A 60616-nucleotide genomic window follows, 5' to 3' on the forward strand; every position below is an offset into this window, starting at 1 on the left:
CTTTTTTCCAATCAAAGGCTACTGGTATTTGTGGGTTGATCATGTAAACCTGGCCTTTCCTTGTATGCAGCATGAGGCCCTTGGCCCCCAGTATGAAGAGTTCCAATCCATTGAGTCAGACTCTGGAGGCTGCACTGGCATGCAGAGACTGGGAGCTAAGCTGGGGTGAGTTTCACAGACAAACATGTATAATAGAAACTCACATAATGTGTAGCTAATCACTGTGAGAGTCAGCTTGAGTAAGTGGTGAGTCCTGAGTGGTAAAGTCTTCCTCTTGGCTGTAGGTTTGTGTCAGGCCTAATCCACCGGGTGAAGGTGGAGGCCTTTGAGCGCATGTTGTGGAGGGTGTGTAAGGGCTACACTATCCTCAGCTATGCAGAGCTGGGCGAGAGCCTTGCTGACCTGGACACTGTGAGTAGAAATAGAAAGAAATACGGATTTCAGAAATCTATGCTTACCGTTATGTCATTTTTGGGGGGAATAAGACACATATAATATGTATTGTGTGTGTGTACCTTACAGGGTGAGATCAGCAAAAATGTCGTGTTCCTTATCTCATTCTGGGGAGACCAGATTGGACAGAAGGTCCAAAAGATCTGCGATTGGTATCTATGCTTTTGCCAGCACAAAACACAAAACCATCCATTGCATGCACACTTCTTCATCTCTTAACCTGTTGAGGACAGATGTTCCGCTAGCCAACAGCCAATGGCATCGCACGGCGTGAAATACAAAACCAACTAAAATACCACAATTCAATTTTCTCAAACAATCAACTATTTTACACCATTTTAAAGATAAGACTCTCGTTAATCTAACCACATTGTCCGATTTCAAAAAGGCTTTACAGCGAAAGCAGAACATTAGATTATGTCAGGAGAGTACCCTGCCAAAAATAATCACACAGCCATTTTCAAACCAAGCATATATGTCACAAAAACCCAAACACACAGCTAAATGCAGCACTAACCTTTGATGATCTTCATCAGATGACACTCCTAGGACATTATGTTATACAATACATGCATGTTTGCTGTTCTTCGTCAGAATGCACTCCCATGACTTCTACTTCAACAACAAATGTTGTTTTGTTTCCAAATAATCCATAGTTATATCCAAATACCTCCGTTTTGTTCGAAGGGTAACGCGCGAGCGCATTTCGTGACAAAAAAATTCGAAATATTCCATTACCGTACTTAGAAGCATGTCAAACGCTGTTTAAAATACATTTTTATGCAATTTTTCTCGTAAAATAGCGATAATATTCCAACCGGGCAACGTTGTATTCATTCAAAGAGAGAAAGAAAAAAATGGCGAGTTCTCGTGACCACGCATCTCCAGTCTCACTGTCCCCAGGCTGACCACTTACAAACTCTGCTCCTATACTTTGCCCAGAGACAGCAGACACCCCATTCCACTTTCTGGCGGCTTTAGAGAGCCAATGGAAGCCTTAGAAGGTGTCACGTAACAGCTCAGATGCTGTAATTTCAATAGAGATGCAACAGAAGGACAACAAATTGTCAGACAGGGCACTTCCTGCATGGAATCTTCTCAGGTTTTTGCCTGCCATATGAGTTCTGTTACACTCACAGACACCATTCAAACAGTTTTAGAAACGTTAGAGTGTTTTCTATCCACATATACTTATAATATGCATATTCTAGTTTCTGGGCAGGAGTAGTAACCAGATTAAATCGAGTACGTTTTTTATCCGGCCGTGAAAATACTGCCCCCTATCCCAAAGAAGTTTTAAGGCCTGTGTCTCTCATTGATCTGTATCAGTGATATTTTTGTATCCTTTTCTTCCAGTTACCACTGTCACCTTTACCCCCACCCTGAGAATGACGAGGAGAGGGCAGATGTAATGGACAGCCTAAGGACACGCATGCTGGACTTGAACAATGTACGGGCAATTGCCAGGGCATTACCCATATGTCTGTCTGTCTGTCTGTCTGTCTGTCTGTCTGTCTGTCTCTGTCTGTCTGTCTGTCTGTCTGTCTGTCTGTCTGTCTGTCTGTCTGTCTGTCTGTCTGTCTGTCTGTCTGTCTGTCTGTCTGTCTGTCTGTCTGCATAGACACTAGTTATAAGACCTTATGCAAATACTTGAACATATCAAATCTTGTAACTGTCCCCTGGCACCACCAGGTGCTCCACCGCACTGAGGAGTACCTGAGGCAGGGGCTGCAGAAGGCCTCAGAGTCGGCCTTCACCTGGGTAGTGCAAGTGAAGAAGATGAAGGCCATCTACCACATCCTCAACCTGAGTAGCTTTGACGTCACCAACAAGTGTCTCATTGCTGAGGTGTGGTGCCCTGTCAATGACCTGACCAACCTGCGGGGGGCGTTGGAGGAAGGCTCGGTGAGTGAGGCTGTTGAGGATACCATAGTCCTACAGATACAGTAGTTTGTTTTGTCAAATCTGGCAGTAGTGTGTATAAATGTAATACATGCTATTTTCCCTTTTCAGAGAAAAGGTGATGCCACTGTACCATCCTTTGTAAACCGAATCCCAAGCAACGACACACCACCTACGCTCTTGAGAACAAACAAGTTCACCTCCGGCTTTCAGAGTATTGTGGAGGCTTACGGGGTTGGAGACTACAGGGAGGCTAGTCCAGGTGAGTACAGATTCAATAGACCAGTGGAGGCTGCTGAGGGAAGGATGGCTCATAGTAATGGCTGGAACGGAATCAATGGAATAGCATCAACCACATGGAGGACCATGTGTTTGATATATTTGATACCATTCCACTAATTCCGCTCCACCCATTACCACGAGCCCGCCACCAACCTCCTGTGCAGTCGACAGACAAACCTACAGGTAGGCTAGTTTGGAACACTTTAGACACAACATTTAGGCAAGCTCAGGTGAGCACTATTAGAGTGATTCCTCATGAAACCCAGACAAAAAAATACTGTACCATGATTATGGGGATATTCACGAAATGTGATCCATAGAATAGTCCTTTGGAGGAAGCACTGTTGAAATATATTTGATATTTTTATCTATCTTATTTAATAAAGTTGGCATATTTATTCAATTTTGGCCTTACCCAGGCCTCCTTTAAGACTCCATAGTGTTTCGTCTGTAGGTGCTGCAAAGCAAACATTGGTGTCATATGAAGCTTTACTGCTTGCTCTGTAATATGAGTAGTATTTTTATTTCATAAACCTTTTTTTTTTTACATTAATTAATGTTGAGAAATATAAACATGAATATTGAAAATGTACCAATTTTGATTTGGAAAAGTACTCAATATATTGTTGAACATAATATACTCTACTGGCATATCAAAGTTCCAGAGTGGGATCATCATTCCTGCTTTTAGAATTATGATCCAATTTGTAAGCATTACCAACAGAGTGAATGTGAAAATAGTTTCAAAATGGCCACCCTCAGCTGGTGATTTGCAGAGTGTGCAATGATAAAGGTAAAAGGAGGGCTATGATTGGTTACATTGTCGTCTATGCCAATTTCTCTATATAAAATGGGCCATAATTTCAAAACTAGCAGAGATCCCACTCTTGAACTTTGATATCCCAGTACAGTATATTATGATCAACAATATATACAAAAATTTGCCAAGTTAAAAATGTCATATTTTCAATGACACCAATTTTTGTTATGTAGCATCTACAGATAAAACATTATGGTGTCTTAAAGGAGGCATGGGTAAAGCCAAAATGTCATAAATATGCCAACCTTGAGTAATTATTTCTCAATTAGGCTTTTAAATACAAATGTAAAATATATGTCAACAATCCTTTCTCCAAAGGACTATTGTATGGATAAAATTTCATGAAAATCCCCCAAATCGTTTTTGTCTGGGTTTCATGAGGACTCATTATAGGATTACAATTACGACTAACCAATACATGTAATGCAGACTAGTCAGGTTGAGCACAGTTATGGGAATAAATGAAAGCTAGTTGTCCATGCTGATCATTTTTAGCATTGGGCCAGTAACTGAAAGGTTACAGGTTCGAATCCCCAATCCGACTAGGTGAAAAATCTGTCGATGTGGCCCTTAAACCTAATTGCTCCTGTAAGTCGCTCTGGATAAGAGTGCCTGCTTAATGACTAAAATGTTAAATGTATCTCTGCTTGGCAGTTCCCTACACCATCATTACGTTCCCCTTCCTGTTTGCGGTCATGTTTGGGGACCTTGGTCATGGTGTGGTCATGGCATGCTTTGCCCTGTGGATGGTGTTGAAAGAGAAGAGCCACAAGCACAAGCGCTCTGATAATGAGGTGAGAGCGTTTTGAGTGCAATTTCTATCAAATTCAACTGTGTTTTTGTGGTTGTCTTGATTTTGATGTACTGCCATGAATGTTGGTCTTGGTTTCTGTGTTGTCCTCAGATCTGGACAGTGTTCTTTGAGGGACGTTATATCATACTAATGATGGGCCTTTTCTCTGTGTACACGGGGCTGATCTACAATGACTGCTTCTCCAAGTCACTCAACATATTTGGCTCAGGCTGGAGTGTTAGGGCTATGTTCACAGATCAGCAGTGGACGTGAGTGATCAAACCGAACACACAAAAACATGCGCATTAGTACATTCCCAAGCACAGTATGCACAGAATAGATGGTCAGTGTGCCTGTCGATGTGAACATATCGTTTTAATTTAGCTGTAACTGACTGAGGTTATTGTACTCATATTCACCTCTTATTCCAGAAATGAAACTCTCCAAACGAATGCTTTGCTCACCCTTGATCCCAATGTCACTGGTGTCTTTAGTGGACCATACCCCTTTGGCATCGATCCTGTGAGTATACATACACACGACACACAGACATATAGCGATGCTCTCAGATGTTAAACACACAAACCCACAATCACGCACTCTCGCATGTCCCTTCTCATGCCTTTCACTGCTCCCAAATCCCAGAGATTGACATTGTCTGATATTATGTTCATGTTATGCTTTGTGTCACACCCACAGATATGGAACATGGCAGTGAATCGTCTGTCCTTCCTGAACTCCTACAAGATGAAGATGTCCGTCATCATAGGGGTCGTGCACATGAGCTTTGGGGTGGTGCTCAGTGTCTTCAACCATCTGTGAGTGAGCAGTTGGTGGTTCCTAACAGTAGTCACAAAAGCTGAAAAATTCAGAAAGGGTTTCTCTAAATGTAAATCCGTCCTTTCCTCCCCTTCCCTATTCTCTTCCATTTATCGAGGCACTTCAAACATCATTTCAACGTCTACCTGCTGTTCCTCCCTGAGTTGCTGTTCCTGCTCTGTCTGTTTGGCTACCTGGTTTTCATGATCCTCTACAAGTGGCTGGCGTTCGGTGCACGTGACTCCCGCCTGGCCCCCAGCATCCTCATCCACTTCATCAACATGTTCCTAATGCAGGGAGGGGACAACACCCCTCTCTACCCTGGACAGGTGGGTGTTGGGGATGGGGTGATGATTCTGAGGGTTTCTCTGTATCTGAATCTCTGAATGTCTCTTTTGACCATCTATCCATGTGGCTCTGTGTTTGACTGTGTGTATTTTGATCCACAGACTGGGCTGCAGGTCTTCCTGGTGGTAGTGGCTCTGCTGTCTGTGCCTGTGCTACTGTTAGGAAAACCAGTCTACCTCTACTGGCTGCACCGTGGAGGGAAGGGCCTGCGATTGCGCAGGGTGAGTATGGTGGAAAGAGTCATGTATGAGCTTGTTACCCATACGTTTTCAGTAAATAATGTATGTGCACATTTTAATGTCTGTTGTCTGTATTTTAGGGATATGAGAGAGTTCGGCGTGTGAGTGAGGATGATATGTCCCAAGCACCAGCATATGATGATGATGAGGAAGAGGGATTGGATGACCTCATGACCAGCAGAGAGACCCAGCCTAAGGAGGTCAGAACCACAACTGTACATCTGATATACACATTTGAGTACATCACTGTTGTGTTTCTGTCTAATCAATGTATTGTTCATCTTTCAGTTTGACTTTGGGGACGTGTTCCTGCACCAAGCCATCCACACCATAGAGTATTGCCTGGGCTGCATCTCCAACACGGCCTCTTACCTACGTCTCTGGGCCCTCAGTTTGGCCCACGCTCGTAAGTATCGGACTCACTACACCTTTAAAAGGCCACAAGGGGGCAATTACTATCAATTACTGTCTCTATGTTCAGATATTGATCCATACATCTTCCTCTTACTGTGTGTCCATCTATATGTTTGTCAGAGCTTTCCGAGGTGCTGTGGACCATGGTGATGCGTCTGGGCCTCAGGATGACCTCCAGACTGGGGGTGCTGTTTCTGGTACCAGTGTTCAGCCTGTTCGCTGTGCTCACTGTGTCCATCCTGCTGGTCATGGAAGGGCTCTCAGCCTTCCTCCATGCCCTCCGGCTGCACTGGTGAGTCGGTCTTTATACTAAACTACGTGATGCCTTACTGACTGACTCATTCAGTCAGTCAATCAATTACTCTCTGTTAGTCACTCATCTACTCTCACATACTCTCTCATTTCCCAGCGGTCACCTACTCAGTATAATTCAGTATCTTTTAATCATTCGCTTAGTAATTTGTTCTCACATGCATTCATACTGGTTGTTTACATACAGTATGTGAATGCTCTCCTTTCCTAGGGTGGAGTTCCAGAATAAGTTCTATCATGGGACAGGTATCAAGTTTGCCCCCTTCAAGTTCTCCACCTTGCCCTCAGTTTTTGAGCAGGACGGCTTACTGTGACCAGCGACAACCAGATTCACTGGATTTAAACAGGAAAAGATGTACCAGGAAGGATGCTATGAGTTAGAGCAAGATGGCACACTGATGAAGAGGAGAAACTGCAGAGCAGTGCTGGGATGACTTGTAGCAAAGTTTTTCAGCATACGGCTTTTGACACTATTGGCTGCGTTGACTGCCTTACATCATAAATATGTCCATATCAGCTAACCTCAATTCCTGAATTCAGTGGGATTCAAAACTGTTCATCTAGGTCTGTTGATATGTACTTTGTACTGTTCTGGAGTAAGTGATGCTTCTCATGTAATGGCCACATTAAGCCAATTTTGTGGATCCAAGCATTTTATTAGCTTTTTGTAGGAAAGTATTTTTTATTGTTAATTTATTACTTAAGACTCATATTTATCCCTTAAAGTACAGAAAAAATGTTATAGAAGCAACACATAAAGGACAGGAGGTCATATCAAATATCCTGATTTCTAGTGCCATAACAATTTCTTACTGATAATGACAAATGTGAATACCACGGCTGCTAATTGTGCAGCTTTTCACAGTGCTTATCCATGTGAAGACAGCTTTGGACATATAGTACTGTATAATGAATTGTATACTTGTAGATCATGATGTTTCTCCTGTTATTATACACCATGTGGCATTCCTGGGAAGATAAAAGATGACAGCTCAATTATGTATTTTTGCAAACTACATTGCCACAGAGCACTTTTCAAATAACAATGCAGAAATGATTGTACAATAAAAGTCAGCATTTTCACTGATGACTAGTCTTACTGTTGTAATGCGAAATGTTAGGTGCTACTGCTGACAAGACAAATTTCACAGGATTGAAATATTTACAGTTGAAGTCAGAAGTTTACATACACTTAGGTTGGAGTAATTTAAACTCGTTTTTCAACCACTCCACAAATTTCTTGTTAACAAACTATAGTTTTGGCAGGCAAGTCAGTTAGTACATCTACTTTGTGCATGACACAAGTCATTTTTTCAACAATTGTTTACAGACAGATTATTTCACTTATAATTCACTGTATCACAATTCCAGTGGGTCAGAAGTTTACATACACTAAGTTGACTGTGCCTTTAAACAGCTTGGAAAGTTCCAGATAATGATGTCATGGCTTTAAAAGCTTCTGATAGGCTAATTGACATAATTTGAGTCAATTGGAGGTGTAGCTGTGGATGTATTTCAAGGCCTCCCTTCAAATTCAGTACCTCTTTGCTGACATCATAGGAAAATCAAAAGAAATCAGCTGACCTCAGAAAAAAGATTGTAGACCTCCACAAGTCTGGTTCATCCTTGGGAGCATTTTCCAAACACCTGAAGGTACCACGTTCATGCCTGGTTCCTCTCTAGGTTTCTTCCTAGGTTCCGGCCTTTCTAGGGAGTTTTTCCTAGCCATCGTGCTTCTACACCTGCATTGTTTGCTGTTTGGGGTTATAGGCTGGGTTTCTGTACAGCACTTTGTAACATTAGCTGATGTAAGAAGTGCTTTATAAATACATTTTGATTGATTGACTGTATGGCTAAAGGTAAGAATGTACCCACAAGCTAAAGACCATTGGCAAACATTTCTACTTTGGCCCCCAAGACACACCCAACTGAACTTTGTCAGTGAAAAACCAGTCTGGCTACACAGAGATGTAGAAAGATTATTTTATTTTTTTGCCTGTAGAAGTTTGTTTTAGAAAGGAGCCAAAGTCAGTTGGGATAATAAGCAGTGAGGTCATGGAACCAGAGATGTTGTTTATTTTGGGAGGTTCAGGTAGTCTTTGGGGTCCCTGGTTTATTTTTTTAATTCTGGAAATAATTGCTATAGGGTTCCTGCATAAACCCTGGCTACATTTTAGTTTGTGTATTTAGTTTGTGTTCCAACTTTGGCACTACCCCTTTAGGTAGGCGATACAATGCTAAGTGTGATTTATTTATTTTTTTAAATGTTTTAAAAAAAAATTATTAGGATCCCCATTTAGCTAACGCTGTAACACTAGCTGATCTTCCTGGGGTCCAACACCAATTAACAAGACATTTCAAACAACCACAATCAAGACTTCACAAACATTCAACAGGAAGACAATATAGCTAAATACAGTGTGTGATCCGTACATCCACTTCAGCAACGTATAGCTCCAAACCTACATGCATACAGTAACAATTATTTAGCCATGTTAGGTCTTAATATTAGTCGATGGGTATATCAATAAAACATTTATAGAGTGAAGTGGTCTAAAGCCATGAAGCTTTGTGAAGAGCTTTTCAGATTTGGGAGGTTCTTTTTAACATTTGTTTAAAAAAAAAAAAAGGTGAATGCATTGCTTTGTCACTTCAAGGCCATGTATAAAATTATGCATTCTACCAGTGTGGTTATTGTACTGGTAAATGCAGAGGCACATTTTCTTAGTTGTAACTTTTAACATAATTTGTTTATTTACCACAGTATCCACAAGTGCATTGCATTCTCTTTTACTACTCACAGGTAAGAAACAAATAAGTGTGAAAATGGTAACTTAATGTATTGCTTAAGTGCACTTTTAACATGCTTTGTCGCATTTATATGCTACAGGTAACAAAGTGAGAGCCATGTAAACACACCAATACTTTTACAGTACCACTTCTCAGTTCTGAGTCTGGGCCGGCAGCCTTTTGAAAAGGGGACATAATCGGTGGTGTCAAATGTCATCGAGAGGAAAAAACCCTTTTTGAACAAAAGTAATTTGATAAATTATTGGTAGTTAAAAAAAAAAAACTTTAATCAAATAATCTCCTTGTGTAAAACAATGTGTTAATTGGCTACATTTTTACATGAAATGGCTGCATGTATCATACAAGTTATTTGTAACAACTGTCTCAGGTACAGCTCTGAATAGTAAAGGCTTCAGCAGAACACTGTCATACATGTTATGGCATTTTGCGGGGAAAGGCGGGCATGAATTTTACTTTGTATATTGACCTCGTCCTCTAAGCCTGAGAAGTTTGGTATTTAACTTGAGCTGCATCTGAAACAATTCAAATATTTCTTGTTCTGTAAAAGTCAGGGGTTTTCTACTCCAGAGGTAATAGAGGTAATGAAGATTGATTGGTTTAGGTCTTATCTGTCAGAAAGATATCAGCTTGTCTCTGTGAATGGTTTGTCTTCTGACAAATCAACTGTAAATTTCGGTGTTCCTCAAGTTTCCATTTTAGGACCACTATTGTTTTCACTATATATTTTACCTCTTGGTGATGTCATTCGGAAACATAATGTTAAATTTCACTGCTATGCGGATGACACACAGCTGTACATTTCAATGAAACATGGTGAAGCCCCAAAATTGCCCTCACTAGAAGCCTGTGTCTCAGACATAAGGAAGTGGATGGCTGCAAACTTTCTACTCTTAAACTCAGACAAAACAGAGATGCTTGTTCTAGGTCCCAAGAAACAAAGAGATCTTCTGTTGAATCTGACAATTAATCTGGATGGTTGTACAGTCGTCTCAAATAAAACTGAAGGACCTCGGCGTTACTCTGGACCCTGATCTCTCTTTTGAAGAACATATCAAGACTGTTTCAAGGACAGCTTTTTTCCATCTACGTAACATTGCAAAAATCAAACTTTCTGTCCAAAATTGACGCAGAAAAATGTATCCATGCCGTTGTTACTTCTAGGTTGGACTACAGCAATGCTCTACTTTCCGGCTACCCGGATAAAGCACTAAATAAACTTAAGTTAGTGCTATATACGGCTGCTAGAACCAAAAAATTTGATCATATTACTCCAGTGCTAGCCTCCCTACACTGGCTTCCTGTTAAGGCAAGGGCTGATTTCAAGGTTTTACTGCTAACCTACAAAGCATTACATGGGCTTGCTCCTACCTATCTTTCCGATTTGGTCCTGCCGTACATACCTACACGTACGCTACGGTCACAAGACGCGGGCCTCCTAATTGTTCCTAGAATTTCTAAGCAAACAGCTGGAGGCAGGGCTTTCTCCTATAGAGCTCCATTTTTATTGAATAGTCTGCCTACCCATGTGAGAGACGCAGACTCAGTCTCAACCTTTAAGTCTTTACTGAAGACATATCTCTTCAGTAGGTCCTATGATTAAGTGTAGTCTGGCCCAGGGGTGTGAAGGTGAACGGAAAGGCTGGAGCAACGAACCGCCCTTGCTGTCTCTGCCTGGCCGGTTTCCCCTCTTTCCACTGGGATTCTCTGCCTCTACCCCTATTACGGGGGCTGAGTCACTGGCTTACCTGGTGTTCTTCCATGCCGTCCCTGGGAGGGGAGCGTCACTTGAGTGGGTTGAGTCACTGACGTGGTCTTCCTGTCTGGGTTGGCGCCCCCCCCTTGGGCTGTGCCGTGGCGGAGATCTTTGTGGGCTATACTCGGCCTTGTCCCGGGATGGTATGTTGGTGGTTGGAGATATCCCTCCAGTGGTGTGGGGGCTGTGCTTTGGCAAAGTGGGTGGGGTTATATCCTACCTGTTTGGCCCTGTCCGGGGGTTTCATTGGATGGGGCCACAGTGTCTCCTGACCCCTCCTGTCTCAGCCTCCAGTATTTATGCTGCAGTAGTTTGTGTCGGGGGGCTAAGGTCAGTCTGTCACAGCTGGAGTATTTCTCTTCTCTTTTCCGGTGTCCTGTGTGAATTTAAATATGCTCTCTCTAATTCTCTCTTTCTCTCTTTCTTTCTTTCTCTCTCTCGGAGGACCTGAGCCCTAGCACCATGCCTCAGGACTACCTGGCTTGATGACTCCTTGCTGTCCCCAGTTCACCTGGCCGTGCTGCTGCTCCAGTTCCAACTGTTCTGCCCGCAGCTATGGAACCCTGACCTGTTCACCGGACGTGCTACCTGTCCCAGACCTGCTGTCCCAGACCTGCTGGAACCCTGACCTATTCATCGGACGTGCTACCTGTCCCAGACCTGCTGTTTTCAACTCTCTAGAGACAGCAGGAGTGGTAGAGATACTCTCAAAGATCGGCTATGAAAAAGCCAACTGACACTTACTCTTGTGTTACTGACTTGTTGCACCCTCGACAACTACTATGATTATTATTATTTGACCATGCTGGTCATTTATGAACATTTGAACATCTAGGCCATGTGCTGTTATAATCTCCACCCGGCACAGCCAGAAGAGGACTGGCCACCCCTCATAGCCTGGTTCCTCTCTAGGTTTCTTCCTAGGTTTTGGCCTTTCTAGGGAGTTTTTCCTAGCCACCGTGCTTCTACACCTGCATTGCTTGCTGTTTGGGGTTTTAGGCTGGGTTTCTGTACAGCACTTTGAGATATCAGCTGATGTAAGAAGGGCTATATAAATACATTTGATTTGATGCCACCCCGTTATACGAAGCATTTATACTCCTATAAAGTTAAGCTACTTTTGCATTTAGAAATAATATTGTATTCAGCAAGGGAACCCATAGACCACAAGCATTGTACCCATTTTTAAAGGTTCTTTAGTTCCGTTTTAAGATTCAAAGTGTCTTTTGGTGGCTTTAGAGCGAAGTTGGTCTATTTTGGGAGTTTTAAATGAGAGCTACTCAGAACTGTGCCCAGTGTCCCCCTATGTGGTACAAAGTGTCTGTTAAAGGGAAATCGTCTCCATATCTCTGCTTATTCCCCCAGCATTGCTGGAGACAGAGGTGGCTTCAGTAAGCCTGGTTGTAAGTTTAATGAGAATTACAAGACCATAATACACTAGACCACCTTATACATTTAGATATTTTTCTCTACTTGTCGTTAAGTATTTTCTAGTCAATCGGGGAAAACAAAGCAGATATGACATTGACAGTTCATGTGGGTTTTCACACACGATGCTTTGACGGTATTTTCAATCTTTCAATGTCTAGCGTCCACTCAATTACTTCCAAGTTGTACAGTGTTCCCACTGATATGTTCATGGTATACAACCCCAAGCCATTAGGCTTTTCTAAATATTTCCTTGCTTAGTAATGTGGTCTTTTGATCTACAACTTTCAAATTCGTTTTTTTCAGCCTTTGGTGTGTTCAGGGGTTTTGAAACCACTTTTTTTTATACATGACACATTGGGTTTAAGGAATATAATCATAAGGGAACGCTCAGAGGAGCATGTGTGCCTGGGTAAAGTCAAACTGCTGCATGCATGGGGTAGATGATCAGGCAAATGTGCATACTAATGTTGGATCTCTTGTCTTCTCTCCACTTTCTGGATGGGCAACAAAACCAGACTCAGACATGGGTAAGTTCAGCATTCCATATATCAAACCCAGCAACATATTTGTGTGCATCAATGTGTAAATAAAATGTTTAACAGCCCTAACTCTGTCCACAGGATGCCCAGAGGGGCAGGATGACTGAGAACAGCACCATTTACATCACTGGCCTGACAGAGAACGTGATGCTGACTTTTTCAAGCACAGTGGAAAAATCAGGGTTGGTACTTGACTATGAGGCAGTTTGGAGACCATTCCTAAATGTTATCACAGACTTTTGAAAAGTAAGGGATGGATGAATTGGGTGATTAACTGGTTTCTGTCTTTCAGATCAACAAGCACACAGGTTTGCCTGTTATCATCTACACAGACAAAGATTCAGGGAAACCAAAGGGCGGTTGTACTCTGCTATGATGAGCCCCCATGCGCCAAAGCGGCAGTGGAGTGGTTTGATGGTTAGTGTCGTAGTGCGATTTTACTTTGGGTAGTAATGGAGGCCATCTGATAGCCCCTTGATAAGAATCAATAGGGCTTCATGCATAGTCTTGGCAATGTTCTTTCTATGATTGTTTGTATTGAATATGCACCTCTTCCGTTTTCCTACCTAGGCAAAGACTTTCAGGGAAAGAAGATAAAGGTGTCGAAGGCTCGCCGTAAGCCCATTACGGGGATGATGCGAGGAGGCATGCCCATGAAGGTTGACAAGGGAGGCATGATGAACCGTGGAGGTATGTTCTGCCAATCATGTTCAACGCATCTGGAATGGACATATCCAACCTACTCTAACAGTTTCAGCATTTTAGAATATCCTTGTACATAAATACATTTGAAACATATCCACTGCTCAAAAAAATAAAGGGAACACTAAAATAACACATCCTAGATCTGAATGAATTAAATAATCTTATGAAATACTTTTTCTTTACATAGTTGAATGTGCTGACAACAAAATCACACAAAAGGAATCAATGGAAATCCAATTTATCAACCCATGGAGGTCTGGATTTGGAGTCACACTCAAAATTAAAGTGGAAAACGACACTACAGGCTGATCCAACTTTGATGTAATGTCCTTAAAACAAGTCAAAATGAGGCTCAGTAGTGTGTGTGGCCTCCACATGCCTGTATGACCTCCCTACAACGCCTGGGCATGCTCCTGATGAGGTGGTGGATGGTCTCCTGAGGGATCTCCTCCCAGACCTGGACTAAAGCATCCGCCAACTCCTGGACAGTCTGTGGTGCAACGTGGCGTTGGTGGATGGAGCGAGACATGATGTCCCAGATGTGCTCAATTGGATTCAGGTCTGGGGAACGGGCGGGCCAGTCCATAGCATCAATGCCTTTCTCTTGCAGGAACTGCTGACACACTCCAGCCACATGAGGTCTAGCATTGTCTTACATTAGGAGGAACCCAGGGTCAACCGCACCAGCATATGGTCTCACAAGGGGTCTGAGGCTCTCATCTCGGTACCCAATGGCAGTCAGGCTACCTCTGGCGAGCACATGGAGGGCTGTGCGGCCCCCCAAAGAAATGCCACCCCACACCATGACTGACCCACCGCCAAACCGGTCATGCTGGAGGATGTTGCAGGCAGCAGAACGTTCTCCACGGCGTCTCCAGACTCTGTCACGTCTGTCACATGTGCTCAGTGTGAACCTGCTTTCATCTGTGAAGAGCACAGGGCGCCCGTGGCGAATTTGCCAATCTTGGTGTTCTCTGGCAAATGCCAAACGTCCTGCACGGTGTTGGGCTGTAAGCACAACCCCCACCTGTGGACATCGGGCCCTCATACCACCCTCATGGAGTCTGTTTCTGATCGTTTGAGCAGACACACGCACATTTGTGGCCAACTGGAGGTCATTTTGCAGGGCTCTGGCAGTGCCCCTCCTGCTCCTCTTGCACAAAGGCGGAGGTAGCGGTCCTGCTGCTGGGTTGTTGCCCTCCTACGGCCTCCTCCACGTCTCCTGATGTACTGGCCTGTCTCCTGGTAGCGCCTCCATGCTCTGGACACTACGCTGACAGACACAGCAAACCTTCTTGCCACAGCTCGCATTGATGTGCCATCCTGGATGAGCTGCACTACCTGAGCCACTTGTGTGGGTTGTAGACTCCGTCTCATGCTACCACTAGAGTGAAAGCACAGCCAGCATTCAAAAGTGACCAAAACATCAGCCAGGAAGCATAGGAACTGAGAAGTGGTCTGTGGTCCCCACCTGCAGAACCACTCCTTTATTGGGGGTGTCTTGCTAATTGCCTATAATTTCCACCTGCTGTCTATTCCATTTGCACAACAGCATGTGAAATTTATTGTCAATCAGTGTTGCTTCCTAAGTGCACAGTTTGATTTCACAGAAGTGTGATTGACTTGGAGTTACATTGTGTTGTTTAAGTGTTCCCTTTATTTTTTTGAGCAGTGTACTTCGCAATTAGTAGATGGTGGTTAAAGTTGATAGATCTCAAACTTAGTGTAACATTCTGAACACTGTCATCCCCCGGTCACACTCAGGGCCAGGAATGATGTGCCATGGTCGAGATTGGGAGCGCGGAGGCTTTATCCTCGGGTTGTCCCCGTGGCATGGGCAGAGGTGGGCCCTCAGGGGCCAACATGCACCAGAGAGCAGGAGACTGGGAATGCCCTAATGCGTAAATACTAACAACAAAAGGAAGAATGTCATTCCTTGTTGAGTCATTGACTACCTTTCTCTGTGGTTTGGGGTAGTCCTGACTGAGACTTATGATCGCAGGGGCTGTGGTAATCAGAACTTTGCCTGGAGAATGGAGTGTAACCAGTGCATATCACCCAAACCAGAAGGCTTTGGACCACCACGTTTCCCCCCTCCAGGTAAATGCTTCGCTAACAATTCCTACTTCATCAAGGATAAAGTACTCTCCAGTAGTTTAAGGATATTCTCTAGTATTTTTGTATACTTTTTAGCCAGTAGTTCGAAAGTAGCACCCATGACCCAAAAGTGATCCCCAGAAATTGCGTACTCCGTCACAAATGTGCAGATATGTGCACCACATCATTGCCCTCTCTCAAATTAAATGAAATTGTATTTGTCACATACTTTGTAAAAAACAGGTGTAAACTAACAGTGAAATGCTTACTTACGGGCCCTTCCCAACAAAGCAGAGGAACAAAATACAGAAATAATAGAAAAGTAAAACACGTAATAATAGATACACAATGAGTAACGTTAACTTGAGTATATACAAGGGATACCAGTACAGAGTCGCTGTGCTGGGGTACGAGGTAATTGTGGTAGATATGTACATGTAACTAGGAATAAAATGACAGATGGTAAACAGTAGCAGCAGCGTATGTGATGAGTCAAAGTTATTGCAAAAAGGTTCAATGCAGATAATCCGGAGAGCTATTTGGTTAACTCTTTAACAAACTATTTAGCAGTCTTATGGCTTGGGGGTAGAAACTGTTCAGGTTCCTGTTGGTTCCACACTTGATGCATCGGTACCGGTTGCCGTGTGGTAGCAGAGAGAAAAGTCTATGACTTGGGTGGCTGGAGTCTGACAATTTTTATGGCCGTTCTCTGACACCGCCTAGCATAGAGGTCCACCGCCTAGCATAGAGTACGCACTACCCTCAGTTGCAATACCAAGCGGTGATGCAGCCAGTCAAGATGCTCTCAATGGTGCATCTGTAGAACATTTTGAAGATCTGAGAGCCCTGTCCAATCTTTTCAGCCTCCAGAGAGGGAAGAGGCATTGTCGTGCCCTCATCACAACTGTGTTGGTGTGTTTGGACCATGATGGCTCCTAGAAGGCATTTAGCATAGAAGGCATTTAGCTTGTCTGGTAGACTTGCATCACTGGGCAGCTTGTGACTGGGTTTCCCTTTGTAATCCGTGATAGTTTGCAAGCCCTGCCACATCCTACGAACGTCAGAGCCTGTGTAGTAGGATTTGATCTTAGTCCTGTATTGACGCTTTGTCTGTGATGGTTTATCGGAGGGCGTAGAGGGATTTCTTATAAGCATCTGGGTTAGTGACCCACTCCTTGAAATCAGCAGCTCTAGCCTTTAGCTCAGTGTGGATGTTGCCTGTATCCATGGCTTCTGGTTAGGATATGTACGTATGGTCACTGTGGGGATAATGTTGTCGGTGCACTTATTAATGAAGCTAGTGACTGACTCTCTTGCTCTGTGTGTTTAGTGTTGTCACAATACCAGGTTTAGTATCACGATATTCAATACCTTCACGGTAACACAGAAAAAAAAAAAGACTTATTAGCCAGTCACAGAATGGCAGTTTCCAGACAAACTCAGCTATTGCTCTGTTCAATCGTTGGGCATCTTGAGTTCAACATTAAAATGTGTATATTTTTTTTTCAACATTTTTATTTGAAAGCCATGTATGTGTTAATGAATCAATTATACAATCATACAATCCATTTTACTTTGGTAAAAACAATCTAACTACATAACAATCCGTGAGACACATTTGAAGTACCGAACAATTTTTTTGAAATGTTCTAGTATCTAAAAAGTACAGAGGTTTCGGTATACTGTGCAACATTGTGTGTGTGCGTCTTGCTAGCTGTCACTCAAATGACGATGAGTTGAAGCTCATTGGCTGCAACTCAAATTGCTAGGGAGCTGGCCCACATGGGGTAAATGTATGGAAAATTGTGCTGCACAGAATCCAGAAAACAGTTGCTTTCAAACTAGTGATTTCGGGGCTAATTGAGGTAAGACAGTCATTCTGCTCATAGATGATGCATGTATGAACTACACAGTGACACCTCCAGCCAAAAGTGGGAGGTTTTAAAAATTCTTACTTGTCGCCAAAGTACCGGAGCATGTCTTTAAAGGCTGTAAATTGTCTTCCTTCCAACCAACGCATTCTCTCTGTCATGTCCCTAGGTGGTGACCATGGTAGGGGTGGCCCAGGCATGCGCGGGCGTGGAGGGATGGACCGGGGAGGCAGGGGCGGTGATCATGGAGGTGGATTCAGAGGACGTGGTGGCATGGAAAGAGGGCTTCGGAGGCAGGAGCCGTGGTGGCCCTCCCATGGAGGACATTGGCGGCTGAGGCAGGAGGGGTATGGGACCCCCCCGGCAAGTTGATGGAAATTATGTGCGTAAAGAGATCCTCAGCTAGCTCCCATCAAACAAACCAGCTTCTTATGGACACTTGGGCTTCTCACATTTAAACCACCCCCCCCCCACACACACATAGTTTTGAATGTTTTGATGGCATTGTAAGCAGTAAAATAGGTAAAAATAGCAAAATGGGTTCAGAAAGATGTTGGTTAATAAATCAAACAAATGTGTTAACAGAAATGTTTATTCCCTCTCCAGGGGAGACCATCGCCAGGACCGCAGACATCGTCCCTGCAACGCTTGCATACATTTTCATGTCATACAGCATACATTTTTTTGTAAAACCTTTTCAACTTGTAAGTCAATATTTATAAATGGTTAATGGTGTGAATTTGAAGGCTCGGTAGTTAAACATCAGTGACCTTTTTATTTTATACCAGTAGTGTTCTTTTTAATTTTTGGGGTCTGGTTGAACATTTTGTGAACTGGTGGCAAATACATGCAGTCTCGTGTACAGATACATTGTGGGAGATTTGTTTTAGTGAAACTTTGTGATAAGCAAATGTTTATTTAACCTTTTTCTGCCCTTCTCTGACAATGTTGAATAAAAAAATTTTTGTAAAATGTAGTCACTGGTTTTATCTTTTATGGGAAAAGGGTGGGTCGATATTACTGGTTTAGTAATGGAATTATAATTTTTTTCACTCAAGATTTGATGGAATATTGTGGATTAACTGGTTATTAGCTCTCTATGGACTGAATGTGTGATAGTTATGCAGAATTTCTGCAGCCTACCATGACTTTCAACAGATGGACCCTCAACCTGGTCTCATAGCATTTCGTTTTAAATCCAGGCCACTCCATTTAGTATGAAATGTTGCATTTGGTACTCTTAAATAAGACGACTGATTAATGGGTGGGCGTATAACGTGAACATCTAGCAACACAAAGGTTGTGAGTTTGAATCTCATCACGGACAACTTTAGCATTTGTGCTAATTAGCACCTTTTCAACAACTTTTGAGCTACTTTGACATGTTAGCTAACCTTAAACTTTTAAGCTATCCCTAACCTTAACCATTTACCCTAACTCCTAAACTTAACCCTAACCCATAGCAACCTAGCTAGAAAGAGGAACATATTGTACGTTTTGCAAATTCATAATATATTGTAGGTTTTGCAATTTCGTAACATATATGAATTTTAATTCGGAACATATCATACGAAATGAGTGAACATCCACAAATTAATACATCCCATACAAAACTTAACATATCATACTAAACGGAAGACACATTTCAGTTGAACGCATTCAGTTGTACAACTGACTAGGTTTTCCCTTTTTCCTTTGAAGTGGAGTGTCCCTGATTTTAAGTAAAGAATAATATGAAATTCTCTGAGACCAGGTTGGGACCCTAGGCATGTGCTTACTCAAATGAGTTGTAGGCTACATATATTGATCCCTCTTATCCTATGGCGACATCATGCTTCATACACTGGAAATGCAATAAAGCATTCTTTTCATGGTTGATTTTCTTCATTTGAAACAATGAATGCAGTATCCTTAATTTTGCTGAAATGTGACGAATTGAGTTGTTTATCACAAAGCGTAATTTAGGATGACATTTTTGATATGTGTTTGAATTACAACTCCAGGATTTTTGCAGTCGACTCCGACTCCTGTGACTGGAGTCGAAAGGGGTCTACTCTTGCTTGACTCCCAAAACACACTGAAACGGATGCGCGCACACACACACCAAATCAAATTATTTGTCACATGCGCCAAATACAACAGGACCTTACCATGAAATTCTTACAAGCCCAAAACCAACAATGCAGCTCAAGAAATACAGTTAAGAAAATATTTACAAACTAAAGTAATAATGAAAAGCAACACAAAATTAAATAACGAGGCTATATACAGGGGGTACTGGTATCGAGTCAATGTGCAGGGGCACAGGTTAGTCGAGGTAATTTGTACATGAAGGTACGGGTAAAGTGACGATGCATAGATAATAAACAGCGAGTAGCAGCAGTGTAAAAACAAAGGGGGGGGGGGGGGGTCAATGTAGATAGTCTGGGTGGCCATTTGATTAATTGTTCAGCAGTCTTATAGCTTGGGGATAGAAGATGTTAATAATTAAGGAGCCTTTTGGACCTCGACTTGGCACTCCGGTACCACTTGCCGTGCGATAGTCTATGAATTGGGTGACTGGAGTCTGACATTTTTTGGGGCCTTCCTCTGACACCGCCTAGTATATCGGTCCTGGATGGCAGGAAGCTTGGCCCCAGTGATGTATTGGGCCGTACGCACTACACTCTGTAGCACCTTATGATTGGATGCCAAGCAGTCAGGATGCTCTTGATGGTGTAGCTGTAGAACTTTGAGGATCTGGGGACCCATGCCAAATCTTTTTAGTCTCCTAAGGGGGAAAAGCTGTTGTGCCCTCTTCACGACTGTCTTGGTGTGTTTGGACCATGATAGTTTGTTGGTGATGTGGACACCAAGGAACTTGGAGCTCTCAACCTGCTCCACTACAGCCCTGTTGATGTTAATGGGGGCCGTGTTCGGCCCTCCTTTTCCTGTAGTCCACGATCATCTCCTTTGTCTTGCTCACGTTGAGGGAGAGGTTGTTGTCCTGGCACCACACTGCCAGGTCCGTGACCTCCCTATAGGCTGTCTCATCGTTGTCGGCGATCAGGCCTACCACTGTTGTGTCGTCAGCAAACTTAATGATGGTGTTGGAGTCGTGCTTGGCCATGCAGTTGTGGGTGAACATGGAGTACAGGAGGGGACTAAGCACGCACCCCCTGAGGGGCCCCAGTGTTGAGGATCAGCGTGGCAGATGTGGTGTTGCCTATCCTTACCACCTGGGGGTCCATGATCCAGTTGCAGAGCAATGTGTTTAGTCCAAGGGTCCTTAGCTTAGTGATGAGCATTGTGGGCACTATGGTGTTGAACGCTGAGCTGTAGTCCATGAACAGCATTCTCAGGTAGGTGTTCCTTTTGTCCAGGTGGGAAAGGACAGTGTGGAGTGCAATTGAGTGATAACTTCAGCAGTGATAAATTCATGAACTTCTTTGAGGAAAAGATCATGATCATTACAAAGCAAATTACGGACTCCACTTTAAATCTGCGTATTCCTCCAAAGCTCAGTTGTCCTGAGTCTGCACAAATCTGCCAGGACCTAGGATCAAGGGAGACACTCAAGTTTTTTAATACTATATCTCTTGACACATTGATGAAAATAATCATGGCCTCTAAACCTTCAAGCTGCATATCGGACCCTATTCCAACTAAACTACTGAAAGAGCTGCTTCCTGTGCTTGGCCCTCCTATGTTGAACATAATAAACGGCTCTCTATCCACCGGATGTGTACCAAACTCACTGAAAGTGGCAAGGGCTGATTTCAAGGTTTTACTGCTAACTGTGGTAAACCGTGGGGTGTTGGGTTGAGCATGCAGAGATTGACACAGAGACAGGGAGGCTTCAGTCTGCAAAAACAACTTTACTAAGACAGAAAATAAATATATCAAAGAAATAACTTAGGTTTTGCTCGGTCTTCCTTCTCTCTTTTAACTTGTGTCTGTCTCTCTCCCTGGTCCTCACCTGTTTGATTCGTAACAGATTGCAGACATCATCACACGAGACATGAACGCGGTGCCCTGGTCCATCAGGATTTCCCGCGGAATACCCACCCGGCTAAATAAATGGAAGAGCTCCCATGCGATAACCTTTTGCTACCTCCATGCGTAGCGGGATTGCCTCAGGATACCGGGTGGTGTAATCCAGGATTACCAGGATGTATTGATGTCCCCTTGCGGTCTTCACCAATGGACCCACCAGATCCATTGCCACCCACTCGAATGGCACTCCTATAATAGGCAAGGGAACCAAAGGGTTTCGATACTGCACCCTTAGAGCTGTGATCTGGCACTCCGGGCAACTACGGCAGTAGTCCTCCACGGCGCACTTGACTCCGGGCCAGTGGAACCGGTTCCCGATCCGCTCCCTGGTTTTCTCCATCCCCAGGTGTGCCCCAAGCAGGTGGGTGTGGGCAAGCTGCACCACTGTCCTAACATACTGTCTGGGTATGAGTAACAAGTCTTTTGTCTCCCCATTATGCTTTAATACCTGATACAATAAATTCTGCTTGATTGCGAAGTGGGGGTAGCGCCAATCACTTACCCCAGGTAACAGTACGCCATCCACCGCAATCACCTGGCCCCTAGCATTCTGGAGATTTGGGTCTTCTAATTGGGCCGTTCCGAACTGACCCATGAGGATTCACATGTCGGGAGGTCTGTCTAGGGCCTCCACCTCCATCAAGGGGAGCCTGAGGTCTTCCTCGCACGGTGGCTCGCTTGCCGGAGCGGGGTCGTCTCCCTCCTCCGGGTCCGACTCGGGCCCAGTGGACACCTCTTGTGGCGGGGGTTGGGTTGCACACGCCACCGTCGTTTTTCCTTTTCTTCCTACCTCCTGTCCTCGCCTCCCAAGGTCCCTCCTCCAATGTGCCTGGAAGAGAGGGCAGTCTCGACCGAGGAGAATGGACACGGGTAGGTTAGGAACAGCTCCCACGCACATCTGGCACTCCCCCTTTGGGGTGGTTATCCTCACGGGCACCGTTGGGTAACTCTTCGTGTCACCTCCTCATCCCCCAGTTCCTCCTTCCCCTCTCGTGTGAGCCACTGCGGGTGGGCCAGGGTCACCATGCTGCCGGAGTCCAGCAGAGCGCTGGTGTCGATGCCATCGATTCGTTCCGGAACCATCGGAGGGGCAGTCTCGGTGTTCACCCAACAGGAGGTGACGTAACTCGCCATCCGGGTTATCCCAAAGCTGGGGGGTGTGGAGGGCATGGCCTCCTCCCAGCTGGGACAGCTCCACGTGAGGTGCCCCGGCTCACCGCACTCATAGCAGCGTCTCTGATCGGGGTCCAGCAGCCGCCGGCGTCGTTGGTTTGGGTCACCCTCCCACTTCACAGCCTCGGCTGGTTCCGTCCGGGCCCCCTTCAGCTCCTCGCCTCTCTTTGTGTTGGTCGCCCCCCTCGCCGCGTCTCCTCTCTCCACTCGGGCCCCTCTCAGCAGGTCCTGGGTGTTCTGGTGAATTTCCACCGTGGGCTATACTCGGCCTTGTTTCAGGATGGTAAGTTGGTGGTTGGAGATATCCCTCTAGTGGTGTGGGGGCTGTGCTTTGGCAAAGTGGGTGGCGTTATATCCTTCCTGTTTGGCTCTGTCTGGGGGTATCATCGGATGGGGCCACAGTGTCTCCCGACCTCTCCTGTCTCAGCCTCCAGTATTTATGCTGCAATAGTTTATGTGTCGGGGGGGTAGGGTCAGTCTGTTATATCTGGAGTATTTCTCCTGTCTTATCCGGTGTCCTGTGTGAATTTAAGTATGCTCTAATTTTCTTTCTTTCTCTCTCTCGGAGGACCTGAGACCTAGGACCATGCCTCAGGACTACCTGGCCTGATGACTCCTTGCTGTCCCTAGTCCACCTGGTCGTGCTGCTGCTCAAGTTTCAACTGTTCTGCCTGCGGCTATGGAACCCTGACCTGTTCACCGGACGTGCTACCTGTCCCAGACCTGCATTTTTCAACTCTCTAGAGACAGCAGGAGCGGTAGAGATACTCTGAATGATCGGCTATGAAAAACCAACTGACATTTACTCCTGAGGTGCTGACCTGTTGCACCCTCTACAACCACTGTGACTATTATTATTTGACCATGCTGGTCATCTATGAACATTTGAACATCTTGGCCATGTTCTGTTATTATCTCCACCTGGCACAGCCAGAAGAGAACTGGCCACCCCTCATAGCCTGGTTCCTCTCTAGGTTTCTTCCTAGGTTCTGGCCTTTCTAGGGAGTTTTTCCTAGCCACCGTGCTTCTACACCTGCATTGCTTGCGGTTTGGGGTTTTAGGCTGGGTTTCAGTACAGCACTTTGTGACATCAGCTGATGTAAGAAGGGCTTTATAAATACATTTGATTGATAACCATCTCATTATTACAGAGTCCTACTAGGAAGATATTTGCATTCTAGAGGACTGACATGAGCATGATTTTTAACCTTTATTTTACTAGGCAAGTCAGTTAAGAACACATTCTTATTTACAATGACGCCTACCCCGGCCAAACGCTAACCCAGACGACGCTGGGTCAATTGTGCACCGCCATACAGGACTCCCAATCACGGCCGGTTGTGATAGTGCCTGGAATCGAACTAGGGTCTGTAGTGATGCCTCGGTATCCCAAATGGTGTTGCCTATAAAATGTATATTTTGTTTTGATATAGAAGGTGATGTGTCGGAACTAGAATATTTCAGTGGTATTTCTGCTGTATGCAGCCTTGACAGATCCCATGGAATGATGTGGCGCACTCTAGGCTGTTAACCTATTTTTCCCTCATGTTATAACTCTATTCCAGGGGTCGGCAACCCAAAATGTTGAAAGAGCCATATTGGACCAAAAAAACAAATCTGTCTGGAGCCGCAAAAAATTAAAAGCCTTATATAAGCCTTATAATGAAGGCAACACATGGTGTAAGTGTCTATATTAGCTATATTAGCCTACTATCAAAATGATAAGTAGGCTACAAATACATAATGAGCATTCATGATTAAACGTTTATTTTACCTGCAGCGCATCCTGGAGAGAATGACGCACCACGTGACTACTCTGCTGTACGATGGTGCTTTAAGTTTAACTTCCATTATAATATTAATGTATTATGTTTCGTTGCATTGATGAAATTATAGAAATACAATACAGAAATCAGATTTTTTTATGTCATTTTTATTTTAGGATTCGAAAAAACAACAAAATGTGCAACATGCATAATAGCCTCCTGTAATTTCAGACCTCCCCATGGAAATAAAATGTAGTCCTTTTCAATCCTCAATAATACCATACAATCCTCTTCTCTTTTCCCCCTTATCTGGGCAACAGACAGAGTGCAATAAAACAGCAGCCTTTTGAAAAGATAGAGTATATAAAATTTAAATAATACAGTTTAAGTTCGATTTCTGTGCATTATCCTCTTCTCTTTAGTTTTCTGCAAATGTGCAAGGGTAAAATGCAGCAGCACCCTCTTCTCTTTTGACACGCACAATACAATGCAGCCATCCTCGGACCTGAGCAACAAAACACAATAATATCCCTATGTGTCATTCCAAATATATACTGACAAAAATCAGAAATCACTTTATAAAAACAGCCACTTTGTTACTAAATATGTGCCTATGACAGGATTGTGTTCTTACCCGTTTAATGGGACTTCTGTTTTCGGACATCACTGGACAGCTTCTCAACATCGGGCATGTAAGATGTAACTTTAATCTTCACGCAGGACTGCAAGCTCTCATCTGTGAGGCGGGTGCGGTATTTGGATTTTATGTAGTTCATGTTTGAGAATATCTGCTCGCACAGGTATGTTGATCCAAAGATGGATAATACTCCAAATGCATATTTATTCATGTTCCTATAACTGTCAGGAAGAATGGAAATGTCTTTCCACGTTACTCTTTTTGTTATTTGACAACTTCTCATTACAAAGCAAACATGCAGGCAATCCTTCCGCATTGGCAATGAAAGCAATGATTCGGTCCAAGAACTGTGGAATCCCTCTGTTCTCCTCAGCTATCTTTCTCTTTTTCGCTTTGGGATCCATGGCCCATAACACACCCGCCGGTTTGTTTGCAACAGCCACCTGTCTGGCACTACGCCGAGCTGAAAGAAACGTGTGTCGCAGGCTATGACGTAAATCTTCGTTGACAGAAATGTTGAAATTAAATATTTAGTATACACATTTTTACAGCATTGGATAATAAATGATATTAAAACAAAAAATATATTCACACCATCTTTTTCCATTTTCATATTTTTGAAAAAGCTCCATGGAGCAACTAGGTCAGCGCTAAAGAGCCGCATGCGGCTCTAGAGCCGCCGGTTGCCGACCCCCGCCCTATTCGGACGGTATTACTAGAGACGTTGGTTTTGTATTTATTATCGAAGCATGTACGTATTTCAGAGGAGGATTCACACAGAATTCGTTTTCTCTACGGCCCCTGTCATTCTTACTTTTTCTATTGTCTCTTATGATGGAAGCCTGGATGTTTTTATTGTAGATGTGAAGATATTTCAATGTCATGTCTAGACGATAATAGGCTACACTGACCAACTCTTGCTTGGCTGCTAAATGTATAGGTCTCCCCATAATATTTAAATTGATGAAGTGTGATTATATTCATTATTTTAGAAATCCCTCCGTAGTAGACGTCATTCCTAATACCAAATGCATCACATCCTGCTGATTTGAGCTGCTGAGCCGTATTTGCACCTGTCTGTGTTTATGGATGAGAAAGTGAACTTGTCATTTCCAAAAAGTTTAGAGGGGGACGCTGCTTTGCGATGTATTGCCTAGGACAGGACTCTCCATCCTGTAGGTTTTCAATCTAGCCCGGATCTAGCGCATCTGATTCAAGAATTAGCTGCTTCATCAACTGAATCAGGCTAGTTACAACTGTGGTTGGAGCGAAAACCTACAGGAAGGTAGCTCTCCAGGAACAGGGTTGGAGAGCCCTAACCTAGGAGATCAACAGCCAACCAAAATATAGTGTGTCTTTGGTCTTCGGTCTTGTGTGTAGAACAGCTCAGCCGACATTCCTGGCTGTGTCCCTCCCATTTCGCTCTCTCCGTCACTTAGATCGCCTTTTCTTTGCTGTGAAAGATGCGAGAGTTTGTGTTCTCGAAGTAGACTACGGAAAATAGTTTCATTCGTTTAAAAAAGAATGAATGTTAGGAGTTGAGGAGTCGATTCCTAGCGCAATCGAAGCTTGACACCCATAAATAAGAGTCGACAACGGGAATCGACGGTCAATGAGTCGAGGAATCGATTATTTGAGAGTAGACTCCCTGCCACTATTTACGTCACACACTCCCCTTACTCTAATCAGGACCAGTGCTGAAGGCTCAACTAGGTTAGGTTAGGAGGAGAAGGTTAAAAACACGCTCTCCAACGCAGTGGCAACCCCTCTATCTAGCTGAACGACTAATAGCTATTACAGTGGGTTACCTCATCGGCGTTAACGTTACATGATGGGTAAAGCAGGTGCGGTGTTGGTCTTTCGTACTATGAATCATAGGCAAGCTAGCTAGCTGTATCATCCCTCCACACAGAGCAAGCTACAGCTGTGTTGATTCCATCTACTGCTGACAGTGGGGCAAATGAGTGAACCGGTGAAGAGTTTGCCTTCCCCTACTTCTTCAGGGGGGCAACCTGCGGGGTCTGATACCTACAAAGGCTGGCTGTATAAATGGACAAACTACTTGAAGGGCTACCAACGCCGGTGGTTCGTCCTTAGCAACGGCCTTCTGTCATATTACAGGTAATATTTGCTAGCATCTAGCTACGCGCTAGCTATCTACTGTAGATGTCAAATCAGGCTAGCTAGCACTGCATTAATCCTAGCAAAATCAAGTGCAGTTTCAAAGCAATCCCACAGTGACTGTTATTTTAGATTAAACATGTAGTTGACAGTCTATAGAATGTGCTTGACGTTCATAATGTATATAAATGCCGTGACTTTTTAACTAACATAGCTAGCTAGCTAGGTTGGCCAATATTACTCATCAAAACAAGTATCTTATCTGTTTAGATAACGTTATGTGGCAATTAAGAACTGCATGCCACGAACTTCATCCCCTCCCATTCCCACAGGAAGGTAATTCTCTAGTCACAGTCAATGACATGGCATAAATGCAGAATGAGCTAGCTGGACACAATTAGCATAACCCCCCAAAATATCTACCTAGCTAGAAACGGAGTGAGTGAATATAGATTTTCGCCCATATGATGTAGTCATTGATATTTTTGCAAATGTCATGTAGAGAATTGTTATAGATGAACCTGTGAATAATATTTTAGATTTCTAGATAATATTTTGGAACATTTTATTTAGACCTAGATAGGTTCTATTCCAGGAACGACTGTCATTGTATGTAGTGTAGTATGCTCTATGTAACAAGTAGGGGACCTATTTAGGTCCTAACATTTCATTATGATGATGATAATGTATGACATGTTTTACCTGATGCATCAAGATGCTTTAAAAATGTGTGAAAGTGTGGTCCGCTGATTCAGTAATGGCCAGTTGTTAGACACATTTCCCTAAAACCAGTTAATAGTGAGTGATGTCAGTCAGTGTTATGCACTTTAATTGTGAGGCATTAGTCAGAAGTGTGTGTGTGTGTGTGTGTGTGTGTGTGTGTGTGTGTGTGTGTGTGTGTGTGTGTGTGTGTGTGTGTGTGTGTGTGTGTGTGTGTGTGTGTGTGTGTGTGTGTGTGTGTGTGTGTGTGTGTGTGTGTGTGTGTAGGCTGCCCTACAGTCTCGGGTGGGAATGCACAGCTCTGCTGTTATGTCATTCACAACAAAGAGAGATGGACACAGATAGAGAAAATGAAAAGCATAGAGGCAAGGACTGGTGGTGAATGCAAAAACTTCCATTCAGTCATTCAGTACCACAGACATACTCCAGCAGCTGTAGCCTCCCCAAGGCTGTGGGGCGCATACCGTTTGAACACATTAGACTTAGAGCCTAATGTAGGAGCTGTTGTGTTCACTGTGTTTTTATAGAGCCTAATGGAGGAGCTGTTGTGTTCACTGTGTTTTTATAGAGCCTAATGGGTTTTATGCACTGCTCCTTTGTAGATGCAACTCTACTTTCCCTCTCTTTCCACTCTCCTCTGTGGCATGTGTGTTTATGTAACTGTACTCTCGAGTACTACCACTGTATAAAGAGTTTATGCCCTGACCAACGCATGCACATTGCACCGACACGCACACACGAACACACTTCCAAGCACTGCTCAGCTATGCTCAAGTGGGATACTTCTATGAAATATTAAACAATTGCATGTGTGTGGATTTGTGTGTGTGCGAGAGTATGCATGCCCTGTTATGTATCATTTCTGTCTCTGTAGAACTAGATTTAGTCAGCAGCCTCTTCTCCCCTGTCTCTGTGTGTGTACGTGTGTCTGTGTGTGAATGTGTCTCTGTGCATTAGGACTCAGGCAGAGATGGCCCACACTTGCCGTGGCACCATCACCCTGGCGACGGCACACATTGAGGTGGGTGACACCTGCCACCTGGTGCTGACCAGCGGAGGGCGGAACTACCACCTGAAGGCCACTTCCGATGGGGAGAGTCAGCGCTGGGTCTCGGCTCTCCAACAGGCTAAGGCCAACACCACTCACATGATGCACCAATCAGGTGCGAGCAAGAGGAAAATCATATTTGGGTGGATTGGGAGGTTTTAAATGGGAGAGTGGGTAAAGAATGCTTAGCTTTGTATATATTTAGAAATAACGAAAGTAGGACAAAACTGTAGGAATTGTGGCCGTACTACTGTACAGAACACAGTGATTTGTGACCCTGTTGAAAGAAAATGGACTATAAATGATGAAAAAGTTATATCAAACCAATATGAAACTCACTGGGATATTTGCCCTTTGGGCTTTCTTCTCATTCAAGGCGAGAATGTATATTGCGACGTTGACTAACCTTTAAAGCATCCACTACTTTTCTGAAAATTATAGGGTTAAGGACCTGAGGTAAACAAATCGTAGTGTAGTATTCAATGTCAAGGTTACCAGTGTTATTCGTGCATCAACCACAAGGTGGTGCACTTGCTAAACAAATGGAACAAGTATCCCTGTTTTCTCTATATATAATGCAACATTTAAATTTAATTTTACTTTGGTGGTTTGTTGTCTGTTCTCTTAAAATCTTCCAGTGCTATCATGTGGCCTTTCTGCACATTGCATTGCTAAGTGGGCACACTGCTCTAGGGTCCTTTAAAATAAATTGGCTTGATTGAACAGTCTAATTCTGAGCTTTGTCTCCACCAATTGCTGGTCTCAGTCCAGGTCTCTGATTTGCACTTCGTGGGCATGTGGAAATGAGGGTGACTGCCAAGGATGGTGCAAGGGTACAGTTTGTAATGGCGGCCCAGTCTCTCTCTCTCTCTTACTCACTCTTTCACATCTAATTTCCATCTTCCCTCACATACTTGCTCTCTATTTTCCTCCCTCCCCCTCCCTTTTTTCTGAATATGACGACAGCCAGAGCTGAATGAAGTGATCCTCCAGCATTTTAACTCCTCCTTCCACTCTGCTATGGAGAGTGAGAGTGAAAGAGAGGAGGAAGCAAGAGAAGGTGAAGGAGAGAGAGGCAGGGGAGTAAGAGGGAGGGTTGCTTCATATTTTCATTGAGAGAATTTTCTTTCCGTCTGCACTGTAAGGAGAAGAGAAAGAGATTGAATGCAGCCTCTGTAATGAATTTTCCTCTGTAAGTATTGATTACCTGCTATAATTATATTGAGGACAGAAATGTCAAGTAAGCTATAGTGGAGGGGTGTGTGTGTGTGTGTGTGTGTTCCCTGTGTTGTAATGTAAGGTGTTTTTCTTTTGTCCTCATGCTAATTCACTTTGACAGTAAGTGGGGTAGGCTTATTTCTGTATGGGACTTTACTAGTGTGTGTGTTTATGAACTATGACAGATTTCCCAGTAGTGTGTTACAAGATTGATGAGCTGAACACCAATCAACCTCATTGGGCCCCTTATTTAATTTTTCAGCTGCACAATGGGACAAGTGTGATTTACCTGCTACTTTGTTATTTGGCATCTTTTATATGTTCGCTTTTCTTGGTGGAAATGCTGAGTCGAAGCTCTCTCTTTTTCCTCCTTATTGATTTGAACTGACCTAAATATGACAGATGGTGGTAATAGGTCTATTAAATGTAAAGTATGTTTTTCTACAGATAGGGTTTATGACAGATTTTTCTCAGGCTCTGCATTCATAGGAGAGGGGTGGGCCTCTGCCTCTGTCCCCAGTAGTCTTACCCTCTGGAAGGTTGGTTTGTCTGCGTATGCTTGTGTGTTTATGAACATGGGTTCAAACTTTAAAGTCCTTTGTTTCTTTATTCAACCTTTTATTTAACTAGTCAATTATTATTTACAATAACAGCCAGGCAAGTGGCTAGGGTCCATGCGGCCAAACAAACATATGTAGCAATAAAGCTAGGCTAAGTCAACAGGATTTGAAGGGTCTGAGCCCATTTAGATGGTTTTACATTTCCCCATGGCTCAAAGTGCTTACAGTACAGTGGACACTGATGGTGCAATAATGGTTATGTCAGTAAACGTACAGTTAAGACTATAACTGTTCCCTGAAGGAGGGAAACGAGGTACAACACAGCTATGTGGCGTTCACGGGCTAGCGCCCTCTACTAAAGAACATTAGAATCACGCCTGACAAGGTCAATGAACACCGTGCCTCACCGGAATCCCCGCCTTCCACACAGATTCCTTCAATTCAGTATCGCTCTTCAATGAGCCCAGAACTAGGCGGTGCGGGGTCAAACAGATGTTGTACCTTGTTTCCCTCCTTCAGGGAACAATAGTCATAGTCATAACTGTACCTTCCCTTTCAGTCTGTCAACTCGGTACAACATAGCTATGGGGACGTGAAATCAATCCCTAAGCCGACCACAGCGGACACCAAATTAAATGGCCCACTGCAGACCTCCCAGAGCCCGACAGGAAAACCTGCAGTACCTGGGTATTGTTCAATCTGCACGCTGCTTAATGACCCTCTTTTGCCCCAGCCGTAAGCATACTGTGGGCTACACTGGGGGCAGTGACATCCAGCAATAAAACCTAACAAAAGTGTGTGGTGACGCCCAACTCGCCGCAGCACAAATATCTCCTACAGGCAACCCTTTAAACAATGCCCAAGACGCTGCCAGACCCCAGGTGGAGTGGGTGTGTACACCGTTAGGTAATCCCTGCCTTTTGCTATCATATGCCAGAGAAATGGCCTCCACAATCCAGTGGGAGAGACACTGCTTAGAAAGCAGTCTACCATGAGTCAGATTAGCAAAACAGACAAAAAGTCACGGACACCCCTGACCAGTCAATGTACATGCGTAGCGCTTGTACCAGACACAGGGCATGTAACCTCCTCAGAAGCATACCGAGGAAGCGAAAAGCTCAAAAGCTAGAGACCTGTAGGACATAGTCATGACCTTAGGGACGAAGGCCGCATTAGGACGCAACGTCACCTTCAAGTTGCCAAGGGCGAACTTCATACAGGAGGGGTGAATGGATAATGCTTGGAGAACTTCAATTCGTTTGCCGAGGCCAAAGCCATGAGCAGGAGGGTCTTGTATGAGAGGATCTTCAGATACAGACTTCATCGGTTGAAAGTGGGCTCACCCAGCACATCCAAAGCCAAATCCCAAGTGGGCACAATAGGTTTACAAACCGGCCTCAGACAGCTCACAACTTCTTTTTTTTAAACTGCACCGCCAGGGGATGAGCCCCTGGAGTGGCACCATCGATTCCCACATGATATGCTGAAATAGCTGCCATATACACCTTCAGGGTGGAGAATGAACTGCCCTGCTCGAAAAGCCCCTGTAGAAACATAAAAATGTCCACTAGAGAGCTCTGAAAAGTAACAATTCCTTTATTTTGTTACCAAAGCTCAAACACTTATACCCATTCAACCCTCTTGTGGAGGGTGCCCTTGCGGACTGTATAGTAGTGTTAACTTTCAAAGGTAATCCCTTTGCCATCAGATTGGACCTTTTAAGGGGCCAAGCCCCCAGACTCTAAATCTCTGGCTGCGGGTGCCAGACCTGCCAATGTGCCTGGAACAACAGGTCCCTGCGCAATGGGAGTTGCCACCGGTCCCCTTCTAAAAGGCAAATGATCTCCGTGAACCACGGTCATTTGGGCCAACGTGGAGCCACAAGGATCAACGACAAGCCCTCCAGACTCACCTTCTCCAGCATGGGTTGAATCAGGTTGACTTGGGGAAACGTGCAAAGGAGGGTCCAAGGCCAGTGGTGCGCGAGAGCATTAGTTCCCAGCAGAATACTCAGGTCCCTTATTGAGAAAAACAGCCGACAATACGCAAAGGTCTATATCGACCCTGCCAAACATTTCCCATATCTGGGAGACCCCCGAGAACTGGACCCCCCTCCACCCAACTTAGATATCAGATTCGCATCCGCGTTGATGCGTCGCCCGGAGCGAGGGAAAGTGTGCACCGCTCCACAGCAGTAGGGAGCGAGCTAAGGATAAGAGGGAGCGAGAACGCACCCCTCCCTATCTGTTGACCTGTCCCGCTGTCGGTCCTCACCAGCACCTACTGGCCGGCCAACAACAGGACAAAGCTCCAGGTAACTGATGTGCAGTATGCTCTGCGACCCTGTCCACAATCCCCAAATTAAGCTCCCCACCCTCGAGGGGATGCATCTGTCATGATCACCTTGAGGGATATAACTCGAACCATGGGGGCCCCCAGTGACAACAGCCACGGGTCCCTCCACCGAGCCTGTAGGCATGACGGGGTGAGCGGTTTAGATGGCGCAAAACGTCCAAGAGAGTGTCTATCACCTACTGCTGGAGGGGTCGCAACAGCCCATAGCGAACCACTGCTATCATAGATGCCATCATCCCTAATAGGTGCAGGCACTGGTGAAAATGCACTAGGTGACCTAGCCAAAATTGGACCAAGCAAAACCGGAAACCGAAGGCACGATTCTCAACTGAGTCTAACTTGAGACCCAGAGACGGAATGCGCTGAGATGGAGTCAAACAGCTCTTCTCTTGATTCACTATGAAACCCTGAGACTGAACATGGGAAACCAGCAATGATGCATGTAACACCACATACTCCCTCGACTCTGCTACCACCAGCCATTTGACCAGGTAGTCCAATATACTGAGCCGCAGACTCTGCGTAGGTGCCAAACCCGCCTCCACAACTTTAGTGAAAGTGTGAGGCGAAAGGGAAATCCCAAAAGGGAGGAACAGAACTCGTAGGCTACAGCCTCGAAATGGAACCTCAGGAACTTTCCTGTGAGGGGGATACATGGCCACATGACAGTACTCGTCCTTCAGGACGATGGAGGTGAACCAACCGCTGACTAGAACAACCGGTTGTTCGTGAGCATTCTGAATTTGTAGACCCTGAAGTGGGTTTATCACCTGTGGAAGGCGGGGCTTCCGGTGAGGCAGGGTGTTCATTGGCCTTGTCAGGCATGATTCTAATGTTCTTCAGTAGAGGGCGCTAGTGCGCAAACTCCCCATAGCTGTGTTGTACCGAGTTGACCGACTGAAAGATAACTAGCTACATTACACTCCCAAAGCTGTGTTATACTGAGTTGACCGACTGAAAGATAACTAGCTACATTACACTCCCAAAGCTGTGTTATACTGAGTTGACCGACTGAAAGATAACTAGCTACATTACACTACCAAAGCTGTGTTATACTGAGTTGACCGACTGAAAGATAACTAGCTACATTACACTCCCAAAGCTGTGTTATACTGAGTTGACCGACTGAAAGATGACTAGCTACATTACACTTCCAAAGCTGTGTTATACTGAGTTCACCACTTGAAAGATAACTAGCTACATTACACTCCCATAGCTGTGTTATACTGTGTTGACCGACTGAAAGATAACTAGCTACATTACACTCCCAAAGCTGTGTTATACTGAGTTGACCGACTGAAAGATAACTAGCTACATTACACTACCAAAGCTGTGTTATACTGAGTTGACCGACTGAAAGATAACTAGCTACATTACACTCCCAAAGCTGTGTTATACTGAGTTGACCGACTGAAAGATAACTAGCTACATTACACTACCAAAGCTGTGGATTTTAATTCAGTATCAGTCTAATGGTTTCTGCTCTAATTCCCTAGTCAATGAGGTTGGGCACCAGTAAAGAGCTGCCACCATATTAAGGAGTTGTACATCCTAACAGTGACTGATATTGTTCTGGTATTGTTTTTGTCCCATCAGAAGTTCACCAGATTGGGGTTTACTGAAGTCATTTGTGTGTGCGTGTACGAGCGTACTTGCGAGCGAGAGATTGTATGGACTATGTGTGTGTCTGCGTGTGATCGGCTTTTGGGTGATTTGCTTATTATAACTACAGAGGTCTTCAGTAATGACATCATAGGTGATAATAGATTGTCACGCCAGTTGTTAAACTGGATGGTAGCTCTGCTGCAATCTCCATCACCTGTCAGGGTCTTATTGTATTCTAGTAACAGTAGCTGTCTCTCCTCTTCCTGGTATCTTTTCTGTCGCCGTCCCTATTGTGGGTTCCCTCTCCATCAGCTGTAGGGGTGGATCATAGTGAGATGTCTCAGAATCAGGGCCAACAAGGGCCATCTCGAACAATTATCTGCTGACGTGTTTTCCTCTGACACCCACACATGACACATGCCAGTGATGATGGGTACTTAACGATTGCGCGCACACACACACATACCATGCAGCCCTCCTCCTGTCCTACTGTATCGCAGATATTTTTCACAGTCCATTTAGACTACGTTATCACAGTTTGTGTCTTAGCAGGGGTGTGCCTATTCATACAGACTTGTTTTGGTGACTATGTATATGCAGTTGTAAACTACCTGGCGTCATAGCAGTACCATGCCGAGCAGCTGTCGGAGGTACGTGTGTGTGTGAGAGAGAGATGTCTCCTGGGCACTTTTATCTTTCTCTCTCCCACTGTGCTGCATATGGGTCATCGGACCAATGCAGATGCCTGAAGTTTTCACTCTCTCGTTTTAATCGCGCGCCGAATACAACAGGTGAAGACCTTATAGTGAAATTCTTACTTACAAGCCCTTAACCAACAATGCAGTTTTAAGAAAAATACCGAAAGAAAATAAATAAAAGTAACAAATAATTAAAGAGCAACAGTAAAAGAACAATAGCGAAGCTATATACAGGGGGTACAGGTACAGAGTCAGTGTGCAGGGGCACCGGTTAATCGAGGTAATTGAGGTAATATGTACATGTAGGTAGAGTTATTAAAGTGACTGTGCATAGATAATAACAGAGAGTAGCAGCAGCGTAAAAGATGGAGGGGGGGGCAATGCAAATAGTCTGGGTAGCCATTTGATTAGATGTTCAGGAGTCTAATAGCTTGGGGGTAGAAGCTGTTTAGAAGCCTCTTGGACCTAGACTTGGCGCTCCGGTACCGCCTGCCGTGCGGTAGCAGAGAGAACAGTCTATGACTAGGGTGGCTGGAGTCTTTGACAATTTTTAGGGCCTTCTTTTGACACCAACTGGTATAGAGGTCCTGGATGGCAGGAAGCTTGGCCCCAGTGATGTACTGGGCCATACGCACTACCCTCTGTAGTGCATTGCGGTCAGAGGCCGAGCAGTTGCCATACCAGGCAGTGATGCAACCCGTCAGGATGCTCTCGATGGTGCAGCTGTAACCTTTTGAGGATCTGAGGACCCATGCCAAATCTTTTCAGTCTCCTGAGGGGGAATAGGTTTTGTCGTGCCCTCTTCACGACTGTCTTGGTGTGCTTGGACCATGTTCATTTTTTGGTGATCTGGACACCATGGGAGTACTTCACTGTGCACTGGAGCTCCAAGGCTGCTCTGCCTGACACTGGCCTAGATTCAGAAAACCTACCTGCCTGAATGGGAGATTGTAGCGTATATATGAATGCATGTGTCACGTGAAGCAGGCAAATGCAGGAGCTGATGGATTTGGCCCAGTAGGATCTACTGTAGGCATTTGTGATATTTACATTGTTTATGATCAAATTTACTCACAACCACTAGAGCCACAACAGTTTGACCCAGTTGTAGAAATATCCCCATGTAAATGAGAAGCCTACTATTTATATCTCTCTATTTAAAGTGTCATGGTTTTAGAACGTTATTTGTAGATATCACTTGTAGTGTCATTAGTATGTAAGAGTTCTGAGGTGTCAATGATGTAGACTCCAGGTGACGTTGTTGTCGGATGCAGATGGCAGGGTCGGGGTGACCTAGGTGACCGTGGCGGGTGGTCAGACACCAGACTCCAGGAGCTCTGAGATGTCTGTAACACTGCTGCTCTTTCTCTCACTGAGAAGTCCTTTCTCCCTGTCTCTGGGTTCCTTAAGGTCCATATAATGATCCCTCCCCAGGAATATGTCTGTCTCTGCTGGTACGGGCCTATTTATTTCCTCTCAGCTGCCTGTGACTGATGGCCCTGTTCATACCAACACGGGGAGGAGCAGAGGGAAGTGAAGTGCGTCATCTTTTTTTCTCCCTCCCGCTGCTAAAAATAACCCTGCAACTGCATGGGCCTGTGTTTCCACGGCAACGGTGGAAATGTCATTCACAGCTTTCTGCTGGCGAGGGCAAGGGGGAATGAGGGGGGGGGGGGGGGGCAACGACAGTGTGTAGAGTTAATATATCTTTCCATCCTTCACACTCTCTCCATCTATTCCCATACATGACTTCACGTAATAGCTCTCCATCGATCCCTCCCTTTCCTTTGTCTCCATGTCTATTTGTCAGTGTGAAGTTGTTTTATATCTGAGTGCGTCACAATTATAAGTGTCCACAGTATCTATGCCTCACCTTCTTGGAACATAATGGAAACTTAAATGAGTGTGACCGTCCTACGGCATGAAAGAAAATAACACTTTCCACCCTCAAAATCAATCATAATGTCTTCCACTTACTGACTGAATCAAGCTATAAGTGCTATTCTAAGAATCTGGCTTCGTAAGCAAATGCCTGAATGCATGGTAACTCAGTGCTCTCTGACTCTGCCTTCCACCGTGGCTGGTCTGCAGATGACTCTGGAGACGAGGCCCCCGTGCCCCAGCCAGACCGGGCCCTGACCCAGGGGGCTCTGAAGACACTGGCCAGTAAGCTGGACGACCTGAGCACCTGCAACGAGCTAATCGGCAAACACGGCACCGCCCTGCAGCGATCCCTCAGCGAGCTCGAGGACCTACGCACGGCCACCGACGGCACCGACAAACTCAAGACTGTCAACGAGCGTGCCACGCTCTTCCGCATCACCTCCAATGCTATGATCAATGTGAGGACCGACTCACTGCTGCTAACACTTTGCTAACATTTCAGTACAACGCCTACTGGCTACTTCAATCGATCTTTCTGTATGACCAATGCTATTAGTCAATCTAATGCTTTAATCAATACAACAATATAAACTCTCAATACCACGATCAATAGAAGTGTTTATTACATATTGACTGTGTGGTGTAGCTAAGCTCTGTAGATGTGTTATGGATGTATTATCACCTCTGTGGCTGCAGGCCTGTCGGGACTTCCTGGACGTAGCAGAGACACACAGCCGGAGGTGGCAGAGAGCCCTGCAGTATGAGAGAGAACAGCGCCACCACCTGGAGGAGACTATTGAACAGCTAGCCAAGCAGCACAACAGCCTGGAGAGGGCCTGGAGAGAGGCTCCCAGCACACACCCAGGTCAGAGGCACGCACACACACACACACACACACACACACACACACACACACACACACACACACACACACACACACACACACACACACAGCAATCTGTTCTCTCATATTTGATAGTGCAACTGATTAGAAAACACTGTCAATGGTTTAAGCTCTTACTGTGAAGGTAGTTTGATGCAGTTTATTGCTTGGTATGGATTGGAATCTCACAAGAAGCTGGCCCTCCTCTGGTCATCCCTGGCACTGCACGCAAAGTAGGCACTGTATCAGTGTGATTATGTCGCTGGTTTGTCTTTCAGAATTTCATTTATATCATACACGCACTCAGGTTAGAAAATCAGATCTACAAAAACACAAAACACAACCCCGCCCTGTGCAACTGGGTCCTGGACTTTCTGACGGGCCGCCCCCAGGTGGTGAGGGTAGGAAACAACATCTCCACCCCGCTGATCCTCAACACTGGGGCCCCACAAGGGTGCGTTCTCAGCCCTCTCCTGTACTCCCTGTTCACCCATGACTGCGTGGCCATGCACGCCTCCAACTCAATCATGAAGTTTGCAGACAACACTACAGTGGTAGGCTTGATTACCAACGACGACGAGACGGCCTACAGGGAGGAGGTGAGTTGTCGGACTGTGGTGTCAGGAAAATAACCTCTCACTCAACGTCAACAAAACAAAGGAGATTTTTCAGGAAACAGCAGAGCGAGCATCCCCCCCATCCACATCGGCGGGACAGTAGTGGAGAAGGTGGAAAGTTTGAAGTTCCTCGGCGAACACATCACGGACAAACTGAAATGGTCCACCCACACAGACAGCGTGGTGAAGAAGGCACAATTGTACCTCTTCAACCTCAGGAGGCTGAAGACATTTGGTTTGTCACCTAAAACACTCACAACTTTTACAGATGCACAATCGAGAGCATCCTGTCGGGCTGTATCACCGCCTGGTACGGCAGCTGCTCCGCCCACAACCGCAAGGCTCTCCAGAGGGTAGTGCGATCTGCACAACACATCACCGGGGGCAAACTACCTTCCCTCCATGACACCTACAGCACCCGATGTCACAGGAATGCCAAACAGATCATCAAGGACAACAACCACCCGAGCCACTGCCTGTTCACCCCGCTATCATCCAGAAGGCGAGGTCAGTACAGGTGCATCAAAGCTGGGACCAAGAGACTGAAAAACTGTTTCTATCTCAAGGCCATCAGACTGTTAAACAGCCATCACTAACACAGAGTGGCTGCTGCCAACATACAGACTCAAATATCTGGCCACTTTAATACATTTCATACATGGATTTAATAAAGGAATCACTAGTCACTTTAAATAACGCCACTTTAATAATGTCTACATATCCTACATTACTCATCTCATATGTATATACTGTATTCTATACCCTCTACTGCATCTTGCCTATGCCGCCCGGCCATCACTCATCCATATATTTATATGTACATATTCTTATTCATCCCTTTACATTTGTGTGTGTATAAGGTAGTCATTGTGAATTTGTTAGATTACTTGTTACATTTACATTTAAGTCATTTAGCAGACGCTCTTATCCAGAGCGACTTACAAATTGGTGCATTCACCTTAAATATCCAGTGGAACAACCACTTTACAATAGTGCATCTAAATCTTTTAAGGGGGGGGGGGGGGGGGGGGGGGGTTAGAAGGATTACTTTATCCTATCCCAGGTATTCCTTGAAGAGGTGGGGTTTCAGGTGTCTCCGGAAGGTGGTGATTGACTCCGCTGTCCTGGCGTCGTGAGGGAGCTTGTTCCACCATTGGGGTGCCAGAGCAGCGAACAGTTTTGACTGGGCTGAGCGGGAACTGTGCTTCCTCAGAGGTAGGGAGGCGAGCAGGCCAGAGGTGGATGAACGGAGTGCCCTAGTTTGGGTGTAGGGCCTGATCAGAGCCTGAAAGTACGGAGGTGCCGTTCCCCTCACAGCTCCGTAGGCAAGCACCATGGTCTTGTAGCGGATGCGAGCTTCGACTGGAAGCCAGTGGAGAGAGCGGAGGAGCGGGGTGACGTGAGAGAACTTGGGAAGGTTGAACACCAGACGGGCTATGTAATGTTAGACATTACTGCTGTTAGACATTACTGCTCTGTCAGAACTAGAAGCACAAACATTTCGGTACATTCGCATTAACATCTGCTAACCATGTGTACAGTTGAAGTCGGAAGTTTACATACACTTAGGTTGGAGTCATTAAAACTCGTTTTTCAACCACTCCACAAATTTCTTGAACTATTTTAATTTTTTTATTTCACCAAGTAGGCTAGTTGAGAACAAGTTCTCATTTACAACTGCGACCTGGCCAAGATAAAGCAAAGCAGTGCGACAGAAACAACAACACAGAGTTACATGGAATAAACAAGTGTACAGTCAATGCAATAGAAGAAAAAAAATCTATATACAGTGTATGCAAATGGCATGAGGTATGGCAATAAATAGGCCATAGTAGCAAAGTAATTACAATTTAGCAGATTAACACTGGAGTGATAGATGAGCAGATGATGATAAGCAGATGATAGTGTGTAAGTAGTGATACTGGTGTGCAAAAGAGCAGCAAAGTAAATAAAAACAATATGGGGATGAGGTAGGTAGATTGGGTGGGCTATTTACAGATGGACTATGTACAGCTGCAGCAATCGGTTAGTTGCTCAGATAGCTGATGTTTAAAGTTAGTGAGGGAAATGTAAGTCTCCAGCTTCAGCGATTTTTGCAATTCGTTCCAGTCACTGGCAGCAGAGAACTGGAAGGAAAGGCGGCCAAAAGAGGTGTTGGCTTTGGGAATGACCAGTGAGATATACCTGCTGGAGCGTGTGCTACGGGTGGGTGTTGTTATTGTGACCAGTGAGCTGAGATAAGGCGGAGCATAGACTTGTAGATGACCTGGAGCCAGTGGGTCTGGCGACGAATATGTAGCGATGTAGTATATGCAGCCGACTAGAGCGTACAGGTCGCAGTGGTGGGTGATATAAGGCGCTTTGGTAACAAGACGGATGGCACTGTGATAGACTGCATCCAATTTGCTGAGTAGAGTATTGGAAGCTATTTTGTAGATGACATCGCCGAAGTCGAGGATCGGTAGGATAGTCACTTTTACTAGGGTAAGTTTGGCGGTGTGAGTGAAGGAGGCTTTGTTGCGAAATAGAAAGCCGATTCTAGATTTTATTTTGGATTGGAGATGTTTGATATGAGTCTGGAAGGAGAGTTTACAGTCTAGCCAGACACCTAGGTATTTGTAGTTGTCCACGTATTCTAGGTCAGAACCGTCCAGAGTAGTGATGCTAGTCGGGCGGGCGGGTGCGGGCAGCGAACGGTTGAAAAGCATGAATTTGGTTTTGCTAGCGTTTAAGGGCAGTTGGAGGCCACGGAAGGAGTGTTGGAGGCCACGGAAGGAGTGTTGGAGGCCACGGAAGGAGTGTTGTATGGCATTGAAGCTTGTTTGGAGGTTAGTTAACACAGTGTCCAAAGAAGGGCCAGATGTCACGCCCTGGCCATAAAGAGGTTTTTTATTCTCTATTTTGGGTAGGCCAGGGTGTGACTAGGGTGGGCATTCTATGTTCCTTTTTCTATGTTCTTTATTTTCTATGTTTTGGCCGGGTATGGTTCTCAATCAGGGACAGCTGTCTATCGTTGTCTCTGATTGGGAGCCATACTTAGGTAGGTACCTTTTCCCTCCTTGTGTTGTGGGAAGTTGACTTTGTTTATGGCACATAGCCTTTAGCTTCACGGTTTGTTGGGTAGTGTTAATTGTTTTGTTTGGCGTCTTTTCTAATAAAAATAATATGTACGCTCACCACGCTCACCACTCTGCACCTTGATCTCCTTTCAACCGACGTGACACCAGATGTATACAGAATGGTGTCGTCTGCGTAGAGGTGGATCAGGGAATCACCCGCAGCAAGAGCGACATCGTTGATATATACAGAGAAAAGAGTCGGCCCGAGAATTGAACCCTGTGGTACCCCTATAGAGACTGCCAGAGGTCCGGACAACAGGTCCTCTGATTTTACACACTGAACTCTATCTGCGAAGTAGTTGGTGAACCAGGCGAGGCAGTCATTTGAGAAACCAAGGCTATTGAGTCTGCCAATAAGAATACGGTGATTGACAGAGTCGAAAGCCTTGGCCAGGTTGATGAAGACGGCTGCACAGTACTGTCTTTTATCGATGGTGGTTATGATATCGTTTAGTACCTTGAGCGTGGCTGAGGTGCACCCGTGACCAGCTCAGAAACCGATTGCACAGCGGAGAAGGTACGGTGGGATTCGAAATGGTCAGTGATCTGTTTATTAACTTGACTTTCAAAGACTTTAGAAAGGCAGGGCAGGATGGATATAGGTCTGTAACAGTTTGGGTCTAGTGTCACCCCCTTTGAGGAGGGGGATGACCGCGGCAGCTTTCCAATCTTTAGGGATCTCGGACGAAATGAGAGGTTGAACAGACTGGTAATAGGGGTTGCAACAATGGCGGCGGATAATTTTAGAAAGAGAGGGTCCATATTGTCTAGCCCAGTTGATTTGTATGGGTCCAGGTTTTGCAGCTCTTTCAGAACATCTGCGATCTGGATTTGGGTGAACTAGAAGCTGGGGAGGCTCGGGCAAGTAGCTGCGAGGGGTGCGGAGCTGTTGACTGGGGTTGGGGTAGCCAGGAGGACAGCATGGCCATCCATAGAGAAATGCTTATTGAAATTTTCGATTATCATGGATTTATCGGTGGTGACCGTGTCGCCTATCCTCAGTGCAGTGGTCAGCTGGGCCAGATGTTAACAACTATAGTTTTGGCAAGTCAGTTAGGACATCTACTTCGTGCATGACACAAGTCATTTTTCCAACAATTGTTTACAGACAGATTATTTCACTTATAATTCACTGTATCACAATTCCAGTGGGTCAGAAGTTTACATACACTAAATTGACTGTGCCTTTAAACAGCTTGGAAAATTCCAGAAAATCATGTCATGGCTTTAGAAGCGTCTGATAGGCTAATTGACATCATTTGAGTCAATTGGAGGTGTACCTGTGGATGTATTTCAAGGCCTACCTTCAAACTCAGTGACTCTTTGCTTGACATCATGGGAAAATCAAAAGAAATCAGCCAAGACCTCCGTATTTTTTTTTTAAGCCCTCCAGAAGTCTGGTACATCCTTGGGAGCAATTTCCAAACGCCTGAAGGTACCAAGTTCATCTGTACAAACAATAGTACACAAGTTTAAACACCATGGGACCACGCAGCCGTCATACCACTCAGGAAGGAGACACATTCTGTCTCCTAGAGATGAACGTAATTTGTTGCAAAAAGTGCAAATCAATCCCAGAACAACAGCAAAGGACCTTGTGAAGATGCTGGAGGAAACGGGTACAAAAGTATCTATATCCACAGTAAAACAAGTCCTATATCGACATAACCTGAAAGGCCGCTCAGCAAGGAAGAAGCCACTGCTCCAAAACCGCCATAAAAAGCCAGACTACGGTTTGCAACTGCACATGGGGACAAAGATCGTACTTTTTGGAGAATTGTCCTCTGGTCTGATGAAACAAAAATAGAACTGTTTGGCCATAATGACCATCGTTATGTTTGGAAGAAAAGAGGGAGGCTTGCAAGCCGAAGAACACCATCCCAACCGTGAAGCACGGGGGTGGCAGCATCATGTTGTGGGGGTGCTTTGCTTTAGGAGGGACTGGTGCACTTCACAAAATAGATGGCATCATGAGGAAAGAAAATTATGTGGATATATTGAAGCAACATCTCAAGACATCAGTCAGGAATTTAAAGCTTGGTCGCAAATGGGTCTTCCAAATGGACAATGACCCCAAGCATACTTCCAAAGTTGTGGCAAAATGGCTTAACGACAACAAAGTCAAGGTCTTGGAGTGGCCATCACAAAGCCCTGACCTCAATCCTATAGAAAATGTGTGGGCAGAACTGAAAAATCGTGTGCGAGCAAGGAGGTCTACAAACCTGACTCAGTTACACCAGCTCTGTCAGGAGGAATGGGCCAAAATTCGGCCAACTTATTTTGGGAAGCTTGTGGAAGGCTACACGAAACGTTTGACCCAAGTTAAACAATTTAAACGCAATGCTACCAAACGCAATACTAATTGAGTGTATGTAAACTTCTGACCCACTGGGAATGTGATGAAATAAATAAAACATGAAATAAATCATTCTCTCTACTATTATTCTGATATTTCACACTCTTAAAATAAAGTGGTGATCTTAACTGACCTAAGACAGGGAATTTTTACTGAGATTAAATGTCAGGAATTGTGAAAACGGAGAAATGTATTTGGCTAAAGTGTATGTAAACTCCCGACTTAAATTGTATGTGACCAATACAATTTGATTTGAATGATCTTGTGTCCCTGGCAGACGGGGGTGAGAGGAGGCGGGCGGGGGATGCCAGTGATGAGAATGAGGACACAGAATTTTTTGATGCCGTGGAGGACTCCCCTGCTTTCATCACAGTGACTGCCACTGACCACACCCAGCACAGGTCAGTTGGGGTCGCTGGGATGAAACCCTGATGAAGGAAGGTTTGCTGTTGAAACATTAGTTTCATGTATTTTGCATCGGAACTGTGAGAATATATGGCTTTTCTTTTCTTAGTCAGGGTCGCTGACCTAATTTCTACTGATCATGGGGCCAAGTAGAGTTAATTCATATAGCTATGTAATATGACAATGCTAGTATAATTCATTATACTTCTTTATGTCTAATGAATTCATTGTACTGTGTTTTGTGTATGCAGTAGTCATAGTGCGTTTGTGTTTCAGACGCTCAGCCAGTAACCAGAGTATCATGAGCGGACGATTACCCAATAATGAATGGAGCCACGACGAGAAAGTGAGTCTGCAGGCTTCTGCTCTTTACCACGCCTTTACATACCCAGCCGTAGTAAACTATGGACAACTGTATCTTACCTTAGGGCCTAAGGGATTATATGATACAACATTTAATGGTGAGATCTATCCTAAAATACCTCAGCTTACCTGACTGTTTGACATGTATTTGTTCTCAGGACGCTGGCTCCGACAACATGCAGCTGCGCAGAGTTAGACGCAGCCGCATCCCAGACAAACCCAACTACTCCCTCAACTTGTGGAGCATCATGAAGAACTGCATCGGCAAAGAGCTGTCCAAGATTCCCATGCCTGTAAGAGAAACGAGAAGTGATTCTGCAGTCTGTACTAGTATTTGCACTATGGAGTGTGTGCGTATTAAATGCAAGCTCTAGCAATCAATCACATTTATTTTATAAAGCCTTTTTTACACCAGCAGTTGTCACTAAGTGCTTTACAGAAACCCAGCCTAAAACCCTAAAGAGCAAGCAATGCAGATGTAGAAGCACAGTGGTTAGGAAAAACTGTAGAAGGCAGGAACCAGGCTCCAAGGGGTGGCTAGTCTACTTCTGGCTGTACCGGTTGGAGATTTAAAGACTGGTTCATAGATGACCAGCAGGGTAAAATAATAACCATGGTGGCTATAGAGCACAGGTATTCAAATCTGATGGTTTCTGTTCTACCTGATAATGAATTGCTCCCACCTGGTGTCCCAGGTCTAAATCAGACCCTGATTAGAGGAGAAGAATGAAACAAAGCAGTGGAACTGGCTTCCAAGTCCAGATTTGAATTTGAGGGCTATAGATGGTGCAACAGTTCAGCAACTTAGTTGGGTCTAACTCCAATGTGTGTGTGTGTGCGTGCGGTCCTGCGTGTGTAACCTCAGGTGAACTTCAACGAGCCCCTGTCGATGCTGCAGCGTCTGACTGAGGATCTGGAGTACAGTGACCTGCTGGACCGGGCGGCTCGCTGTGAATCCTCCCTGGAGCAGATGTGCCTGGTGGCAGCCTTTTCTGTGTCCTCCTACTCCACCACCATCCACCGCACTGCCAAGCCCTTCAACCCCCTGCTGGGGGAGACCTACGAGCTGGACCGCCTGGACGACTTCGGCTACCGCTCCATCTGCGAGCAGGTCAGACACAACGCACGCACGCAAACACACACTCTCTCTCTCTCTCTCTCTGAAACATATGTCTGAGATGCACAGAGGGATCTTTCTATAAATAATGGGGCCAATGGGTGACATTGGGATAACAATTTCTAAATGGTTTGAAATGAAAATAAAAAGGATTTTCATGCAGTTCCACATGTACTAAAAGTGAAAATATATCCAAATTGGCCCATAACTCCACCTATACAACAAGGACTATACATCCTTTAAGCAGGGTTCATACAGACATTGGTAAGTCAAATTCAAGGACTGGATGGAACTTTTTCAAGCACTTAATATGAGGACGACAATATTGAAGTTGCGGGAAACAAACGAAAGTGGCCACATTTCTCACAAAAACAGATAAAAAAAGAAATCATTAATAATTAAGGGAGCAGAAGAACATATAAATTGGCTACAATAATTACAAAAACTTTAAGCACCAAATTGAGGAAATGTCTGTTCCAGTAGTAGGCCTAATCCAGTACTTGAATTTTGTTATTACATTACCAGATCATATTGTGAATAAGCCCACTAGGATATTTATTTTGTTGTCAATATATCCAGAATAATTCATAGGAATAGAGTCTATCCTAACAATTGCGCACAGTAGACAAAAACATATGAAAACACAAACTCATTACCTTGATGCTTTCCATGATAAATCTAACGAGACCCTGCTCTAAATCAAGCAGAAAATAACAGATGATCAACATCAATTCGCTAGGGATATTCGATCCAACGTGGATCCAGCCACAACTGTCTTCACCGGCGTAAGGAATGAGACACCAAAATATTCTGGACATTCTTCGTGAACACCTTTTTTCCAGCACTTGTGCTATCACAACAGCTTTTTGTCACTTGACTGTCATTCGGAAGATTCCTTCCTGGATCAGGAAGGAATCTTCACGCTGTAACTAATCAGCTGGACACCAAATGCGCATCCAAAAGGTACTATGAATAATTATTGAAGAACCACCTTAATGACAGTATGGATTTAGGTTTTAAGTATCAAGGAAAGATGACTTTCGGATAGAAACATTCGATTTTGCAATCGCATACATTATTTCGGATTTGTGTGCCCAAGAAAACTGTTTTCAAAACTGTCCGAAAGCTACATCCAGGATTCTTACAGGGTTCAAGTTCAATGTCTAATTTAACTTATTAATGATTAATGTATGATATTTCGACAACTTACACTGCCATAAATGCAAGGACAGAAAAGTAATGTTTTATGTTACCCGATTTTGTTAAAATCCATCAAGACACCCACCATGATAAAGGGTTAAACAGGTTTTAAATCAACTCGTGACTTTTATTGAATATATCAATGATCCCCTTTTATCTTAATGTAATGACATGACATTTTTTTTATCAATAACTTATCAAATGCTGTAACAAGTTCCTCACTAGTAGCCTAGTTTATAGAAAGACCCAGAGACAGACAGAATAAGGTCTACAGCCCCACAAACTAATGACTAGGCATGTGACAAATTGACATTTTTTCTTAACTTTTAGACTGCCATTTTTGATCGGTTTCCCGTTAAAAAGCTAAGAAAAAATCAGAAATATCCATGTGAATTCACAAAGCAGCTGTGCTGCTGCCAACATCTTTTTGGGTCTCACGGTGCATCCCTTTTGGATGGTTAAACATTGCACCTGTACTACCATTACTGTACGTCAATTCCACCTCGCAAAGTTTTCATTTCCGTCTCATTTAACTTCTCAAAGTTTTGCCATACAGGACTTCGCTGCTGTCGCTTGCCTTTCTCTATAATTTTTCCAACTCTTAACGAAGATGACGTATTGCTGGAGAGTCGACTCCTTGCACATCGACTCTCATTTCTGAGTGTCAAGATTCGATTGCACTAGGAATCGACTGCTAAGATTCAGTATTTTTGGAACGGAGAAGACTGATTATTTTCCATACTTTCGAGAACACAAACCCTCGCATCTTTCATAGAGAGAAGGGAGTCGCACAGTATAGGCAGGTCAGCCACCAAGCAGACTGAGTCAGAACTGTTCACTAGGCATATCTTTCGGCAATCAAAACAAGTATCTCGCAATTTCTTGGCTCGCAACTTCAGTAAAGCATGGCCTATCATCAAAGAATAGGATATTCTACACGCAAGACCGAAGACTGAACACACACTCGCATCATTAGTGAAGAGAAAGAGCAGGTGAGCCAGAGCGAGGGAGAGAGAAGGGGCATATGTCTTGGAAGCCTCGCAAATTCACCAAAGTAGCCTAAAGTTCACCTCTTCCTCTCTGGTTTTATTTAAATTACACAACTTCCCTAGGCATTTATAGCTTAACGTCTAGTTGGGCTATAACACGGAAAATAATGTTTTTTGTGATAACTGCACTGTGATTTTAATTTTGTGGGAGGAAAAAAACAAACACTGTTTTTCAGTTAGAGATTTTTCTTAATGTTAAGGATCCCAATTTTATTTCAGTGTTCACATCCCTATGTACTGACAATGTCATCCTCCTCCTCCTGCTCTCTCAGGTCAGTCACCACCCCCCAGCCGCCGCCCACCATGTGACGTCACAGCGAGGCTGGACCCTGTGGCAGGAGATCACTATCGACAGCAAGTTCAGAGGGAAATACATTTCTGTCATGCCATTAGGTGAGCCATGCATACCCACTACATGAATGTTCCTCCGATATGAAATAATTGCTGGTTACACATGCATTTCAAGCATGTCACATAGCTATTTAAAAAAATTCACATTTTGCAAGTGGTGGTCAGTGCCATTTAAGATTAGGGAGGACAAATGTTTTTTTAATGAGCATGGACTTATTTCTATTACAGCATATTGGATGACTGCCATTCATATTCCATTCACCCAGTTCAATGTAACATTGATAGGTTTAGGCTACATACTCAAATATTCCCTAGACCCATCATGAGGTTGTTACAACCTAGCCTACAAATGAAAGTTTACAATGTAGGTTCACAGGTCGAGAGAAAAATGTGAGTAATCAAGATGACAAACAGTGACCCATTCAATACCGCCTTGCACACGCTTGCCTGCATCTAGCTGACCTAGGGTGTAATCATTAATCCAAACAGTTGCTAACGAGTGTTTCTATTGGACAAATTCAGGTATGTTTATCCCCGTTCCGTTTGCTGCCATTTAAGGAATGTTTTTCAACAGAATCGACGGAATGAATACACCCCTGATCACCTGTAAACACAGTTCACTTTCATAGCAGCTACATACAAACAGCATGATCACTTTGCTCGTTGTATAATTCCTTATCGATTCTACGCTCTCTCTCCTCCTCTCACCTTTTTATTTCACTTCACTCATTGCACAACACAACAGCTGTCTGTGACCAGGCGAAAAAACCTCTCTAAGCCAAACCTTCATATCATAACCGCTAACTGCTACACAGTCTACATCGCTGTGTCACCATATTAGCTAACGTCATAGTCAACATAGCTACTAGAACTAACGCTTTAGTAAACCCACTACAATCATGCAGTACAGTGTACAGTCAACAAGTAGTTTAGCAGTTACACCGGTAGGCCCCATTGGCAATAAATTAATAAAACCAAAAGCTTACCTTGACTTGGAAGATTTTCAGTGTTGGATAGCCATAGCCAGCTAGCCAACATAGCATCCTTCTCTCTTTGAGTTGGGTGTTTGAGTAGGCTAAACTAGCTAGCTGCATTCCCTAGCTAAGTAAGTGAAAGTGTAAAAAATTCTACAAAATATAGCTAGCTCTCTCTCTCGCTTCTTTTTCATTTGTGAAGAAATTAATTTGTTCAACTATTGTATTTCTCTCTCTGTGAGTCAACTACTCACCACATTTTATACACTGCAGTGCTAGCTAGCTGTAGCTTATGCTTTTTGTATTAGTTTCATTCTCTGATCCTTTGATTGGGTGAACAACATGTCAGTTCATGCTGCAAAAGCTCTGATAGGTTGGAGGACGTCCTCCTGAAGTTGTCATAATTACTGTCTAAGTCTATGGAATGGGGTGAGAACCATGAGCCTCCTAGGTTTTGTTTTGAAGTCTATGTACCCAGAGGAGGACGGAAGCTAGCTGTCCTCCGGCTACACCATGGTGCTACCCCAGAGAGTGCTGTTGAGGCTACTGTACACCTTCAGTGTGTTTTAGTCAATTATTTGGTGACATTTGAATATATTTAGTATGGTTTTATCTAAAACGGATAACTTTGTTTATGTTTCACAATTTCTTTTTTATGAAATTTCCAGAGGAGGATGGTCCATTCCTTCCTCCTCTAAGGAGCCTCCACTGGCTGATTATTTTAATGATCTATTTCTCTCTAGGCTGTATCCACCTGCAGTTCCACTCCAGTGGGAATCACTATGTGTGGGGCAAAGTCACCTCCACGGTGCACAACATCATAGTAGGAAAACTGTGGATTGACCAGGTGTGTTTGTATATTTGTGTTTGATCTGTTTGTCCATACTGTTTGTAGATGTGTGCGGTGTTTTGCAGAATCTGCCCCGTGGTTTCTGCCTTCCTCTACTGTCTCTCATTATGTCGGCAATATTCATCATATCTGTTTTCTCCCATTTGTCTCCATCCCTTTATGCACTGCTCTGCTATTCTCACTCTTAACAGTGTCCCGTACTATGATTATTGACATCCACAGTAAATTATTACGATAGACTGCTAACATTGATAAACTAGAAATATTGCATGTTGTGGATATAAGGCATGTTGGCATGTTGTGGAAAGTATGTAAATACTGCTAAAGCTAGGAGAATCATCAGCCTGAGGCTTGGGATAAAATAGCCTGTGTTTTTCTCTCTGTAGTCTGGGGACATTGAAATAGTCAACCACAGGACCAAGGACACCTGCCACCTCAAGTTTGTCCCTTACAGTTACTTCTCCAGAGACCTCCCACGCAAGGTAAATCCATGGTTTGCCCTCTGCCCTTTGGGTCTCTGTGCTGCATGCGGAACAGTTGAAAAAGCGAATGAAAAGAAAACTGGCAGTCCTTACCATCTTCAATGTCTCCTCCCTCTTCTGGTGTTGTGTCTCCAGGTGACAGGTGTGGTAGCAGACAGCGAGGGCACGGCCCACCACATCCTGTCTGGGACCTGGGACGAGAAGATGGAGAGTGCCAAGATAGTAGAAAGCAGCCGGGGATGTGGCGGGTCAGAGGGCAAACAAAAGACTGTCTACCAGACCCTCCAGCCCAAACTGCTGTGGAAGAAATACCCACTTCCGTAAGATCAGCCTGCCTGCATATAATGAAGTCAGCCTTATCGCACATAATGCACGCTAACCTATTTATACAAGTTATTTGATTCCTCTTGCATCCTCGCACATTATCTTACTTCCACCTCTCTACCCGTTACTACTCGCCCTCTCCCTCTCTGTCCATTCTATCTGTCTCACCTCAGTGCCTTCTCCACCCACCAGGGAGAATGCTGAGAACATGCACTTCTTTTCCTCCCTGGCCTTGACCCTGAACGAGCCTGAGGAGGGCGTGGCCCCCACTGACAGCCGCCTGAGGCCCGACCAACGGCTGATGGAGGCGGGGCTGTGGGATGAGGCCAACGCCCACAAACAGCGTCTGGAGGAACGACAGAGGCTGGAGAGAAGGAAGAGGGAGGCACAGGCCACACAGGCCCTGGAAGAAGGTGAGGAGGGGAGTGAAAGGACTAGATAAGACATCTCAAGAGAGATTACAGTATAGAAACTAGGAAAAGAAAGTTTGACAATTGTGATACAGTGTATGTCAGCAAAATGTTACCCATATTGAGGAACATCTGTGTACGTTTGTGTCTCTGACTCCTTAGGGCAAGACTTTGAGGGATTCCAGCCACTGTGGTTCGAGAGGAGGACAGATGATTCAACGGGGGAGAGCACTTACGTGTACAGGGGTGGATACTGGGAGGCCAAAGACGGACAGGACTGGAGCCAATGCCCTGATATCTTCTAAGGCTCCGCCCCTGGGACTGTGACATCATCACTGGAGGGCCGAGCTGAGGGACTGATCGACAAGCAGAGGGAGGATTCACACGCTGAAGACGCATGGAGATGTGGACAGCTCTTTGTCTGTGTATGTGTATTTGTGTGTGTTCCAGAAAGACAGAGCCCTCCATTGAGAATAATGTAAACTTCCCATACTTCAAGAACTGAGATATAAACATCATCTGTCCCCCTCCCCGATGTAGTTCTCTAATCAAACATGCTCTGTATCACAACACTTGTGTGTTACTCACTGAGTGAGTGTGTGAGTGTGTGTGCAACAGTGTGAGTGAGAGAGACATAACTATTTATGAGAGAATATTTTGAGTGTGAGGGAAAGAGTTAGAAAATAGCTACTGCATGGAAAACCATATTTATTTCAGCTGGTATGTATGGTGGTGCCTGGTGCCCCATTGATCTGGTAATAAGGTAATAACTACCGTAAGTATATAATATTATACAATAATAGGCAGAGGCCAGAAGGAAAGTGAAAGAGTTTGGGTTTTGGTGCTAGGATAGGATGTCCTGTTCCTCTGAGCTGGTTAGGAACAGAGTGTTCCTCCTGCTGGAGATATAGGGGCCTGCATTTATGTTGCACTGGCCAATAGGAATGTCAGGAGATAAAGCTCCCCCAGGTTTGTCTAACTGAAAGGTTATGAAACAAAAAGCTGCACATAGAAATAGAGTAACCAGAACAGACATGACTCTCTACTTCAAGTATCTCCAATATACTTTACATATCTATATGTAACATTATGTTTCCTTCCATGCAACAACTAGGCACTCCCCAGGTTTGTAACAAACTGCTTTTCTGCAGTGCATGAAAACACAGGTGTAGAGGACGCTGGTATCACTATGGGCACTTTTGATTTAATATCTGTACAGACATAATCTCAGTGTCACGCCCTGACCATAGAGAGCCCTTGGTTCTCTATGGTATTTAGGTCAGAGCGTGACTAGGGGGGTGTTCTAGTCATTGTATTTCTATGTTGGTGAGTTGTATGGTTCCCAATTAGAGGCAGCTGGTAATCGTTGCCTCTAATTGTGGATCATATTTAAGTAGCCTTTTTCCCACCTGTGTTTTGTGGGATATTGTTTTGAGTGAGTGCATATAGCACTACGGTACTTCACGGTCGTTGGTTGTTTCTTGGTTTGTTTCACTAAAATAAAGATGCAATCACGCTGCGCTTTGGTCCGTCTCTCCCAACAACCGTGACACTGAGACCCAGAACTAAAATCTATACCAGTTATGTTACGTGTGTCTGTCCACAAGAGATTAGTACAGACCTAAAATAATTTGGGGAATTTTGAGGATGTAACAAGCTACCCACGATTATATTGATTTTGTTCAAATGTCTTGATTTCTCAAATGTTGGTCATACAGTCGCTAGTGAAAGTCTACACACCCCTTGCACAGTCTTCACATTTTGTGAATTAATTTTGCTGCCTTAAAATGTAATCTCAAAAGGGATTTGATTTATTTCCAACCGATGTACACAACCTTATCCACATGTTTAAGTTAAAGAGAATTCTAGAAAAATATCCAAATTAATACTAAATAAAAAACAAAGATGTCTTGATTGTGTATGTCTTCACAGCCCAGAGTTAAAATTGCTCAAGCTCAATAAATTTGGGTAGGAGTCATTGATGGACACCAATATTCAAACCTCTGATTTTCAAGTAAATTTAAGTCAGGAACACTCATCAATCCATTCTGGTGTTTTTGACGTTTTAAATTGTGTAATCATCCCACAATAATAAAACTATCCCAGGGTTAGCTTTTCAGAAGACTGAGGTGGGTTTTCCTCTAAATTTCTACCTGGGCTTTGCTCCTTTCCTATTTTATTTTATCCTGACAAACTCCCCAGTCCCTGCCAGTGACAAGCATTCCCATAACATGTTGCTGCCACCACAATACTTGAAAAAACTGAGGGTTTCACTCAGTGTTGTGTTGTAATGGATTTGACCCAAGCCTGTAGTTTTTAATTTAGGCAAAAAAGTCCATTTCTGCTGTGTTGTCTTGCAGTATTACTTAACAGCCTTGTTGCAAACAGAATGGATGATTTGGATTGGATTCTTTAAAACAGGCTTTATTCTTTTCACTTTGTCATACAGGTCAGTAATTTGGATGTGAAATGCAGTATTGTTGATCCTTTTCTATTTTCAAGTATTGTGGTGGCAGCATCATGTTATGGGTATGCTGGTAACTGGCAGGGACTGAGGAGTTAATGTAAATGGGAAAGACGCACCAGATCGGCTTTTAGGTCTTGAGTGTTCCTGAATGGTCCAGTCTCAGTCCTGACTTAAATATGCTTAACAATCTAAGACTAGGTTTGAATATTGCTGTCCATCCAACGACTCCCTACCAAATTTACTGAGCTTGAGCAATTTTGACAAAGTATGGATATATTGCCCTAATAGTTGTGCAAAATTGGTAAAATCTTATTAAAAATGTTTCACAGCTGTAATGGCAGCCAAAGGTGCTTCCACCAAGTATTAACTCTGGGGTCTAAAGACATACACAATCAGGACATCTTCATTCTAGTTTTTTTTGTAATTTGGACAATTCTATAATTTTTCTTTCACTTTGGAAATGTGAAGTAGGCTGTGTACATCAGTAGGAACAAAAATCCAATTGAATCAATATTTAGATGTACTGTATTTTAAGGCAGCAAAATGTGAAGACTTTATAAGGGGTGTTTGAGTGCCTAATTGTGTACAGACAAAATCATATTGTTTCATGATTCCTCCCTGTGCAATGAAATGTTTCAAAGTCTTATTTTTTTTAATATTAAGAAATCATATGAATTATACTATAACATGTGTAATGGCGAGTTTCACGGTGCAATTGAGGTGGGTAATTCAATTATTACACATCTTTTTAAACATGCACAATCAGTGAACTCAAACGAGTGTTGTGGCACCACGTGTAGCTCATGCATGGTTTAGTGTGCTCATACACTGTTATCTAGTATTAATTAGGCATTAATTAGTATCAATTAGTTGTTTCTAGACTTCATTCACAGAAGAACATCATGTGAATTCACCTCTTGTGCCCTAGGCCTTCGGAAATATATATTTTATTAGCTCAAACGCACAAAGCGTCTCAATGTAGTCTTTCAAACACTCGCAATGTCATTAGAGATGGTCTATAATGTTGTAATCGGCTTTGGTGTCAGTTCTCGAGACAAAGATGAGAAATAAATGAGACAAGCCTTCAGGAAGGATGATGTCCCCTGAAGACCCATAGCCAAGAGATTTCCACTGGGACCATCTGTCTGATCTGGGCTTGCTGGTTGGATGAAGGAGCAGCAGAAGCCCTGGGGTCTCATGATGGGGTAGTGAAAGGACATTGAGGGCTGCACACTCCACTTTAGGCTACTCGTTTGATGTCACCTTGTCTCTAGCACACACATGTATTCAAGGTGTAACACTCAATAAACACAAGTAAATCTACCTATGTGCACTTTATTGGCTTTTCTTGATCAATGTTTCACCCTCAACTGACCTCAGAAGGTTAGAGCGTTGGGCCAGTAACCGAAAGGTCACTAGTTCTATTCCTCGAGACGACAAGGTGAAAAATCTGTCAAAGGAGCCCATGAGCAACGCACTTAAAGGGACATTCCACAATTTTTAAACTTTATATTCATCATCTCCAGCACCACTCCAACATCTACATATGTGAAAATGGTGCGTTTCTATGTTTTGTAGTAAATAAAAAGATATAGGAAGACAAGCGTTTCCAATGACATGTTGGGGTGGTGATGGAGATGTTGAAATTTCTCCTAATTGCTCCAGAGTCTCCGTTGATAATGGCAGACCCCGGTCGTGACTCCACTCTCGGAGGGTGTCTTAAGGAGAATTGTGATATGCAAAAAACATATTTTTCCTTAAATCACACATGCATATCAATACACACTTTTACATGTGTGAAATAGGACAAATATAAGCACCCACCAAATACGTATTTGTTGCTGCAGTAGCACTTACATACAGCAGGTGCCACATAGTTTAAATTCTAATATTGCTTCTGTAATGCCATGTCCACTTACAGTAAGAAAAACCTGCTAATCTAATCCTGGGGGTGTAGCCCTGTCCTGCAGTCAATGACCAATAGCTCCGTCTTTGGCCTCATGGGTGGAATGTTATTCATATTTTTCATAAATTTATAATTAATAAATATTTATTATTTTTCTAACAATGGAAATCCGGTGTTTCTATGTCAAAACAGTTTTGTTATATTTCAATCTTCTGTGATGACTATAAAGTGCAATATTGGGACGCAAACTCAAAATGTAATACATTTCAACTCTATATCTGACAGGGTACAGATGTTTTATTTTCTTAAGCCCATAACCATGTTTGTGAGGTGTATACTATTGTTTCAAAGTAGATTTGTTGAAGGCTACTAAGAATCACTCTATATGGCCCTAATTTAGCCCACTATAGTAAGAGATTAACTGGCACTGTGCAGACTTTTTGCATGCCTTTGAGTGCAGATCTATGGTCATCGTGTCCATATTTTTTCCAAGGATACAAATAATGAGTTTTCTATTGAGCTGATTGGTGTGGCAACAAGTTCAGTATTCAGGTAGTCTAATAATTCAATTACAAGTATTAATGGGCTAGGCTATACATGAATGGAAAAAGGAAAAGGAAATTGCATTGCAAACAGTGAATAGGTCATTCCTTGTTCTTCACCTGATACACTGATGTGAAATATCCTGGATGTACAGTATCAGTCAAAAGTTTGGACACACCTACTCAAGGTTTTTCTACTTTGTAAAATAATAGTGAAGACATCAAAACTATAAAATAACACATATGGAATCATGTAGTAACAAAAAAGTGTTAAACAAATCAAAATATATTTTAGATTTTAGATTCTTCAAAGTAGAATAAAAACAGTGGTCTGAATATTGACTTTGATCTCAGGCCCTTATGAACAACAAACGAAACTTTTGCCATAAACTATTGTTTTTTTAACAGTTTCACTCAATTCATTCTAATTAACGTAATCATTATGACACACCCATCACTATTGTCATTGGTTGCACTAATTATACTGTTTGTCTACATAACCTGGCTCAAGTATTCATGACATTACCCTGAAGAAGGCACAGTGATGCCGAAATGTTGGTGATTTACCCAATAAATTACTGGGAGTTTATATATGTAGTGTGCGACTCTCTTTATTTGTATAGTTTATAGATTCTTCAAAGTAGCCACCCTTTGCCTTGATGACAGCTTTGGCATTCTCTCAACCAGCTTCATGAGGAATGCTTTTCCAACAGTCTTTAAGTAGTTCCCACATATGCTGAGCACTTGTTGGCTGCTTTTCCTTCACTCTGCGGTCCAACTCATCCCAAACCATCTCAATTGGATTGAAGTTGGGTCATCTGATGCAGCACTCCATCACTCTCCTTTTTGGTCAAATAGCCCTTAGACAGCCTGGAGGTGTGTTTTGGGTCATTGTCCTGTTGAAAAACAAATGATAGCGCAAACCAGATGGGATGGCGTATCGCTGCAGAATTCTGTGGTTGCCATGCTGCTGCAACAGTGTAGGTTCCGTCCCTCTCTTCGCCCCAACCTGGGCTCGAACCAGGGACCCTTGCACACATCAACAACTGACACCCACGAAACATCGTTACCCATCGTGCCACAAACGCTACGGCCCTTGTAACGCAAGGGGATCAACCACTTCAGGTCTCAGAGTGACTGACGTCACCGATTGAAACGCTATTAGCGCGCACCACCGCTAACTAACTAGCCATTTCACATCGGTTACACTGGTTAAGTGTGCCATGAATTCTAAATAAATCACAGACAGTGTCACCAGCAAAGCACCCCGCTACAATGCTGACAACATATGCTGTCATGTGTTGCTGCCATGCTATGTTGTTGTCTAAGGTCTCTCTTTATGTAGTGTTGTGTTTTCTCTCTTGTCGTAATGTGTGTTTTGATGTATATTTTAATTTTTAATCCCAGCCCACGTCCCCGCAGGAGGCCTTTTGACTTTTGGTAGGGCATCATTGTAATTAAGAATTTGTTTTTAACTGACTTGCCTAGTTAAATAAAGGTTAAATAAAGGTTAAATAAAATAAAACCATCACACCTCCTCTTCCATGCTTCATGGTGGGAACCACACATGCAGAGATCCTCCGTTCACCTACTCTGCGTCTCACAACGACACGACGGTTGGAACCAAAAATCTCAAATTTGGACTCATCAGACCAATGGACAGATTTCCACTGGTCGAATGTCCATTGTTCATGTTTCTTGGCCCAAGCAAGTTTCTTATTATTATTGGTGTCCTTTAGTAGTGGTTTCTTTGCAGCAAAATCGACCATGAAGGCCAGATTCACACAGTCTCCTCTGAACAGTTGATGTTGAGATGTGTCTGTTACTTGAACTCTGTGAAGCATTTATTTGGGATGCAATCTGAGGTGCAGTTAACTCTAATGAACTTATCCTCTGCAGCAGAGGTAACTCTATAATTAAACATCTACCTGTTGGTGTTAAAATTAATAGCAATTGGTAGTTTTAAAATATAATAATAATTCATGTAAACAGTTAACATATGTGGCAGACCAGGGGGTTGAGTCAAAACGTTTACACAGATCAGACACGGACAAAGTAGGATTAGCACAGTTTCAAAGGTGTTTATTAAAATATTAGTCCAAAAGAAAAGAATAGGTCTCCCCCAAGAGACCCTCTCTGGGATACCATCTTCTGGGCTCCAGGTCTTGCTGTATCCTGTGGGGATTAAAAACTGAACTCCCTCCTGTTACCATCCCCAACTATACAAGAGTCTGCTCTCTCTCTCTCTCTCTCTCTCTCTCTCTCTCTCTCTCTCTCTCTCTCTCTCTCTCTCTCTCTCTCTCTCTCTCTCTCTCTCTCTCTCTCTCTCTCTCTCTCTCTCTCTCTCTCTCTCTCTCTCTCTCTCTCTCTCTCTCTCTCTCTCTCTCTCTCTCTCTCTCTCTCTCTCTCTCTCTCTCTCTCTCTCTCTCTCTCTCTCTCTCTCTCTCTCTCTCTCTCTCTCTCTCTCTCTCTCTCTCTAACCCCAGTCTCTTCCCTGTGTGCTGCCCTTCTGGCAGCTTTATGGGACTTGTACAGCTGGTGAGAAATCAGTCCTTGATTACCCACCAATCCCCAATCAGCCCCAATTAGTCCTGGCCATAGAGCCCGTCGAGACCTGGCAGTCCAGCAGATGGAGCCATCGCCTCGTGATGTATACTCTGTCTGTCACCAGGCCTCGACGAGTCTCCCTCTGGTGGCTGACCTGCTGTACGCCACACACACTTTACTAAATCAGATTTAGAATACTGTCCCACTTCCCCTGAATGGTGTTTGGATAGTGGGACACGGACCATTTCAGCTATTAAAATGCACAAAATGAACCTTTAATCAATTTAAATGTATTTTTATTCATTGGATATTCTAGAATACATTGAAATATGTTGTTTTAGTTGTTCATAAGCTCTCTGAAACAATTGTAGATGTTATATAGCAAATAAACAGCATAGGATGACTGTGGAAGAAATTAGAGAGGAATAACAAGGGTAGGGAAGGAAGCACAATGAGATGTAATAACAAAGGGAGGATAGAAAAGAGGGTACATTTATGAAAGGGGACAGAATTTGGGGGATAGTAGAGGTGTTTCAGAATCAAGTAAAAGCTGTGCAAACTCCTTTAGTTAGATTTTCACCAAGACCTTGGAATGTCCCCAAATATATTTTCCAAGGTCATGGAGATGGTTTAGTTAAAGGTTATTGTCATAAAATTGTAAAAACAGTGTGTGTCCAGAATTCCCCCTGTTGCGGGCATTACATGACCTTATTTCACATTTCTACTTATTTATGTGCACATCTGTTTATGTTTAGCTGGCTAGCTGAGTCTAGCTCTCCTCACGTGAGGAGATATTGATCAGGGCATGGCCAGTGGTCTCAGCTAAATCAGCTGGTGCCCACTTTCCCCAAACTGATCATGCACCCTCTGATTGGTTAAGGACATCTAGCTGGTCCTGCACTGGCTAGCCCTATATATAGAACATATTGTCAATCACCTTTAACCTTCCAGTGTAAGATCAGAGGAGGATATATGGCAGTGAGTTCATGGAGTGCATGGGTAAAGGCCATTTCCATGTCCATACCCCTGTTTGGCAATAACATTCCTGCGTGTGTTGAGGTTGCCTTATTCCTCTGACCAGGAAATGTTTTCAGTGAGTCACAGACTAGTTAAATAGGAGTGTATTCCCTCACCGTGTGTTATCTCCAAGCTTCTACAAAGTTGTATTGATGAATTTGTAACAAGTGTGAGGTGAAGTGGGACACTAATGTTATTTCTAATGAGAAAATAGTGTCCCAGTTAATT

General features: G+C 43.9%; 2 protein-coding genes across 3 annotated transcripts in view; both read left to right on the forward strand.

The window, feature by feature from the left end:
- LOC106564794 (V-type proton ATPase 116 kDa subunit a 2) overlaps window positions 1-7472 on the forward strand; it is an 11272-nt gene extending 3800 nt beyond the window's left edge. Inside the window, exons 5-20 of the mRNA XM_014131179.3 lie at window positions 71-165; window positions 285-411; window positions 523-605; window positions 1810-1903; window positions 2146-2358; window positions 2467-2617; window positions 4112-4251; window positions 4362-4519; window positions 4682-4772; window positions 4950-5068; window positions 5188-5398; window positions 5519-5638; window positions 5737-5856; window positions 5945-6062; window positions 6191-6362; window positions 6594-7472. Coding sequence (XP_013986654.1) covers window positions 71-165; window positions 285-411; window positions 523-605; window positions 1810-1903; window positions 2146-2358; window positions 2467-2617; window positions 4112-4251; window positions 4362-4519; window positions 4682-4772; window positions 4950-5068; window positions 5188-5398; window positions 5519-5638; window positions 5737-5856; window positions 5945-6062; window positions 6191-6362; window positions 6594-6696 — 2115 coding nt within the window. The 3' untranslated portion in view covers window positions 6697-7472. The remainder of the gene's footprint in view (window positions 1-70; window positions 166-284; window positions 412-522; window positions 606-1809; window positions 1904-2145; window positions 2359-2466; window positions 2618-4111; window positions 4252-4361; window positions 4520-4681; window positions 4773-4949; window positions 5069-5187; window positions 5399-5518; window positions 5639-5736; window positions 5857-5944; window positions 6063-6190; window positions 6363-6593) is intronic.
- A 19377-nt stretch (window positions 7473-26849) lies between these two features.
- LOC106564805 (oxysterol-binding protein 2) lies at window positions 26850-53428 on the forward strand. Of its 2 annotated transcripts, none has more exons than XM_082955311.1 (14): window positions 26850-27321; window positions 28916-29204; window positions 37617-37867; window positions 38106-38274; window positions 44662-44785; window positions 45066-45135; window positions 45311-45445; window positions 46018-46263; window positions 48791-48911; window positions 50587-50690; window positions 51080-51175; window positions 51311-51495; window positions 51692-51912; window positions 52072-53428. In XM_082955311.1, exons 2-14 carry the CDS (start codon window positions 29012-29014, stop codon window positions 52212-52214), a joined length of 2058 nt encoding a protein of 685 aa, XP_082811437.1. In that variant the 5' UTR covers window positions 26850-27321; window positions 28916-29011; the 3' UTR covers window positions 52215-53428. The 2 variants fall into 2 exon arrangements, with proteins under 2 accessions (XP_082811437.1, XP_013986700.1); XM_014131225.2 differs by having other exon boundaries at window positions 28999-29204.
- The last annotated feature ends 7188 nt before the right edge of the window (window positions 53429-60616 follow it).

This window comes from Salmo salar, chromosome 01 (genome assembly GCF_965601325.2).
Source record: "Salmo salar chromosome 01, fSalSal1, whole genome shotgun sequence".
NCBI classification, from domain to species: domain Eukaryota; kingdom Metazoa; phylum Chordata; class Actinopteri; order Salmoniformes; family Salmonidae; genus Salmo; species Salmo salar.

Coding starts and splice junctions, on each gene's coding strand:
- LOC106564805 (XM_014131225.2), top strand. CDS start 27,161: ATGAGTGAACCGGTGAAGAGTTTGCCTTCCCCTACTTCTTCAGGGGGG. Junction 38,275..44,661: donor GGCTCCCAGCACACACCCAG/GTCAGAGGCACG, acceptor TGTCCCTGGCAG/ACGGGGGTGAGAGGAGGCGG. Junction 51,176..51,310: donor CCAGAGACCTCCCACGCAAG/GTAAATCCATGG, acceptor TTGTGTCTCCAG/GTGACAGGTGTGGTAGCAGA.